Source organism: Ochotona curzoniae, unplaced genomic scaffold, assembly GCF_017591425.1.
Source record: "Ochotona curzoniae isolate NIBS_2020 unplaced genomic scaffold, NIBS_Ocur_1.0 contig_1014, whole genome shotgun sequence".
NCBI lineage: Eukaryota > Metazoa > Chordata > Mammalia > Lagomorpha > Ochotonidae > Ochotona > Ochotona curzoniae.
The window spans coordinates 16,015,104-16,087,192 of NW_024464920.1; positions in this window are offsets into that span (position 1 = coordinate 16,015,104).

Genomic DNA, 72,089 nt, shown 5'->3' on the forward strand with positions numbered 1-72,089 from the left:
TGAGGTCCCTTTTTCTACTGGATCCTCCGACACTTCCGCTGTGCGCAGCACTCCAAGACTGTCACCTGAAGTTCATTCCTTTCACTGCTGCTTTAGACAATTATCTTCTTTCCTTGATTTCACATCTTCATATTACATTAAATTATTTTATTTTTCATGATACATTTTTTTTTTGTAAATACATGGATTTCCTGTTTTGTTCTCCCCTTTGTCTCTTCCCATTTCCCTCTCCTGCCATTCTCTCCCATATTGTAGTATTATAGTAGAGACCTGTAGTGTCAGTTGCAGGTTTAACATTCTGCTTTTTAAATATATCATGGAATTACACATATAGACAATAACAGAAAGTCTAATGTCATATTGTGAAGGTATATTTAATTGTTCAATGCGAATCCTTTTATTCAGGAAAGAAGAGGCCTACTGTGACATCTCCATGTTTTTAAAAGTACTATCCTTAGCATCCCAAGTGAAGGTGTATGAGAAACACATTTTTGAGTTTTCAGACGTCAAAAAATACACATATAATTGATAGCTACTTAGTGATAGTAACAAAAGAATTGTGCAGAGAGAAGTGGCATAAGTCTTAGACTTGAAGATAGTGACATTTATTTATTCTCTACGGAAATCTTCCTCTTTGTTTATTACAATACAGTATATATTATCAAACATTTAAAAAATGCCTAAGGTACATTTTGTTGTACTGTGGAGAAAGTCAGCAAATAAACTCTACATATTTGATGGATTGTAGGCATGGTAGCTTAAAGCAAAGCTGACTAGATAGAGTTGTATTGTATATTCCATCCATTCTGGACTTTGTGTTTTTCTTTTATTTTTCTTGATTTCCTTGAATCCACGTTAGCATTTCCTAGAGGACCTATTGTAAATCTTGGCTTTTTTCCAACTGCTTTGTCTCTGCCCTTTTAAATTCCACGCTTTCATAGAAAATAGTAATATTGATTTTTTTTGGACATTACACTCACTTTCCAACTAGAAGCTGAATTTTTGTTGTTGTACTTGCAGTTACTTAAGTTAAATCTTCACTACTGTGTTTTGTACTTGCCTCATGAAAATTTCCAATTCTGCTCCTGACATCAACATTCACATACTTTTAAGTTCCCACTAAGCTAATCCTGTTTTCTCAGTAAGTTGTACAGGAAATTTCCCATTCTCTGACCAATGTTAGGATAGCTTTAGGATGAAGGGAGTTGACGGATACTGTAGAAATAAACATTACAGAGATGGCAGTGACTTTAGACAGGAAAGGTGGTTTTTCTCTTATGCGACATGTCCTATCTGGGCATAGGGTACCTCTGCCTCAAGGCTGTGCTGTGCATGTTGTCTTAGTTCATGAGCCACACTAAAGAAGAGCTCCTATTTGAGACATTGTTGGTTTCAGATTTGAGATGTGAACAGAATACATAAAAACCTTAAAATTTTTTGTGTTGAGAATGTCTTTTTGGTAGTAGTCATATTGGTTCTGTTCCCATTTCTTTGGCCAAATCAAGACATGGGCAGCAGATGGTATCGGTAGCTGATAATGGATAATTCACCCAGAAGGAACAATTAGCAAATATTATTGAAAAATAATGCAGTAATTTCAGATATTGATATATTCATTGATGTATTTCTGTGCAGTGTCTTTCAAAACACAAATAATTTTATAGCAAGTAAGTCATCTATTCCTGCTGTCATTTTATTTCTTTTCTCCTTCTAATAAAATACTCCATCCTGATACTGATCTGAAATATGTTTTGCATATGTCTCATCTTCTTTTGTATTTGACAATCTAATCTGGTCATTTACTCTTTTAGAAAAAAAACAATGAAATCTTCCATATGGTAAAATCTCGCATCAGTCTTGTGGCGCTTTGCAGCAACCCTCTGCGTGCTCGCCCAACAGTATCATTTTCCTTGGCAAGTCTTTGCTGAAGATTATAGTCTGTTGCAGATCTTGCAATAGTAGGCACATGTCATGATATCTCTGATCATTATTTTTTTATTATTATTTTTCTTTATTGGAAAGGTGGATATACAGAGCAGAGAGACAGAGAGGAAGATCTCCCATCCGATGATTCACTCCCCAAGTGAGCGCAATGGCCGATGCTATGCCTATCTGAAGCCAGGAGCCTCTTCCAGGTCTCCCACGTGGGTGCAAAGTCCCAAAGCTTTGGGCCGTCCTCGACTGCTTTCCCGGGCCACAGGCAGGGAGCTGGATGGGAAGCGGGGCTGCCGGGATTAGAACCGGCACCCATATGGGATCCCGGGGGTGCAAGGCGAGGACCTTAACCACTTGCCCCCGCACCAGGCCCTCTGATCATTATTATACATTTTTATTTGTATGCTTTTATTTGAGAGTCAAAGAAACAAATATACAAAAAAGGACTGATTACTGATTAACAGCTCAAATATCTGCAAACAGCTAAAGGTAGGCCCGATTGAAGCCAGCAGCACATTGGCTCGAAACTAGTCAGGATCAGAACTAAGACTCAAATTCAGCACTGGGCTGTGGGACTGCAGGTGTTAGAAGCAACATCTTGACATTGGTGGTGAACTCTAACCCCACAATTATTTTATATGCTTGACCTCCTTACAGAAATGTCAATTATTTAGTCATAATTTGAATTTTACTCATCTTTGTGTTCCTTGAAAAAGAAATTATGTATTGTAATTTTTTAGCTCTTACATTTAACACACTATCAGTACATAATTCATGTGTAGTAATTTTGTTTAACAAATGTGTTTAGGCCAAGAGAGACATTTCCATCTTCATACCCAAATATCTGCTATAATTTTGGAGTAATGACTGATTTTTACAACTGGTTTGAATGAGATACAAGAAATATAACAGCTTCTGTAAGTTTTGTGTGGAGTAGGAGCAATTATATGTATAACATCATTATCAGTTTCTTTCATTTCCCCTCCGTTAGCAAAGTTACAGCTAACAGACTTAAATATATTGAGCATGGGCTTGCTTATACATTGAATTTCCCTATGGAATGTTTTTGCTAGTGTCCTAAACATTTCTTTTGTGCCTCCAAGAATTCTTGGTACTGAAATAAAAAGATAATTGTTGTCCTGCTTAACAACTCCTTTACATAGATATAGGAGCATAACTGAAGATTTAGGTAACACAAAGCTATCTCTGGTGGACATGCTACATTTTACAATACAGCTCTGATATTCAGTGGCACAGAGCAAAAGACAAGCATTGATCTTAAAAAAAAGAAAAAAAGCTTGTACTGCTCCAATTCTGAGTAGTGATTATTCTTTCATAGGTGATTTGTTTTCCCTAGAGAAAATAATGTTCTAGTTATTGGAGCACACTGTCATTATCTTTATCAAGCATTAAAAACAATGTCAAAAATTTTTAAATAATTTTCTTGAGATCAGCACTGTGATACAACAGGCTAGGCTGTCATCTACAGCTCTGGCATCCTATGTGGGCAATGGTTCAAGTCCCTTCTGCTCCATTTCTGATTCAGCTCCTTGCTAATGCTGTTGGGAACACAGTGGAATGTGCCCAAACTGCTTGAGCACTTGCCAGCCATGTGGGATCCCCTGATGAGGCTCCTGGCTATTTGTTTTGGCCTGGCACAGCCCTTGTCATTGCGGCCTTCTGCGGATGATTTCTGTTGCTGGATCTCCCTTTCTCTCCGAAGCTCTGCCTTTTAAATAAATAAATAAATCTTAAAATAATATTTTGCTGAAAGTATATCTAACAGGAAGAGCATAAAGCCTTCAGATAATTTGCCATTGAACAGAAAAAAAAAACCCTTTGAGTTATACTGTGTGTGCTTCTATGAGGCAAGGATTAGTTTGAGTTCACATGTGATGGGCAAAATGAGTCTGAATTTTTTCACTGAGAATATCAACTTGTATAGTCATTCAAGAATAATTTAAAGATTTATTTGAGAGAGAAAGAAAAGGAGAGGAGACAAAAGAAGATAGAGCAGAAGAAAGGAGGAAAGGATAGAACAAGAGAGGAGAGGGGAGGAGAGGGGAGGGAAGGAAATCTTCCACCATTGAAAACTCCTGAGGTTCTTGCAATAGCCAATCAGCCAGGACTGGACCAGGTTGAAGCCACGAAACCCCAATTTCATTTGAATCTTCCGTGAGGGAGATAGAGACCCCAGTACTTGAACCATCACCTGCTGCCTCCCACATGCGTACAAGCAGGGAAATGAATTAAAAGCAGAGATGAAATTCAGACTTGAGTAGTCAGATATGGAGTGAGGGATCCCAAAAGGAAGCTTAAGTGCTATATTTCAGTACCTGCTAATGTAATTCATTTTATTGTTCTTCATATGTATCACTTAGACATGGCTATTAATCCAGTGATATTAGTTCATTTACTGCAAAAAAAAAAAAAGACACCTTTGTTGTGTTCCTTTTATATAGTAGGCACCATTCTAAATCATGTTGATGTGGCTGACATTGAACAAAAACAGAGTCCCTGCTCTTACAGATGATATTTCCTCCCTGGGAAACATAAGAGAAACAAATTAATGGAACATTATCAGACTGCAATTATTGTCATAGGGAAAAATAATAAGAAGAAGCTAGATTTTAATTTTGGGCATACATCTTAGAGAGGCAGGCATTTTTGCAAATGCTGAACCAAGTGAAGAGATGTGCCCTAATTGGAAATAGAGCTTCAACTGGAAAGAGGATGTATAGTGGTCCTGAAGCAGGACCTTGCTTGATATGCCATCTGTAAAGAATGAACAGGGGGTCTGGCACAATGGCCTAGCAGCTAATCTGCTTGCCTTGCATGCACTGGAAGTGCATCTGGTTGCCGGTTCTCATTCTTGTTGCCCCACTTCCCATCCAACTCCCTGCTTGTGGCCTGAGAAAGCAGTCGAGGACAGCCCAATGCCTTGGGTCCCTTGCACCTGCTTGGGAGACCTGGAAGAGGCTCTGGGCTCCTGGTTTCAGACTGGCACAGCTCCAGCTGTTGCTGCCATATGGAGAGTGAATCATGGGATGGAAGATCTTCCTCTCTGTATATCTGATTTTTTAATAATAATAAATAAATTTTACAAAAAAGAAAAGAACAGGAATGTGACAGACAAATCCAGCAAGTGATGTGAAGGCTGCATGGATAGTGGTGAGAGTTTTATTTTTGATCTCCCAGAAAGATAAGCGGTGAAAAGCTGTTGAAGAAAATGACAGCCTTGCAGAGGGGTGTGGAAAATATACTACTGATAGAGGTTTGTATTGCTCAGCACAGGTTAAGAAATAGCACATGGTCAGTGTCTCAGAGGCTCTTCTCATGGTGCTCAGAACGTTAACTTGTTCAAAAACAAATAAAACTGTTAATTCCATTGTACAAATGTGTGTGTGTTTTAAATATTTAGTGAAAACAAAGCAGCACATGATTAATGAATTAAGTAATAAGTGAATAATTTTTTCTTATTAAAGTGTTGTCTCAATTGTGGATTTGATTAATAGAAAAAAAATCTATGTCTACTGATTCCTAAATTCACATGAGAAAATACTCTTCTACATGTGGTGCAGTTTGTGTGTTGTTAATGATAGGATAGTAGTCTGTCCATCACTTAATATTTTCCAGTTTCCATTATGATTTAGTTATAGAATTGAATTTCTCCTCATGAAGTTCACAAAATATAAAGATATGTATTTGTTCTGAAGGAAATAATGAGAAATCTGATTTCTGCAGTGTATTGTGTTTCTTATAAATCAGTCATTACTCCATTTGATGTGCATAGCATTCTCAGATTGATGTGTTTAAAATTAATGAGGTATTTGTTCCCTCTGTGAGGAATCTAATAAGGAAATTTTATCCCAATGAATTATGTAGGCTGAATTAAAAGAAATCAATTTTATTTTGGAGTAGGTATTTTCTGAATTCACAAGCCTTCTAAACATCAGTATGAATTGAAAAATAAGCAATTTTATAACATAACCAAATAAATAAATAAAACAGATGGTAGGGCTTCATTTATGGATTTTAAAATTTGATACAAACTTCTTTCTCTGGGGAGGGGCAGTTAGTTGAATAATTAGCAATTGTTTAGTGTCTTTTATGTTTTAGAATCTAAAATACTTATTGGGTGACTTCTCATTCCAAGATCAATGGGTATCTCTAATTTTCCCATAGGTCATGATTAATCCCCCTCCCCCGAATGTGTAACTGTGAGATAACATAGTCAGTGGCATTTGTAGCCAGTTTGTGCTACAATTTTGTGTGAATTGGAAGAAGGAATATGTCCTTTGCTGGAAGTAGTGCTGTTACTAGACAGCTCAGAGATGTCATCAGTGGGTATAAATATCACACCTTTTGTACCTCCTTTTTGTCTCTTGAAGAATGCAGAAGAGCGGTAGTTTGGGAACTGCAATTCTGGGTGCATTTGTATTGCTCCTCTCTCCCTTAAGTACTTTTGTTTTGTGATGACAAATTGCATGACTGTGTTTCTCAGCTGCATGGTTTATGATTCTTACAGTGGAATGCTAAGCAAACAGTTACAGACTACAGCGTATTTAGGTAAGCTCAACACAAAATAAGGGGACTTCGACATCAAATGTGAGAGGTTTTTTGACAACCACTCAAGAAACAGGCACGTTCAAGGGAAGAGAAAGTTGGAAATATAGCACTTTCATTCTTTCATGATAGCCAGAAATTATATTTGCCAGGACTACAAGATTCATTGTTGGAAATAATATAAATAATGTTTAGAAAGAAAACCTTGCACTGACTTGTGAAGTATTTGGGATATTTTGACAGATTTGGACTGAGTAAAGGTATACTGGAATACATATGAAAGAAAACATTAGGAAATAACATAAAGGATACATAAAGCTTGAAACAATACTGTTTACAGCAGTTACAGATAGAACCAAGACAATGCAGTGATGAGTGGTTTGATTTCTGATAAGTGTGGTAAAGCTTGCTTCTTCATAACAAAGATTGGAATATGTCATATAAGTTCATATAAGTTTAAGTGACATCACTATCAATGGGAATTCAGTGATGTATTTCAAATGTATTCTAAGATGGCTTGTTCTATTTACATTGTGAAATGTATTGGTAAAATACATTTTATATTTATATAATATATATAATATGATATATAATACATATTTATATAGGACATTTGAATAAAATATATTTATATAATATGTATTATTTATATATAAATGTATAAATACATGTACATTTATATATTTATATAATATATATTTAAATAATATATATTTATATAATTAAATATGGATATGTGGATGATGAAAATATATGAGTAGAAAATGAATTAATCATAAATGATTAATCTTAAATGTCATTGGTACAGTGTCTAGTACTCAAAATTTATGCACGTCTATGAATACATTGCAATGTAGTAGGTTTTTTTTTTTTATAAATTATCTTTTTTTTTCTTGGAAAGGCAGATTTACAGAGGAAAGGAGAGACTAACATCTTCCATCCACTGGTTCACTCCCTAGTAGCTGTAATGGGCAGAACTCAGCCAGTCTGAAGCCAGAAGCCAGGAGCTTCTTTCTTATCTCCTGAGTGGGTGCAGGGTCCAACACTTGGGACCATCCTCCACTGCTTTCCCAAGACAAAATAAATAAATCTTTAAGAGAGTTATGGGGTTTCCAGAACAATGAAATAGTACATGAAAATTTTCCTAATACGGAGAAAATATTGGGAACCAGAACTTGTATTAGGATTGACTGAAAGTGATCCTTACCATGGCATATGAAAATCAAGCTTTCTTCTGTCGAGCATAAGGAAAAGATCCTTAAATGTACATGTGAAAAAAATTCAACTGACCTATAGAGTGATGGAAATGAGACTCACAGATGAACTGTCAGAGGAAACTCTACAAGCCAGAAGAGAATGGAGTGACATACTCCAGATTCTAAAAGGAAACAATTGTCATCCTGGTTAAGATACCCAGCAAACCTTTCCTTTGTCTTTGAAAATGAGATAAAATTCTTGCACAATAAAGAAAAGCTCAAAGAATATGCCTCTTTTAGACTTGTGCAACAAGTGATTCTTTAAAAAATTTTTTTTTTGTTATTGGAATGTCAGATATACAGAGAAGAGGAGAGACAGAGAGGAAAATCTTGTCGATTCACTCCCCAAATGACCGCATGAGCCAGAGCTGAGCTGATCTGAAGCCAGGAGCCAGGAACCTCTTCTGGGTCTCTCATATGTGTGCAGGGTCCCAAGGCTCTGAACTGTCCTTGACTGCTTTCCCAGGCTACAGGCAAGGAGCTGGATGGAAAGTATGATTACAGGGTTTAGAACCAATGGGCATATAGTATCCCAGCACGTTCAAGGAGAGAATTTTAGCTGCTAGGCTACCAGGCCAGGCCCTACAAATGATTCTTAAAGATGTTCTCTTGATAAGAGAAAAGGAATAGCACCTAGCAAAACCAAAGGCAGATGTGAAGAACATTTCAGTAAAAAGACAACAGAAGACTAAATGAAGCAACGAACAACCCATTGTTAAGGTGATAGAGACAAATCACCACCTATGCGTATGAACCCTGAATGTAAATGACTGATGTATACACATCAGGCATCAGCGACTAGCAAACTGGATCAAAAAGCAAAACCCATCTGTTGCCTATAGGAAACACGTCTCACCAACAAAGATCAGTGGAAACTGTGTCTCATGGACTTGAATGTTATTGTCATTTTTCAAAACATTTGTTTTCTCATATTGAAGTTTTCATTGATTCATAGGTTACACCGTAGCACCATTTTCTTTTAGAATGTTCTTGATTTTCTTTCTCATTTCTTCAGCGACACTTTAATCATTCAGTAGCATGTTATTTAACTTCATGGCATTGTGAATTTCTATTTTTCTTGCTGTTTTGTTTTCTTTTAAGGGTATGTATGGTAACTGGGTAGTACATACTATCACATATGGATTTGAAGATAAAATGCAGTGTGCATCTCTACTTGCTTATCAAATATAGGCTCCCAGTGAAACTATAAATATATTTTGATAATAGGATGCTGGACTCTGCCAGTGTCCATGCTTGAAATGTCAGGATACACTTAAATAGCAGAATGATGGACTTATGAGTGTTTATGTGGAAATATACTGTTGCACTATAGGAGGAAAGCAGTGTGTGGGTGGTTTGGGGAACGGGTAAGGGAAATCATAGAGCCTATGTAGCTAAATCATAAAATAATAAAAAATAAAAAAAAGACATTGTTTTGGTTATGTTTGTGTGCAAAGTTCAGTGTCACTAAGGACGTTCTCTTTGTTGTAAAAGTATTGCTCTCATCAATCTGCTGTGCCAATTGAATCTAGTTCCATGCAATAATCGCAGACTATTCCTTGGCTTGGGCTTTGTTCCTGTGATTTTATCTAGTAGAACATAGGCAGAATCAAATGTGTGCTTATTCTATAGTGGAATCTGAAGAGACTTCACATATTTTTCGTTTTCTTTTCTGGACCTCAGTTTGTTACATGAGAGAAACTTTCTCAGATGCAATGAGAGATATGTGAGACTATGTTAGACTATTGCTTTAACTTATAACTGTCCAGTTAAGCTTCAACTACATCAACTGAAGCCCAAATGACTTCCTGATTAATGGCCAACACAAATACTGTTGAATTGTTCTATATCCCAGCATTTTGTGGTTCATTTTTACAGAGTAATAGATGACCTATACAGTCTGAAACTTGGTTTGTGGTGGTGGAAAGGGAGATAATGACAAAGATCATTCTCTTCTTGTTGAAATACATTGGCTTGTTTGTGTTATACCCTGATGTGCACTGTTCACCTTCTCTGTTATTTTTAGTCATCTTTCCAGAAGGATCACTGGAGCCTCTCTTTGCTTAAACATGATTTCTATTTTTTCACAGTGTTGTTAAACATGTGTAATGCTTTCAGAATGACCAAACTTACCTGAGCCAAAATGTGGGAAAGCAATTGAAGTAAGCATTAGGAAAAAAGACCTATTATATTGAAAAGTATATCATGTTAAAATAAGGTGAAAGTTAGCAAGCAAATGCTACCAAAAATGCCAAGAGAATAGACCTTGTGAACTGGTGTTCTCTAGTCCTTAAGTAGAAAAAAGTACTCCTAGCCTAGCTTAGCAAATCTGTCAGAAGGGAGCTGAGGGAGCTGTGAAAGGCTCACACACTAACTGGAGGCTGAGTTAAGAAAAAAAAAACAACACTTTAAGCAATTTTGACAATAAAATAAACAGTTTATTCACCTCAAGTATCTCTCACCAAGAGAGAAGAAACACTACAGAATAATTACTTTATTAGCATGCGGGGAAAATAGGAGATGAGTTTATTGTTACACAAGCTTGAAAACTCTTAATTCACAGGGATCCAGGAAAGAAGATTTTAAGGAAATAATGATGGGAAGTTTCTAAGTACTACAAGACTGTCTCATCATTAGTGTTATTAGATAATTTCCCAAGCATTAGGGCCATTGTGAATTTTAAATTAGTTTAAAATTGAAGAAACTGTCATACTTTTATTGTCCTTGGCTCTATTCTATTTTGTGTATGTGAAAAAACCAACTTGCAATGAGCTCCTGCCACTAGTCCAATAAGCTATAGCATTTATTAAAGTAAGCGCTTGGGTATTCTTACTATGGTAAATTTTGAATACTTTCCTTTTTCTGTGTGCTCATACAAGGTAGAGACAAAAATTCAAACCTTTAGACTTTGTACAGCACTGAGTCTGAGCTTAAGAGCATGTACCAGTGACATTACACTTGGATGGTGACAGACGCCCAAGGAGATTTTCAGACCTTTTTGACAGATGAAAGACCACAGATGTTTCATTTTGACTCTTATGCTCATATGCCAAAGAGATTCCCCAAGGTGATTCTTGTGTGATATGTTGTTTCTTGGCATACAGGTTAATAAATCTGGCCTGGATATAGATTTTTTGTGTGTGTTTTCAATTGATATTTTATTCCATAGTATTTCACTATATATTTAGGACAGCTCTACAATTAGCCTTGTGAGTATGAGAACATAGCTCAGTTTGAGCACTCTGAATGGTAAATAACTATCCAGTTCAATGAGGAGACAGTTAAGGATGAAATTCCGGTAACTATTACGCATGCTCCACATTAAATAAGATTTTTTTGTTCTTTATGACATCTGGACAAGTAGACAAGATCTTTTTCTTTTTTTCTTTTTATTTCTTATATGTATTTGATTTCATTTGATCTTTGCTTGATATCCTAATTTTCACATTACTAGGTCATTTATAGCAAAATATGTCTTGCTTATTTTCTTCCCTGAATGAACAATTTTACTTTGGAACTCTTGGAGTTGTCACTGTTCCCAAGGCCTGTCAGAGTGGAGCTGCTCCTGAATCCTCAAACTCCCTGCTCCACTGTCAGCCTTCTGAACTGCTGCTATTACTTGTGTTCTTGCAGCATCCATGCCTACATTCATGAAACAGAGATTCATAAACTAAATTGTCCATTGGTAACCACAGTAAAGCATGCAAAAGGAAACTTTTACTGAATAAGTCTGGAGGAATTGGCAATGAGGTAGCAGGTTCAAATCAGAGCAGAAATATTGTAGAAGTTGATTTCACGAGGAAATTGGAAAGATTGGAAATTTCAGGTTGTGAAAGAGAACTCTGCAGATCACAACTCATGTTCCCCTGTCTCATTCTTTCCATTCTTTCCTGCTCATAACTTTCCATTTGTTTGAAAATTTCTTCAGTTACAAATCAGCTTATACTTGCTTCATATGCAGATTGAATCAGTTCCTAAGTTCCTAAGAAATATAAGGCTGAGAATGGATATGAAGTTGTAAAAATTTTGCAGAAGAGCAGGTAAGAATTTTATAGCTGTCCTTGCCATGCAAAATTTCTTTTTGAAGTAATTGGAAGTGATACTCAGAAAATGTGTATGATGAGTAAGTAAAACATTACATGTCAGGTGGTTTGGATGGTATTATTTTTACTCGTGGGCTTCAGCTAGATGGGCAGGTTGTGGTTGTAGACTGTTTTCATTCAGGAAGATGAAGAGGATCTTTACTTAGAAGCCTTTTCAGTAATCCACAATGAAACTATTCAGTTTCCTAAGATTGTTTTTATTCCTTCATCTTGCCAAAAGACAAAATCCTTACTTAGTCTTTTCAGATATCCTGGTAGGAGATTAAAGGCTTTATGTGAGCAAGTCAATACTTTCTTTTGAACATCTTGCTGATAAGTCTTCTTTAGGAGACACTTGATTAGGCCTGAATTTGAACAAAAAGATTCATCAAACCCACCTCTGGGTTTCTTTCATTTGAAACTGCAATTTTTTATGAGTTGGTGAAGTAAGCTTTTTCTCTTTTTCATAAAGTTTTCTTGGACTTAAATGTCACTTCTATGATTTTTCTTACTAATATGACCAAAACTATATATTTGAAAAGGAAGAAAAAAACTTGAATTTTATATTTAATCTTTGAGAAATTAGTTCATGAGTTTCTAGTATTAAATGAGTAAGAGGCTTTTCTATGAACTAAATAAAATCTTGAAATGATAATATTTTAATATGCAAAAACAAAGTATCTCTTAGTTAACCCATTTAGATAATCTTAACTTGCAATTGTCAGTGGTAAATTTTAAATAATTTTGATTTGGTAGAGTGTTGTGACATTAATTTAAAAATCTTCAGGATGTATCAAATCCCCCCCCCCCCTTTTTAATTACTGGGAAATCAGATTTACAGAGAGAAGGAGACAAAGGGACAAAGATTTTCTTTCTGCTGGTTCACTCCCCAAATGGCCACAGTGGCAGGAGCTGAGCCCATCTGAAGCCAGGTGCCTGGAGTTTCTTCCGTGTTTTTCATGCGGGTGCAGGTGCAGGGTCCCAAGACTTTGGCCCATTCTTGACTGCTTTCCCAGGCCACAGGCAGAGCATTGGAAGGGAAGTGGAGCAATTGGGATATGAACCAGTGCCCATATGGAATCCTGGCACATGCCAGCTGAGAACTTTAGCCATTAGTCTACCGCATTGGGCCCCAAAACCCCTTTTACATTCACAAAAATGAACTATGTACATAACACATAAAAAAGCGATTTGATTCATTTCTCCAGAAAACAATGAGTTTTGCAGGTTTCCATATATTCATTTTCTTCAACTGCCATTTTAGGACTTTTAAATGAATGCTGGGGCCTATTGGGACATTTGGTTACATATTTCTGTACAACAAAAAAATGAATTTTGTTAGCCATTCTTTTCCTCTTTCTTCTGTTATGTTCCCTTATTTGCAATATTTGAAGCTTATATTTTAGTGGTATTTCCCTAGCTTTTTTCCATTTAAATACATTAGGTAAACATGAGTCATTTAAGTACATTAAGTAAGTATGAGTCAAATTAATGAAAGAGAATGTGTGACTAATTGTTTTGAATACTTGCTGAAGTACACGTAACTCCTAAGTTAAGATGTTGCATAATTTAAGGGTAACTTATGACAGAAAAATATTCAAAGTTCAGTGCTGATTAACTAAGAAGTTAAGGCTCAGATGTGCCCTACTTTTCTTCCCTAACATCACAGTAAGCAACTTTTTGTAGAAAGTGTCATCCTCAGTACATACCATTAAAATTTATTTTGTTATCGAGATGCCTTTGATATGATTACAGTGACACAAATCTCTCCTGTTATCCATTCATAAAAGTCACTGATAAGTTTCTCTCATATTTTTGAAAGCACAGCATTTAATGGAAAACAGTTTTAGCCTGCTGTGTACTTTTGAAAAATAAGATAGTTACTACAATGTATTTTTGCAAAACATTTATATTTACAGAAAAATAATTGTCTTATTCCTTATTGTTAGATATTAGTTCCTTACTTTTTTGTGACATTGGCTTTTTTTTCTGTGGTAGAATTGGCCCATTTAATCTAACTTGCCAACATGTGAGTCTAGAATTTTGTTCATGATTCTTTTTACATTTGTTTACTCCCTGGCATTGATAGGTGTTATTTCTCTATGTATTTCTCATATACTTTTGGGATATTTCTCAGTATACTGTTTCTTCATGTCCTGGCATTGTTCACTTTCAGCTTTCTTTTTTTGTGTACGTTTTCTTGCTATACGTTTATCAGTGTCATTGACCTTAATAAGGAATCAGCATTTGATATTGATATGTAAATACTGAATTTTTCCTTTTTATTGTCATGATTTATATTCTATTTGATCTCCATTTCTTCAAGGCTTACACAGCTCTTTGTTCACTGTGGTCCCAAGGTCAAAGCATACAATGAGCTAGATCTGTTTACTCTGAGGGATCTTAAAAGTGTTTTCAAAAAATGTATATAAGGAAAAAAAAAGTATGCATGTCAAATTGACTGTATCAAAATAAGCTTATTTTAAAACTCATTTCCATACACTTTTTTAAGCATCCATATATATATATATATATTTAATTCTACAAATAAATTTATAAGCTTTATTTCCATTGTATTCACTGATTTTGGTTAATTATATTTTGCAATTCAACATGTTTTAAATTTGCCTTGAGCCTGTTTGTTGTTAGAATTATATTATCATTTTTAGGATAGGTTTAACCTATACACAAAATTTTTAAAAATGTTCTCTTACTATGGTTTAATTTAGATTACGGCCTGAGAAGGTTCTCAGTATCATATCTAGTTTATTAACCTTGAGACTTTTTCTGAGCTACAAAATCTTCTATTTTTGTAAGTGCTCCATACGAACTTGAAAAATCTGTTTTATTATTGTTGGAAGGGATGTATTGTACAAATACCAGATGGAATTTATAACTATAACAATCCATTGTCCTACTATAGGATCCATTACTCTTCTGCAACACTGAAAGAAGATAATTTAGTCATAGTAAGAGACAATCTACTTTGATCTCTTAAGTCTTTGATGGTAGTCTAAATTCTTCAATTCTTCAGGGAAAGGGTATTATTCTTTATTTAACAGGGAGACATTCTTGTGGGCCAAAGTGAAATTTTAATTTTCAAAGATTAAATAATTCTGAATAGCTATTCAGTAAAGTCCTATTTGCCCTTCTCCAGTATGTAGTTCCTATTGGTAGCAGCTGAATTTCCCTTTGGAGATGTTTAAGGCAAAATATTATAGTATGTATTTATACCAGAAACTTTGACTTTTCTTTATGGTGACTTGAATGTGTAAATTGGATCAGGGCTTGAAAGTAAGTGAAATGTCAAATTTACCTCACTTGGTGTCATATGGGGTCACGTTATTAATGAAACCATCGCACCACGAGAGCCAAGTTCTGGGCAGAATCTTTTCTTGCACCATCGTTTAAGCCCCTAAAGCAGAGCTGATGTAATTTTCATTGATAAAAATCAATAGTAGATAACGTTTTACTTCTTATATCATTTTAATTTAGGTTGTTATTCTTGGGATCTGAAAGAATAATTAGAGAATTCAAATTGAAATCCCCAGTGCAGATATTTGAAAATGTTGTGAGGTGTTTTTCTGCTGATTGTTTCTCATATACACCTCTCAGTAGCTTCCTCCAGAATCCATCTCAGCTGAGATTTATATTCAGCACTCAAAGAAGATAATGGTTTTCCCAAACAACAGTGAGAAGTTTATTTATATACGAACAGAACAGCCGTGGAGGGTTTCTGATGGCAAGGAACTAAATGATTACGTCTCTGTGAATTTTGTGAGCTGAAAGCTTAACCCCAAGGTAGTGCAGTTGGGAGAGGTAATTTGTTCTTGAGGGTTTAGCACACATGGATGGGATTATTGACCTTATGAAAGGAACAGGATGGAGCTCTCTTTATTTGGAGGAAAAGTCAGTATTGTGCAGTGCTAAAGAGAACACAACCATGGTGGCACCCTTTCTCAAACCTCCGGGCTCCAGAATCTTAACAAATATGTGTTTGTTGTTTGTGAGACTTTCAGGCTATTGTCCTCTCTACAGCAGTCCAATATGCCTAACTCTGGCTCCTTTTCCCTCATCCAGATGCTTTGTCCCAATCAATTTACATCTAATGTAGACAAGTGTGTGTGTGTGTGTGTGTGTGTGTGTGTGTGTGTGTGTATAATTCTTTCCCAGAATCTTTGTTGGCAATTGCATGGGAGATATATTAGTGGTAGAAACATGTTGAGGCAGTACCGTTGGACCAAGACTGAGGAGAAGTGTGAATTAGGTTCTGGCAACTGAAGAAATGAAAATATTCCTGTTTTTGTTGTTGTTTGCACAATTTGTTTTCTCAATAAATAGAGTGACCTTTCTGGGAAGCATCTGGGAAGGTGGTGAATGTATATTGTTTTCTGTGTTTCTTTTTTTGTGTTACCTGAAAAACTTTTAGAAAATGGTTCCATATAATATCTTTTCTTGTGCAGTTACTATCGCAAATAGTTGTGAAGATCTGATCATTTCTATTGCTGTTACTGCTATGTGAATGTCAAAGGAGTAAATATCTCGAAATAGAAATAAAAATATCAGTATGAGATGTTTTTTAAGAGATGGTTAACATACACTTGAAAAAGCTTCATAGACTTGTTATGGTTAGACTCTTCAGTGAATGATAATTGTGCTACTTGAAAAAAATGATTTGCTTATTTCTTTGGAAGATAGATTGGAGAGAGAGAAAGAGAGACAGCTTTGTAGTTCCTCTCTAAATGTTTGCTTTAGCTGAGGCTGAGTAAGTGGAGTGAGTGAGCGAGGGCCTACCCAGGAACCTGGAGTTCTGTCCTGACCACCCACATGGGTGCAGGAGCCCATGAGTTTATCATATTCCACAGGCATATTAACAGGAGCTAAGTGGGAAGTGGAGCAGCTGGGGGGCCCTGGTTCGCTTCCATAGGATACTGGATTCGCAGGCTCTGGTCTATATCTATCTGTCTGTGTGTGATATCTTAGGCCTAGCTTGTGTCATTAAACTCATGCTACTGCAGTCAGGATATTACATTTGCTGTCCTTATAATAGCTTAAAAATTATGTTTATCACTTTATGAAAGGGGATAAAATGTATTCTTTTAATTCTCCAAACCATAAGATGAAATGTGTATATCGTTCAATATTTAAGGGTATGAATTCACATTTGTTTTTAAGATAACCTTTAAGAAAATTCTCATGCAACTCTGTCATTTACTTTTGAAAAATAATTTAAAAATCATTCTTTAGCTGTTTTACCTTAAAACAAAAATCTTGTCCTTTGTTCAGTAGCCTTTTTTCCTTGATAGAAATGTAATTTTAGTTTATCTGCATTGACATTTGAATTTGTCTGCATTCATTAAACATCCAGATTGTATAAATAATGTGATCTGGATTTTATAAAGGAAGCTTTCATGGATGAATAGCTTCTTCAGTTAGTATTATGACAGCCATTGAGAACTGGAAATTTCTTTATTGAAGAAATAGTATTGAAAACATCTTTAACAAGAAAGAATTTAAATAGAATACTTTTTAAATAGGGATTTAAAATGTGTTTTTATAAATTTACAATTTTGACTGTATGAAATAGGTATTTTACAACTTTCCTGGGAGAGTAGACTCATTAAAGGGATTGAATCTTTGAGTAAATATTCTGTGTTCTGTAACTTTATGGTGCCTGTCTGCTCTGCGACCCCTGTCCCTTGGTTGGCTTGTGAGTGGCAGAGCCCTGAACTCCTGTTGATACAATGATTCATGGTACAGTTCTCTTGACCTTTCCTTCTGCAGTTTGCTGTGCAGCATGCTTAATCTGCTTGATTTCTTGACCAGTGACTGTTGTACATGTTTCAACCGGGACCTGGGGCATGTTTTGTTAAAACCTTTTAAAATGTGACACCTAAAACATAAGCACAATCTGTTAACTGCATTCGATTTACAATAAAACCCAATAGAGTAGCTGTTAGGTTCGATTCTGTTTTAGTGTTCCCTGAAAGCATAAAACCTAGGACAAAAACAGTCATATGGGAGGCAAACAGAAATGTTTGCTGAGTGAGTAAGAGGCAGTGTGCACACAGAGGGAGCAAGTAAAAATGCAGCATGAGATCGGGGTAGATTGAATAGTGCGATTGGGAGTGCAAAGCAAGTCATGGATGTTTGGATATGACTGAGTGAAATGGGAAACCGTAAAACGAATTAGTGTAGAGTGAGTTGTCTGTCATTTGTTTAAAAAAGATTATTTTATTCACTCCTTATAAATAAACCATGAGACAATGTTTTATTGAGAATGTTTTCTTGGCTGCAACTAACCCAACTCAAATTGGATTTAATATTAAGAATTTATTTTTGTAATAGAACTAAGGATTTGGAAGCAGTCAATCTTGCAACTGGGTTTCTAAATTGATGGTACTAGAGTATGTGGCTGTCATTTTTTGGGGTTTCCATTTCCACAGTGAGTAATATAGTTGCTGTAACTCTGAGAATTCTCTTCTCATAAACCCCCTTATAGGCAGGAAGAAAGAATATTTTTTTCACTCTAAAATTTGTTCATTGTCTCACAGTTTGTACTTTGTGTTTTCTTATTTTCAAATAAATTTTAGTTTTAAAATAATGATTACATGGTTAACAGGGTTTAGGGAAAATTGGGTGAATTCATTGCTTCCAATATTGCTATTTCTTATTGTTTTTCCTGGGGGAAGGGGATAAACAAAGGGGGGAACCACTCATGATTTTCTACATGTCCCAGCACCCAGGAAAAAGGAATTGCCACCTCATATCAACCCAGAGTCTCAATGTGTACATATTCCAAGGGTTCAATTTGGATAGTTCTGAAATGCTACTGATTTCACTGATCCAAGGATGATGTCACCCTCCCAATGTCCATTGGCTCCATTCACCGAGATTTTTTTGCTGTCATCCTTTGTTTGGGGTAGTTGTCCAGGTAGTTCTGTTCTTCTTCTGCTACAGCACCAAATGTGCTGCCTTATTCTGCTTTTACATCAGGGCCCGTGTCCACTGCTCCACCTTTTTCATTATGTTTTCATTATTATTTTATTCTCAAAGTTAGACTTCCTATTCATTTTTGCCTTTCTCTTTCATTCTTTTACTCCTTATATATCAGTTTAAAAAGTCTGAGTACTCATTACGCTCATTGATTTTTACTCTGTATCAAATTGTACTGGATATCACATTAAAGATATTTATTTCTTTCACTGTGTTATTTCTATCACTTTCCTTGGATTCTTTATTAAAATGTCCATATCACCCAAGGATTACACTTTTGTGCTTTTATATTACCTGCTTTTCAATTAGGAAAATTAACCTATTTACTTTAAGTTCCCCGCCTCATAATGCTGATATTTGTGCCATGCCTGAGTCTGATTAGAATCACACCTCATCTCTTTAGAATACATTTCGTTTAGCTTCTTGATGTTCCTTGTGATTGTTTCTCAGAAGCCAAGCATCGTGCTGTTGATTATGGAAACTAAGATGAACAATCTTTTAGTGTGAAGTTTTACGTAGACCTCTTAGGATTTGGGTATGTGTTTAATGATTGTTCTAGTTAAGCTTTTTTTTTTTAAATTGTGTTTTTTTAAAATGTTTTTTAAAAGACTTGTTTTTATTGGAAAAATAGACATGCACAGAGAAGGAGGTAGAGAGAGAAAGCTTTTTCATCCACTATTTCATCACCATCCGAAAAGGCTGGAGCTAGACCATCAGAAGTCAGAGGCTTCTTCCAGGTCTCCCACGTGGGTGCAGGGTCCTAAGGTTTTGGGCCATCCTCTCTTGCTTTTCCGGGACACAAGCAGGAAGCTGGATAGGAAGTGGAATAGCTGGGACACAAACAGATACATATGTGGGGTCCTGGTGTGTGCAAGGCGAGGACATTACCCACTACACCATTATGCTAGGCCCTTTCTAGGTGAATTTAGCTTATTTCGAAAAAGTGAAGAGGCAGTTTTGTATACCTGATAGACCATTGGGTGTCTGGGCAAAGGACTGAGAGCACAGTCCATGTTCAGATTTATGGACATGAGGACAGGTACTCCATTTCTTTCTCTGTTTTGAGAGTCTGAGTGTCATATCCAGATTTCTTTCTGGATAAGAAATTCCCCTAAACAAGCCCATCTGAACAACACTTGCCATCAAGTTTCTTATATATTGAAGAAGGAAATGATTCCTTCAGTGATGTGATTATGTCCTTATTGAAGCAGTTGTGTTGGGCACTTATTTCAGTAAATTCCTTCTCATAAGTCACAGACAAGGCCACATTGGGCTAGGGGAGACAGAATAGATGCTGGGTCTTGTTTTTAGGATGTTTCCTTGTTCTATTGCCCACAAGTTTATTTTTTTCTTTTCTTCTGTCACTTTTACACACATAGGCTAATATCTACCTAGCTGCCTTACAAGATGTTTATATATATATGTATATTTATACATATATTTTATATGTATATTTATATTTGTGTATGGAGAAAGAAATATGTGTGTAAAATATATTTTATAAATATATACTTAGAAATCTTACATATTTTAACTATAAATGAATATATAAATATGTATTTAAATATATAATTGAGATAATGTTTAAGATATAGATATATATTTATTTTATATATTATTTATTTATTTATTTATCTTTCTCCACATGCCATCTTCTGCATTGGGCTACCTATGTGTAAAATCTGCTTGAAGAAGTACAGATATTCAAATAGTCAAACCTCTCCAATATCTGATTAGGAAAGTACTCTGAAGGTCTTGATTTAATGTGGTTTGAATGTTGTCTTCGATTCCATTTATTCATGCTGTCTTTGTTGCTCTGTTATATTGGTGAATGTGACCTGAGGGTGGTCAGTAAGTACTTGCTGGCTGACTGAAAGACAAATGTTCGTTGCCACAAAATAAAGATGCCCAGTGGAAGTCATTGGGGTCAAAGCTTTTCACCTTAAAGGAAATATTTTTTGACAGCTTTGCTTATGAAAGAAGTTAATAATTTTAACAGGAACTACAGTAACGCTGTTGGCTTTTCACAGTATGTACAGTATTACTGAAATATGTAAATGTAAGAAGTCTATTTTAATAAGCTCCTTTTAAAGGTATGAAAGTGCCCTTTTGATAGGAAGAATAAAAATAAAAGATAATTAGGTTGACTGCTATGAAAGAACTCACATTTCTACTGGGGACTGTAGTGAAACATTTTGCCTGAGTTACACAGCTTGATTTATGAAAGAAAATTGCATTCATAGTACTCCTAGAGCAAGGAAGTGCAGAAGCTAATGTCATGACCTTAAATAAGAATTCTAAATCTAATAAGAGCCTTTTTAATGTAAGAATGTGATTTAGAAGGTACATTTTAATAGCACTTATTAAATCTAAAATATAAAAAAATTGCACTGAAATATGTTGTTGAAGCTTTAGAAAATAAGTAGAGAAATTTCAGTTTATATCACATTATTAGCAGTAGAAGATATATCAGTGTCTTGGCCTTTCCATATTTTTGTTCCAGTGTACAATCCCTGTCTATAAAATAAATGTGATATATGTATCTGAAATCAACTAAAACTAAGAAGCAACAAGGCTTCAGACTAACTGTGATTAATTCCAATTTAATCACCATAAGAAAGTTGCTTGCAGCAACTTTGGTTGATTCTGGTTGAATGAAGGGGCCTTCCTCATGTTTGGTGTGCCTATTCTATTCATAGTTTTCAGCTTTTAGTACCTGAACTGCTGTCTTGAATCACACAAAAAAATTTTAGTGAATAAATTCATATTCATAAATTTCTGTCTCTTCTGTTTTATGTTCTTCTATTGTCATCTTCTTCCTTTCACTTAGATTGACAGGCTGGTTCTTGGATTTATTTCATGTGTACATTTGCAATACTCACTTGTGTATTACACTTGATTGTGGCTTCAACTACTTATCCTTGAGATATTTTTGGTCACAAGAAAATATAAAATCCTCTTATAAAATGGAGAGCATTTTCATAAATTTGAGATCCAAAGTTATTTATAGGGGACCTATTTGTTTTTTTGAAAACAATGATTCTTCCTTCATAAAAAATAAAAATAACTTTTAAAAGCATTTTTTAAATTTAGAAAGGTGTGTGTGTGAGAGAGAGAGAGAGAGAAGCAAGAGAGTCAGAAAGTGAAAGTGAGAACACAAGAGAGCATGAGGATGTCATTTATTGGTTCATTCTTCAGCTGAGGGCCTGAAACTCAGTACAGGTCTTCTGTGTATATGGCAGAGATTTTTAGTACTTAGTCATTAGCAGCCAGCTCTCAAAGTTCACTTTAGTGGGAAGCTAGAACTGGAAGCTGGACCTGGACTTAAACTAGGCATTGTGATGTGGGAATCCCCTGCCTGAAGCACTTGATTTCCAAGTGAAAGGTCACTCCAATATATAACTTTTGTGGTCATTTGAATTATATATAAGAAAAGTGAATATTCTCCACAAAAAAAATAGGTATTTGAAGCTGGAAATATTGAATAAATTAAGCTGCTTTGGATGTTTATATATCAGCTAAATAGTTTTGGTAGTTTTACCTGAAATTCATATTGTCTTGAAATTATTTTAAAATGTGGATTTAAGGTGTTCTGTGACTTTTTTTTTTAAACTTATTTATGCTCTTGGAAGGACAAGCTATATATATCTATCTCCTTACTATGTTGTTCCCAGCAGCAGAAACTGTAGAGATGAAGGACAGTCTGGTTGGAAGGCACTTTGCTGTCTGAATGTAGAGTACTCTGACAATTACTGAGATTTAGACATACTAACAGAAAGTGCTTAGGTTTTAGGTCACTAAATTGTTTATAATGAAATTGTCATAGTGGCACCATAGGAAGGAAAGTTTCTGTTGTAGGAAAGATTGGTGTTTCCACTCAGATGTCAGAAGTTCCCTTGAATGTCAGACTATTTTTTTTCTGAACTAGATTTATATGTATTTTTTGAAAGACATAGTTACAGACAGAGAAGGAAAAATAGAAATCTTTCATCCTCTGGTTTGCTCTCAAAATGTCCAAAATGACAAGAGCTGGGCCAGTGTGAAGCATCAGCCTTCCTTAGCTTCTTTTCCAGGCACATTAGCAGGAGGCTAGATTGGACATGAAGCAGCCAGGAATCAAAGGAGCATTCATATGGAATACTGAAACCACAGTCAGAGGCTTAACTTGCTGTGCCACAGCGCCAGTCAGTCAGTCCTTCTGAGAAAACATTTCCACCATGGCTATGTTGAGGGATTAAGAAAGGGCTAGTAAAAGAAAAGCCAAATTGATGAGGAGGTAGTTATAACTGCTGTCATACTTATAAGAGGCTCATGCCCAAGGTCAGTGATATATTGCAGAAATGATTTCATGGGGAAGTGGACAGAACTGGAGAAATATTGAGGGCACTTTGTTATAGGGTGCATTTGTTAGTAAATGAAGTAGATGGAGTAATGGGTCTGGTATTCTGGAAATGAAGTCTGTGGGCTCTGTGGTGGACGTTTGGTGCAATGGTTAGGGCATATCTTGGGGTGATCATATCTCATGTGGATAACTGGTGCTGATTCTGATGCCTCTGATTCCAACACCCCCTTGCTGGGGGGATGTAGTAGGTGGAGACTCGAGGATTTGCAATGCTTGCTCTGACAATGGAGAGACAAATTTACTTCCAGGCTTCTGGTTTTAAATTGGCCTACTCCCATGACAGAGGGGTAGGCTAGTAGATGTTAAGATTCTTTCTCTCCTCCTTTCTCTCCTACTTCTCTCCTCCATCCTCATGTTTAATCTTATGATTAGTGATCCATAAAGCCTGTGGATACAGAGTGGATTCAAATCAAGTTTTTGCCATAATTGTTAAGGGGAAAAAAAAGGAAGGAAATGAGGATTGAGGGAAGAAAGAAAGGAGGGAGGAAAAAAGGGGGTAAGTGTGATTATCTTCTTATAACTATACTTAAGAAATACATGAAGTTTATTCTCTTTGTATCAACAACATTTAAAAAACAAATAAATTCAAAATAAGTTTTTAAACATGCTGTGGTTCTTTAAGAATAATTGGAAGATTTAATGAAAATCTGAGTACTATGTTTTGTAGGTCATTGACCTTATTTTGACTTGACCTACCACAATGTCAATGTTGGAATCCTCCTTAAACCTATAAGCAATTGAAACAAATAAAATAAATTAAGTTTGATTCTTTTTCACTCAAGTGAAGTTTCAGGAGATTTTTTAAAGGTCTAAAATATCCAGTGAAGTTTTAGATTACTATTGGAGATCTTTCTGAAATTTGAGAACCTATTACTGCTTCAGTTTTCTTCAAGGATATACTGAAGTTCAAATTCCTCTGTGAAAAATACCTTCCATTAATTTTTGTGTATCTCTTCTTCTTATCAGTACCATATTACATCTGTTTCTATGTACATTCTCTTTGTGCTGTGATACCACAACCTCAAGTACAGGAATTGTAATTTCATTGGTCTTTTTACCCAACAGATACTTGCTATCATCGCATTCTTCTTACCTTGGCATTCATGCATTGCAGAATGTACATGTAACGGGTGTTTCATAGTTGTTGATGAAGAGCTATAATAGAGAATATTATCCTTTTCTCAAGCTCCTTGGAATAGTTTCACTTAATGTATCGTTAATGGCCAAACAGAAAACTGACATGTTGGTATTTCTTAGTATATTTTTCCCCCATAATTGAAAAACACTTAAAACTATTTTTAGGACAAAAAATTATTTCCAAGAGAATATTGAGAAATTTGTAAATGTAGTGTAAAAATTTTTAAATGAGTTACAGAAGACTAGACTAAAAATCAATATGGTAGAAACAGAATTGTATTTATTCCTTTCTAAAATGACATGACACAGTACAAAAATGCTGGTAACGTCTAGAAATATTAAAACCAGAATTAAAATGCACTTAATTGGTTTTCACTTACTGGCATGTGACTTATTTGGAGGAAACAAATATAGACATTCAATTATTCACTGAAGAGATGCCTTTATAAACTGTCAGTGGTGTGCAAACCACTTAATTGCAAAGGGGATAGAACAAGATAGAGAGCTAAAGACAATGTGAGGTTTTTAAACCCATTTTGAAGCTGTCAAAAACTTATGGTTTCCCATTTAAAAAAATTATTTAACTTGAAAGTCAGCTTTATAGAGAGGGAGAGACAGAGAGAGAGAGGTCATCCATCTACTGATTCACTACCCAAATGGCCACAATGGCCAGAGCTGAGCTGATCCAAAGCTAGGAGCCAAGAGTTTCCCCTGTTCTCCCACATGACTGAAGGACCAAAGGGCCTCAGCCATTCTCCATTGCTTTACTTAGGCCATTTAGCAAAGAGCTGATTTGGGAAGTGTAGCAGCCAAGACTAGAACCTGCACACATCTGGGAGGCCATAGCTGCTGATGAAAGATTGGCCTGTATGCCACTGCACTGGGCCCTATTTTCACATATTTACTGAAAGTTAAACTTTCCATGACTTAATTTCCTTTGCAGTGCTGAAATTGAATAATTTATGGGTGGAATTAAAAGCACTGGCCACTAAAGTGTTTAATATAGCATTCCCCTTTTCTGGAGTATGAATCCATTGAAGATATGAATTCTTTTTTTATACCTGAATTTCCCTCTCTATTTAACCTTGCATAAATACTTTTTTGTGTTTAATAAATGCTTAGTGGGTGAAGTAATTAATTTAATACTTGATTTTTGATCTCTTTACTCCAAACTTTGCTAGATATATAAACAAAAATCCCTTTATTCCTTTTTCATTTCTCTAAAATGCTTTAAGGATAAATTTGACAGAATATTTTTTAACTGAAAACTGGACCAAATGTATGTTTGCTCTGAGATGCTGGTTGTATGAACATTTAAAAATTTGTTATCCTGAGAATAGAAATATGTGCATATCATTGAAAATTTTCTAAAAATCTTAAGTCATTATAAGACTCATCAATGCATAAATGCTTGAAAAACATGTAAAAAGTGAAGACTTTCTGTGCAGATCAACTGAAGTGATATCAATGAAGGATATCAGCTGAACTATTTATCTGAGATATTTAAATTGAGGGCAGGGGCAGATATAGTATTTTATTACAAATTTAATTTTTGATGAGGTTTACATAGTTGAGAAGGATATATGTCCAGGTGGACCACTGATTAAGGTGGGAACGGTTGAGGAATAGGGGAAAATGGATGAGACCATTGTTTCCAATTTTCTTTTTCTTCTTCCTCTATTTTGGAGAAGCCACACCCAGCGTCTGAACTGTACCAATACCTGGGCTGGGAAAAGTTACCTGATGTCATACCAGGGTCTCTAATGTGATGCATGTTCCAATAGTTCTGCCCAGGTATTAGTAGTTCTGAAATGCTGTTCATTTCTTTGTTCCAAGGATGAGGAAATTACTTCCAAGGTCTGTTGGGTGACATAAGGCACCTTAGAGTTTCTATTGGAGGATCAGATATAGTTTACAGGAAAAAAAAAGTTCAATAGTAAAAAAAAAAAAATGAGGGCTGGTGTTAGGTGTGACAGTTGTCACTGTTTAGGGCATTTGAATCTTAACTCTGTTTTTGTTCCAGTTTCCCGCTAATGCACACTCTGGGAGACAACATATTATAGCTCAGTAGTTGGGTTCCATCCACTAATGTGGAAGAACACGATGGAGTTTCATATTTTTGTCTTAATCCTGGTCAAGTAGTGACGGTTGCAAGCATTTGGGAAGTGAATCATTGGTTCAAAGTTCCCTCTTCTTTCAAATAAAAGAATATAAATAAATAAAAGTTGTAAATATGAAGAAATGCTTTATTTTAAAGCAGAGACTACAGAATACACAAGAAAGAAGTAACCTCATTTATCAAGGGCAACATAATGGACCCTGGTTCAAAGATAAGACTCACGGTTCACTCTTCTCTCATTTCCCTTATAATGTGAATGAATGAATGCTCCATTTCATTCAATGTGAGGGGACAGTTTTATAGATCCTAGGATCCTAAAGTAACACCCCTGATCCCATACTAACAGTGGAAACAGACTGGCACAAAACATTGAAAAAAATCAGTAATTTTTTTTTTAGAATTAATTATTAATCATGAAAGTATTAAAATGTTTTGATGAAGGCAACTCACACTAGCCAGTGACAGTCATTTGTATATATTTTCATGACAGTATATTCAATAATGTGATGTTGAAATAGCCATGTTGGCAGTATTTATGCAACAATTCACAAATACTGCAATTAAAGCCATAAAATTAGGATGGATTATTATAGTTCTTACCAAATATCAAAATTAATTCTTTTCTGAACGCTTCACAGAATAACATAACAAAGCACATCATGCTGTGTTTGTTTCTAATTAATTTCCCAATATATATTAACTGCATCTACAAATAATTTTTGATTTTTTGGCTCTGTGAATTTTGCACATGGTGATATTTCTGTTTATAATAGTTCTGTCCCATGGTTGCTTCTCATCAAACACTGTTCATAAAACTCAGGTCTAGTGTCCACAGAAGAGCCCTTTTGGATGCCTGACCAAATACACCTCTACCACAACAAATTTTCCATCTTGTCATCATGCTGTAGTCTCTAATTACTTTTTTTATAATAACATATCCTTGCCACAGATTCTGTACTACATTTTAATTGGTGTGGTAATTAATTGTTACAAATTCAGCGGCTTAAAATAACATAAATTCATTATGCTATGTTTCAGGTGATCACAAATTTGAAAGGTGTCTTATTGGGTTAGGGTCAAGATGTTGCTGAAGTGATATTCCTGTCAATATGTTTGGGGAATTTCTGTTTCCTTCATTTGTCCAACATCTACAGTATGTTTCATTCAGTGAATGCCATGTGTCATCAAATCAACAGTAAATGCCACGATATCCTTATAGCTTCTTCTCCCTCCTTCCATTTATAAGGGATTTCTGCATTAGTTCCCCACATACCCCAAACCTGCCTGGATAATCTATTTAAGAGAAATTGGGATCAGTATTGTTGTGTAGCCAGTGAAGCTGCCTTCAGTTCCACTGGCATCCCAGCCAGCTATGTACTAGCTGATTCACTTCCAACCAAGCTCCATGCTAATTGTCTGGGGCAACGATACAACATACCACAAGTGATTAGGTCCCTGCCACCCCATTGGGAGACCTAGAAGAAGCTCCTGGCTTTTGTCTTGCTTAAGCCTGGCTGTTGTAGCCATACAAGAAGTGAATCAGCAGATAGAAGATCTATCTCTCTATCTCTTACTCTCTCTGCAACATTGACTTTCAAATAAATAAATAAATAAATAAATAAATAAATCTGGTCAAAGAAAGATACATTGGCTAGCATCTTTGTATTATATTTATAATCTTGATTTTTCTTTATAATGTAACATGATATAGGAGGGATCTTCACAAACTTTTTAGAAAATGCAAATTGTAACAACTACCTATATTTCAAAATTTTATCACAGTATCTTTTAATTCAGTAGATTCTACAAACTTTTTAAAGTCTCATTGTGCTTACAAGTTGTCAGAATTAGTAAGTAGACCTTTCTGGAAGATAATTTTTCTGCCTCTCACAGAAATATAACCCTAATTTCTAGCATTTTGTATGTGAGCAGTATATAATTGTGGATCATTAGCATTTTAATGTAAACTTGCAAGTTCAGAATTAGAAATAATCAAAGTTTAGCTCTCACATTTCTAAAACTGTAGCAGAGGTTTAAAATTTATGGGTTATGCATTTTTATTTAAATTTTGATATCTACTCTTGTAAAGCTCTACTACATAATATATTATTGAACACATCACAGGTTATGATGATATATTTTCAAGTACTCCATGGTTATATAGTTCCGTTGAACCAGTTTTCTTAAATGTCCATTTAAACATTCCGATGAACTGCAAGTACTTTTGAGTTTATCAAGATTGCATTGACATTCTGTTCAATTTCTCAACATTCTGCAAAAAAGTGCTCCATTACCCAAACAGAAATCTGAGTTCCTTAAGTAATGAAATAAGCAATACTTTACAATAGATCTTTATTTCTTGCTAACATATGAAGCAAACATAACATCATGTTTCAATTCACAGAAAAATTTGTTGCTGAACCCACTCTGAATAGAAAATCAAACATTATTTTTCACATTGAGAAATGTGTCATCTATTTAATTTGAGCTGGTATATCACAGAAGTTGTCATAGGATGACTTCTGAAGAAAGAAATATAAAAGAAATATTTTGAGCATTGGCTAAGGGACATAATATATTCAGAAAGACTATAGTCTCATTTTTGGCTAACTATTCAACCAAAGTTGTTTTTCTTTCTCTATGGTTCTATAAATACTGCTTGATTTGTGTGATGCCATATTAAAATTGATTGTAATATGAACAGTTATGTTAAGGCAATTTCACCTCTTTGTTACTACTCAAGAAGATTTTTAGACCAAGTTGTACTGTTTGAAGATTATATTATTCAATACATATTTTCCAGCATGGTATTACAGAGACACATTAGAAAAGGACATAAAATTCAAAGGCACCAAAGGCGTAGAATTCTTGTATAGGAAATGTTAATCAATTACATTACTAACAAAGTTAAGTGACTAGCCACCGATTGGATAATTTCTGAGATATGTAAGTATTGGATGAAAATCAAAGCAACTTGAAATGATCTCCCATTGCCTTGAGATTTCTCTTTTTTAAGTGTTAGGATCTGTGAGAAAGCACTTCTTTCTATGTGTTTGGTTAGACATTATTTTGCAAGTAATTTTCACTTATTTATCTGACTAGTTATTATTGTGTAATTGTTCACAGTTAAACATAAAATAAGTGAAGAGTTGTCCCATACAAAGAAGTTCCAGAAGAAATATTGTGGCACTCCCTTCTGTAAATTCTGGTCCAGAGCTTTCAGTTATGAAACTTTGTTCTTTATTTTTTGCAATCATGCCTGTAACACAGCTGAGGCAAATTATAAGTTGCAGAAGATATTTTGATGATAGACAACAGAATGATTCAGGAAGCTAGAGTGTAAAATCAAGTAATCATTAAATTTTGAGCTACTCTTTGTTAAAGATATAAAGATACATACATACAAATGTACATGTGCATATGATAATTTATATTATGAAAAACTGCATTTTTGTAAAAATCTTGGACTTCAAATTTGACTTAAACTTTAATTCCATTTTCCCACAAAATGTTTGAAGTAACTTTCTGTGGAAGCTAATGAAATTGAATGAAAAAAGAATTGTAGCATTTTTCTCAGACCCACTAATGATTAAAAGGTAGCTATTGTATTATCCTTTTTAGAATGATTGAAAGTACAATAGTAGAGAAATGATAGACTTTGGAGAAAGGGTGAGTTCATGAGGGAAGTTGAGTGTAAAAATAACAGTTGTGAAAAGCAAGGAAATGAATATTCATGAGTATTTTTATTATTGAACAGAAAGGAAGAGCATACCCTATGGACAAAGGTTAATTGTCATGATGAGGAAAAAAATTCTTGAATATTGCATCTCCTTATGCTTTATACAAAGGAAATTTATAATGATTAATGACTAATCCAGCAAGAGCTATTCCAAAATATGAGAGGAAAGTTTTTTTCTGATTGTAATTATTTGGCATGAATAAGGATGATTATTTTACTACAAATCATAAACCTTTAGGAAATACTTTCTTTTTTCCTTAATTTTAAGTGTAAAGTAAATATTGACTTATTTCTGTGATAATTTTCTTCTTACTAGAAAGATGGCATGTGGCCAATTTTTGATTGATTGCATAGAGTTTCTGATCACTTTGGTTTTATATCTCAATTAACTCTTGACATGAATGACTAGACATACTCAGCTTAAGCTGAGGTTCATTTTGAATGTACCAAGTTTCAAATTATAGGCTGACCACTGGACCCATGTGGGAGACCCATATAAAACTCCTAGTTCCTAGCTTTGATTGGCTCAACCTTGGCTCTTGCAGCTGCTTGGGGATTGAGCCTGTATATGTAAAATCATTCCCTCTCTGTTTTTCTCTGTGTACCTCTGCATTTCAAATATGATATGTCTTTAAAAGAAGTAAGATTGTTTGGCTATACTTTATTGAGGATCTTCCATAAGTCAACCATGACACTCACTGATTTGTATGTAAGATTTCATTTAAAATCAAAACAAACCCATGTAATACATATTGTACCTGAATAATAGAAGACGAAATAGGCTAAAGATGGTGTAACTCATTCAGGGAAGCCAAACACCTAGAAAGTTGGGATTGAAATCCAGTCTTGGGCTGTGATTCTGAATGGATATCATTTCACTACATCACTGCCTATTGTAGTCATGGCCATTGATTATTTGCAAAAACGTTATCAGCATCTTATTTAAGTGCATCTGTATTGCCAGTTGGTTATGCTAAAAGCATATTTCTCAAAATTTTATTTCATTATATAGATCTAGCTTAGAATTAACCGAAGTAGAAATTGCACAAAATGCGGATGTCAAAAGCAAGGCATTGCTTTGTGCTCAGAGCCCAAGGGCTCCTGGCATGCTGCCTCTTTCCTGATGTGAGAAGTCTCTGGATTGTATCCTGGGTCAGATAAATGAGCAATTCTATGGAAAGTCATAAGATCTTTAATGCAAATCAGCGAAGTTGGAGGCTAAAAAGGTAGATGTCATTTTGTACTGCTTTAGGTTCTTCTTTTTTATCAAAATTGTCACATTTTGCATACTCTCTAAGTGTTTCTTCCTTCCTCCTGTCTCTGCTATGCTTTAGTGACTAGGGTCACTACCTGGATTGGAAGAAACAACCCTCTGTGGAGTTGATAAGAGGGCTCAATTGTGGGAGCTGTTTTTCTTCTGTTTGTTTTGTTTAACTGTAGAGATGGATGTTTCCCAGGTAGTGATTCTGCCTCCCAGATGAATGCACATCTGGAATGTCTGTGAAATATGTTCCACATTGGGCATGGTAGATAGATTATGTCTGGAACATTCTGACAATGTATCTTTGAAGAAAATTATACCATATCTTTTTAAAAATTAGAAGCAAAAGTGCTTGTTTTCGCCTTAGACTGAGTGATTTCAAAAGCTAACAAAATCTTGGTAGAGCCTATTTTATCAAGTGTTTTAGAATTGTGCTCTGATGTACATGCTTAAATGTACATTCATGAAGTCAAAATGCCAACTAGCATTATTCACTGGCTTTTGACTATAAATCCTTTGTAAGTCATCCCAATTAATTTGCATGAGATCATTTCTAATCTCTGCTATTGAGTGTTTTGTGCTCTATGTTAGCTAAGGTGTTTGCATTGTAATTACTCCATTTACTATGGTTTATGCAACTCCTGCATTAATTACAATTACCTTGCTTTTACTATAATAAGAAATGTGATACATGTACATTTAAGTTGACTTTAAAATATCTAAAATCTTTGTGATAGGGAGTAGCTTAATTCCGTAAGTCATTTTATACTTTCAGGTTATCATTGCATATGAATTTGTGTAACATCAGTCAACAAACCTGATCAGAATTCCTTACTACTAGGGTAAAGAGAAAGACAGAGGCCTGTGAAAATTACATGTTTCTGTCTTTATGCTTTTACTTCTCCTTTCATGCTCTGTTTGCTGAGGTGTATAACCTTGACAATAGAGGCCTGTTATCACAGTGATAGTGGTAACTGGAAAGAAGTCAGAAATCTAACAAGTGCACATATGTGTAGTCTGGTGTTTAAATCGTACTCTCGTGAGTTGACATAACGCTCACAAGAAACTTGGTAAAGCAAATGTTATCAATGTTATTAACTTTGTAAAGATGATGCACACACTGAAACAGTAATTTCAAAGACCAAATCACAGAGAAAAGAAAGACCTGGTTGAGCCAAGATGTCACTGTTGCTTTTCTGAGTCCACTATTGCTATTTTTCAATATTTTTATTTTTATTTAAGATTTATTTTATTTTTATTAGAAAGTGAGATATACAGAGAAGAGGAGAGACAGAGAGAAATATCATTCTGTCTGATTATTCACTTCCCAAGTGATTGCAAAGGCTGGAGCTTCGCTGATCTGAAGCCAGGAGCTAGGAACCTCCTCTGGGTCTCCCACGTGGGTGCAGAGTCCCAAAGCTTTGGGCCTTCCTTGACTGCTTTCTCAGGCCACTAACCAGGGAGCTGGATGGGAAGTGGACTGCTGGGATTAGAACTGGTACCCTTATGGGATTCTAGGTGTGCAAGGTGAGAACTTTAGCTGCTAGGCTTTCATGCTGGACCCAATACTATAGTTTAAAAAATGTGTCATGTATTAAATGTTTGATTTTAGCTCACTTTTATGGGAAGCCACCAGCCTAGTGGACAGAGTACATATTTCAGAGGTTTATGACTCACTTTTTAAATCAAGCATACTGTGATCTTAACAGTGGTACTTTGACTTTCACTGAATCAGTAACTGTTCCTGATTAATCTCCCCTGATTTGTGAATGAATCATAACATTTAGATTGCAATTTTATTATAATAAACCTGACACATTTGTATTTCAGAATCATTGTTTATCAATGTTGTAGCTGTTTTAAAATATAACTGGTATCTTAAAACACTACTTGTACTATGTTTGAGTATTTAGTTTCAAAAAGTATGAATACCTAATCAAATTATGCTTTTTAAAATAATTTTATCACAAATGTGTATATGCTACTAGAGGGTAATGTTTCTGAAATTTTAGTATGTAACAGAATCATGTGGGTGACCTGTTAAAATATAAATTGTTCCAAAATTGGTTTTTAATTAAGTCTATTGGATTAAGATGTAAGAGTTTGCATTTATACTAAATTCTTGGGTGAAGAGAAATTACTGTTTTAAGGATCACACTATAAGAATCATTGTTATGGAGGAAAATTTCAAGTAAAACAGAATATGATAAAGAAAACAAAAACTTTACATGCAAATAAAAGGCAGTGCCAAGGCATGCCTGTTTGTGAGCTTTTCCTTACTTTCTGGGACCACAAGTTGGTGTACAATCAACTTTATTATTTTTTTTAAAGATTCATTTTATATTTTATTGGAAAGGCAGATATACAAAGAGGAGGAGAGATGGAGAGGAAGATCTTCTGTCTGTTGATTCACATCCCAAGTGGTCGCGATGGCTGGAGCTGAACCAATCCGTAGCCAGGATCCCGGAGACTCCTCCAGGTCTCCTACATAGGTGCAGGGTCCCAAGGCTGTGGGCTGTCCTTGACTGTTTTTTTCAGGCCACAAGCAGGGAGCTGGATAGGAAGTGGGGCTGTCTGGATTAGAACCAGCACCCATATGGGGTCCCAGCATGTGCAAGGCGAGGACTTTAGCTGCTAGGCTATCGTGCCAGGCCCCACAATCACTTTAATTATTTTGTTCTCAAGCCCTAGAATCAGCCACTTTTCTAATTATCACTCATTTTTAGTGAAAGATGGTATCAAAATCTTGAATTGATAATTAGGTATACTCATGGTAAATGAGGAATCGTGTCTTTCACAGGGTCTTACCTGACAAAGCCATATACACACATGAGTGTGAGTGTACACATTAACATATGTGAGTGGATGTTCCCGCAGGCTTATCTAATGAAAGACTAAATGGTTTATGAAGGAAAATTTATTTTGTCACAATTCTGGTAGATGAAAGTGTGAGATTAGGGTTCCAACATATTCAGACATTGATGAGAATTCTCTTCCTAGCTTATGGATGTGTAGGCTGTGGAACATACCAACCTTCTTGCTGTGTCCTAATAGGATTATTTCTCAACGCGTGTGCATACACACACACACACACACACACACATACACACACACACACACACACACACACACACACAGAGAAAGGATTGCTTCTTTTCATCCTCCTGTAGGATCAGTAATCTCATTATTAATCAATCATAATTACTTTTCAGATTTCCAAATTACAGTTACAAATACCACCAATTGGGCCCTGCACAGTGGCCTAGTGGCTAAAGCTCTTTCCTTGAACGCAGCTGGATCCCATATGGGCCCGAATTGGCTAATTGATCATAGTGCTCCTGGAAGTTGAATAGATATAAAACATACTAAATTCTTAACTGTATAAGCAGAACTGCTCTACGTCAAGTGAACAAAAGTGCAATTTGTATCATAAGTGAATAACAGAGAGTCATGGCGTCTCTTCATGAAGTCACAAATGTTTGCAAGTTAACAGTTTCAGATCTCTTAAAAGAAAAACCGGGCTCTTTTGAGGAAGGACCTGGTAAAAAGCCAAAAATTTATGTTGATCAAGTTCGTCCCAGCTTTCCTCAGAGGGACCTATGTCCTTTCACTGAAGTAGCTGTGCATTAGAAAAGAGAAATAATCACGTCTTTCAGGAACTGGTGGATGCTTGCTCCGCACGGGTGTTAATTAGAAGAGATGTAGAATGCTACTGTGCTCCATCAGGTAGAGCTTATGGAGTGAAAAACCATCAGTACAGTTTTAGCTCAGATCACCACCTTGAAGTAAGCCTAATTTGTCCTCAACCCTTCCTGTGGTTATTTCCCTACTGAACAAATAGAATGTGTACACACACACACACCCTACACACCCACACACCAGCTTGGAGAATTTCCTTGCAGTTTCTGTCAGCTTTAAGAATATTTTTGAAGTGCAAAGTACTAGAACTGTTTCTACTTAGTGAAGCATTATACCAAAAATGAAATACCACATTTCTGGAGTGTTGGTAGAATGGAGCCAACATCAAAGACGAGAAAGTTGCAGGAATGATGATTACCACAAGATATCTGATTTGGCCTGTTAGATGAACAGATCTCAGAAAATGACAGTGGATTTACTTAAACATAATTAAATGGTGACTCCAGTGGTCCCTGCTGTACTGGATATGACCTCAATGCTTAAGCAAATTAACCTATTCACTAATACCTTATAGCTATTTCTTAGTTGAGTTGTCAACTAAGATGAAGATATTTCTGTCACTCATAAGGCTCAACAAATGATAAATTCACTGGTGGAGGATATAAATAATAAAGCAGGTAGAGTGATGCATCCTGTGGGTATCTGTCGCCTCTGCCCAGCCACCCCTGTCATCACCTATTTGCTTGATGAACAAAATGACCATATTGGCAGGGAATGAGGTTATGTAACATGAACTTTCACTCACCAAGGTTGATCTGGCTGTAGTTATCAGCAGGAAATAAAATCAAATATGTGCTTTAAAACCCTCAGTATATGAGTTATTGGCAGTTGAAAATTTATCTTGTCTCCTCAAGGAAATTAAAAAAAAACCTGTGATCCAGGGTCATTTGCAAGAGCTCTGTAGACTGAAAAAGAAAAAAAAACCCAGAAAATTCCACGGAGTAAATGAAAATCACAACAATAAAGAAACAAACACTATTTTCCCAAATGATGAAATCACACAACTCTTCATGGTAGTGTAAAACAATAGTCAAAGTGCATGTGTGTGTTGGCTGTTAGGATTCGTACAGTGGGTCTGAATGCTGCCATTGTTTTGCAATCTCGAGGATACACTATAACCAAGCCAGTTTTCAACTAAACATGGCCAGCATTGAGACCTATAAAATATCAAGTGTGGCTAACATAAGCTCTGTGGCTATAAGCCATCGCCAACTAAATAAAATAGTGAGACACAGTGTCCATGTGGTGCGGTAAAGAAGAGGGCCTGTTGCATGCCAGTGCACACACACATACACACTCATGTACACACATTTTACTTCACAATTTGACAACTTGTTAGCAACATACAACCATATCAGTGTTGATGATATTAAACTGCTTTCAGCAAGCCCTGCTGTCCCCATAGTTATCTGATCAAAGCCTTGGAATGTTAAGAGCCAACTTCTTTTAACTGAAGTTTTTCAAATTGTTCTATTCTTGAAGCTGAGTCACAGAAGCTGGCTTCACTGTTTATAGCTATGCATTTACTATGGCCTTCTGACATAGGAATATTTTCAAACCACCTCCTGGGCCCAACATTTCCAACAAATTTAAAAAGCCTTAGCTTTGTGGTAATGTGTTGTACCCACCAAATACCCATGATCCACATCAAGCCCACTTGGACCAACGACCTTTATCCTATGGTCTAAATGACATCATCTCAGTCTAAGACCTTGCTGTTGTAGATGCCTTACACCTTAAGTACTAGTTCACCTCAGATTCCCAAACATCAGTCTCAGCCACATCTCTGTGCTGTGGTAAATTGGATATTAAGCCTTCAAGATTTTTATTCCTCTGTGTAGGGCATTCTCTGATTTCACATCTCCAGTTTTTGATAATGATTTGCTCTCCTAATTCTGACACTGCTATACCTTTCATATTCTTGACTGAAATGGCCTAGCAATGTAACTCAGAGAATACAGGAAAGTGTTACTTTCACCAAAAGCATAACATACTTTATATCTTTGTGAAGATTTATCTGTATTATTTTATTCAAAAGTGCTACAGAGAGATAGAGAGAGAGAGACGTTCCATCCATTGATTGACTCCACAGATGGCCACTACAGCCAGACCTAAGCCAGTCTGAAACTAGGAGCCAGGAGCTTCCTTCTACCTGGATGCAAGGGCCCAATTACTTGAGCAAGTTTTTATTTCCTTACCAGGCTAAAAGCAGGGAGCAGATTGATTGTGGAACAGCTGGAACTAGAACCAGTGCTTTTATGGAATGCCAATGCCACAGGAGAAAGCTTTGCTTACAATGTGACTGTGCTGTCCCTCAAAATATAACATACTTTTTAACAGCGTTTAAAACTATAGTAAAGCATGTTAGAAACTTCAGACCTTTAATTAAGGTTGTTTTTCTTCATTGATACCATAAATGGGGAGCATATAACTATCTTATAAAGGACTCCTTTAGTTTTTACTTATCTCTTTTTGCCTTTAAGAAACATGCTTTCTGTACTAGTTAGGTTATTCTATACCGTACATTCTTGGTGTTCTGTCTACTACTCAAGTATTTCAAGTACTCCAAGTGATTGTCTCAATACTGATTGTCAAGATAGTATGGGATAAATTTGGAATATAATTGTTTTTTGTTTGTTTGTTTTAAGGTTACCTTGACACAGAAGCTGGCCAGCAGTTGATCTTTTCTCCTTGTTAAGCAACTATTGAATGTATACTCAAACAACTTGGACCGTGGTTGATCATCTGTGTACCTGTCATAATTACCTTCTTGGCTACTACCAGATAATTTTCAAAAGCCACTTTGCACGTGTGCCTGCAAAATTTCCCCAATTAAGCAATCCATAGAGAGCTAATGAAACCTAGCCCCGCCCCCCAATGGCCATACTTATTATACTCCCTATGCTATTCCTGCTTATAGTTTACCCCGTCCTCTGGTGCTGCCTTCTGTTTGGTGGTTCCTGGCCACCTTCTCTTGTTTTGGATCATGGGCAATAATGAATTCTGTCTTGTCTCTCTTAATGCAATGGCTTGTGTCCTGCCATTTAAAGAAACTTCGCTTTTAGAAATAGCTCACAGGGTTTCAAATCAACTCTGAGGCATGGCACATTAAGTCTTCTTGTCTATACCCAATGCTGAAGTTGTAATTCTTGTTAGTGAAACTCACTTCTGTTTTTCTGCTGTTGACAAATGAGAAATGAAGGGATTTCTGGGGAAAAAAGGAGTGAAGTGAGTGTTAGCTAACGAAAGAACTGAGGGCAACAGATTATTGACTTAACAATTCGCTTGGGAAGTATATAAATACCAAAGTTCTGATTTCCCCCATGTACTAGGCAGAGTAAGGTTTTGTTAATTAGTGTGTCATGTCCTTAACCCAGAAAACTCTAACTAGATGCAGATATTGATATTCATTAACATTTCTTAGCTGGTTCAAACATGGGGACAAGCAAATAAACTCCAATTGATTTAGTGAAACTAGTTGTGGAAACATGTATGCAAGTGTCAAATGTACTGGATCATATACAAGGAACATGACAATAACTAATGAAAAACAACTGAAAATCATTGAAGCCAAATGTAGGATGCTCTCTGAGAAGCAGAAATGACTGATTGTCATAGGGTGATATTTACTTTCACTCTATTATGTCTATTAGTCATCTACCCATACAGTGATCACATTTTGCAATACTATTTGCATTTAGAAAGGATCTATATTGTGTGTTTGCATAGGAAAGCTATGAAAAATGATGCATTCTGATCTTTAATCTAGGTATGGATGAAGGTTATGTCTACACTAAGCACTCTTTTGTTTCCACCTTTGTTCAGATGAAAATGTACATGGTAATCTTGACTCTGCTGTTGATTGCAATATCTGATTTACCCAGAATTCTGTATCAGATCCCCCTCCACCAAACTTGAATCCTTGTCCACCTATGCTGGATTGTTAAAACATGCACACACATACACACAGGAGATATATCTATATTATATCAATTCACTGACTGTTAAGACAAATAACTTTATTCTAATATACAAACTCAATCAGGATACCTTGCCATAAAGAATCTAAAATATGTGACTATGCTTTATATTTTGAATGACACTGAAACAAGAAGAAGAAATAAAGCAAGCGCTTATGATGCTGTGGAACGTTATTGTTGTTTGCACTAAGGTGAAGGTGGTCATATGCCTAATGGACTTAAAGATTGAGGCAATATGGCTGTGAATAGGTAGAAGGTCATAACCTTCTTTGGCTAATATTGACTGGCTTTAGCAAGATATTGCAAGAAAGCTGTGAGTTCTGAAACAAAAATTATTTGCTTTTTAAATGAAGATCATTAAAAAGGGAAGAAAATTTGGAGATCAAAGAGCTTCACAAAATTGGGGTTAGCCCTTCCTTCTGGACTGTAAGGAATTTTTGGAGCAGAGGTTCTGTAAGACTTTCAATTATATAGATAAATGCAAACTGTTTGCAGATGTCAGAATATAAGAAGTACCTATCTGTCTAAAATGGTAGTTTCCTTTAAGTGAGAAAGTTATGAGGTAAGGAAATAAACTACTAGGAAGTGAAAAGAATATTAAATATTACATTAAATATCTTCATCAGTACAAAGTCCAGGGCACATAGTAATATCTTCTGCCCCATGACCTGAGTAGGATTCAAATACCAAATTTAGTATTTACTAACAGTGTTAGAATTCTGTAATCTAATTTTCTAGCCCACTGTTATTTGGATATGCACCTTCTTTTGTACTTTTCCCGTGATTTTCTTTTTTTGTGACAACTATTAACTTCTCTGTGTTTCCTGTTAGACTTGCAAGATCTTTGAAAAAATAAACTAACTTTATCTTCATTCTTGAGTTGCCCTCAATGTTTGTATTAATGGCTGACACATAATTAGTTTCCCATCAATATGTTTTGAATGAATGATTAATGATGGGTGGATACAGACATAGAGTAATCTTCAAAAACATCTTTTGATTGGAATGATTCAACTTTCTATTTTCTTATTTGGTTAGCTAAAATATATATCAGGTTCTCCATGTGAATTTCCTTCAAATAATGTTACAAAATATACCAAATAAATTGCCAAACTGCTGATTAGTAAAATCTCTTCAGCAGCACGCAAAGTATCAGCCTAGTGTAAATCACTCATTCACAGTTCTTCTGATTCATTATTGCCAATCTTCTGATGTGATAGGTTTTATTTGTTTAGAGGAAGTAGACTTTATGTGACACTTCAGTGCTATGCAGCAGACTTCTTTCCCTTTTAAAAGTACTGTGCCACGGTGTTTCAGGTCCAATTATCACTTTCACTGAAATAGTAAAAGTAATTAGGAAATATTAGCAAAAATCTAAAGGAAAATGAGACCCCAAAGTTTGAGTTAAATTTTAAAAGTCATATCTTTTTAAGATTTATCCTTAACAATGATGTTCCTTTGAAGCTAGATCTGTAAATGGTGTATGTGTCTTGAATCCTTTCAGGTGAAATGAATAACTTGGCTCATTTTAAAAGTCTTCTTATAGTCAAGGTACTATGATATCTAATTTGTTAATTTGTGCTATGTAATTCCCGTTGGCATATCCTCTTCCCAAGGAAGCTTGCAGTTCAAATGAGCCTGATAGGATAAGTGTGTGGTTTATGTAAATAGACTTGATAGAAATACATCTGTGATACTGAAAAAATGATTCCTTAGTATGGGTTGGAAGCTAATTGAGAAAATGTTTTATATTGAATCACGGCATTCTTAAGTGATCATATTTAGAGTGGCAGACAAATTGCAAAATAATTTTCAATGTGCAATATGGTACAACTTATCATTTAAAGATCTTAATGTATGAGATGAGTTTGATCACTGCTCATGGAGACACACAGCCTATGCACACTTTTAGTAATAAAGTGATCATTTTCTCCACATGCAGATGGTCTAGGGTTAATGCATAATAATTTATGTGAGTGATATTCTTCGTTTAATCTATTTCATGCCAGTGTTTATGCTACTATATTCCCTTTGCAAGAGGCAACCTCTCATTAAAAAAAACAGAAAAATAAAAGTGAAAACATTGATGTCTGAATCCCTGTTTTGTAAACAATTTATCTATTAAAACATTTTTATTGTATTCCCCAATCATTAATGCTACATTAATTAAGTCAGTTAAGATGCTATGCTAGTTTCTTTAAATGTAAAAGGAGATGAGAAACACTACCTTTATCACAAAGACTATTAAAGATTTTAAGAAACAGAAAACAAGATTTTAATAATATTGTTGGACAACAGTGTTGATAACTGATTTGCCAAATTTATTAGTTTTTTCCTTTTTTAAAGTTTTTTTTTGTTTGATTTGGATAAATCAAATGTTTATTTGTTTTTCTATATGAAACAACCCCTGGAGCTAAAATGACCAAGTGTTAATGTTACCCACAATTTGTAAATAAATTGCTTTATTAATTTGGAATCATTGGCAATATGAAGTTCAAGTGTTTGGTTCCTAGACTTACGAATTTCTTAAATCATTGTGAAAATAATTTAAGGATCTCTACCATTAAGTCTTGTCAATATTTGTTTTTTCCTAAGCAGAACCTTTAAAAGGCATTAGTAATTTCTTTAGCACCATATCATAACATCAAAACCATTTAACCACCATTCCAAACCCGTTTTCCAAATAGGAATATAATCTTAGGTTAAAGAAGAGGCTGGATAAAATGATAGATAACATGAGAAAGAGAAGAGGAAGAAGAAACTTATTAGGACTCAGAGAGAATAGTTAACTCCAAGAGACATTTGTGGCACAGGAAGATTGAGAGTGTCCTAGCACAAATGGAATAGGTGTCAGAAAAAAAAGAAAAGTTTCTTAACTTTATGGTGATAAAGGAATATTTTCCAAGACAGGAAGTAAGAGGAGAATAGAAAACGGCATGAATTGATTTCAGCAGCCGTTCCTAACCTCGATTGACAGGACAATTTAGATTCTACATAGATAGGATCCCAGAAATCCAAGGTAGACATAGGAGTTTGATTACATTGTTTTTTTTGTGTGTGTTTTTTGGTTAAATTGGGGAACATTCTTCCCTTATTTCCTCCAAGAAAGTTTTTTCAATAAGACTAGAATTAGTTTTGCTTTGCTTAACACATATCCAGTATATAAATATTACTTACAAGACTTGATGTTTTGTCCTTATTTGGAGTTATGTAGCAGAAACAATAGTAAAGTGGAATCAGGAAACTTTCAACTACTAACCAATTGACTTCTTAATCTTTCCAGAGCAGAATTTTCTTCAGGTGTGAGTAATATACTTCATACTGAAGATTTTTCAACAAGTTTTGGTTGAAATGAATTGAGTCAAGTACCTAAAGTCTCAAAGCTGGATTTTATTTTCTATTTCAAAATTATCTGAATATTAGTTTACTTAATGCTTGAGATATGCTTTAATTAAGCACATTTCTACTTTGCATTTTGTACTTCTGCATTAGCTATAGACTGCTAGCCTGAGTACACTCTTTCAGCAACAAGTGCCCAGCTACCCTGTCCTCTGGATCCTGCTGGGTTCAGGACTTTACTTGAGAGAATAAAGCTTAACTCCTCAAATCGCTAAGGAAATAATTGTCATAAGATGGACATGCATAGATTCTGCCATGGTGCCACATTGAGATTGGTACATGGGTTTTGCCTTGCTTTTCAATGGTTATATATTCTAATACTATTTCTCTTAAAAATTTCAAGATGTGAACAGCTGTGCTTGTGCCACATGAGACAGGATTACACAAATTACCATTAGTTTATGTTCTGTGTTCATTGCTTGCTTTTAAATTTGCAGTGCATAGAAATAGAGTAAGAGAGCCAAAATAAATTGCATAATTAAGAACCTTTGTCTGAAAGAAGGATTATGCAAGCTGTTATCATTACCATTAGCCAGGTTTTCTCAACTGCTTGTTTTTGCAAAACTTTTTTGGAATGTAACGATGTCCACTTACTTAATATTGTCCATTGCCCACAAATTTTGAAAGAATTACTCTCTGGTACTTTAAGAAAATACTTTTTATATCTAATAGGCTTAGTTACTCAACAAACCTTATTTTTTTTTAAAAAAAAATATTTATTTATTTTTATTGGAAAGACAAATATACAGAAAGGAGGAGAGACAGAGAGGAAGATCTTCCGTCCGATGGTTCACTCCCCAAGTGGCTGCAGCGGCTGGAGCTGAGCCAATCTGAAGCCAGGAGCCAGAAGCTCTTCTAGTTCTCCCACGCAGGTGCAGGGTCCCAAGAGTTTGGGCCTTCCTCGACTGCTTTCCCAGGCCACAAGCAGGGAGCTGGATGGGAAGCAGGTTTGCTGGCAATAGAATCAGTGCCAATATGGGATCCCGGGAGTGCAAGGTGAGGACTTTAACCACTACTCTATCGTGCCGGGCCCTCAACAAACCTTTTGAAAGATAACAATTTTTCAATCAAGAAAGGCTCTTCAACAATACGTTATGAATTACAAAGGCAAATTCAGATTATGTAAACCAAATTTTCTTTCTAAACGATAAGCTGAGAGCTTCAATGGCCTAATAAACTTTAATAAATACAATAAATCCTCTCTTGTTATTCATATAGCCTGGTACCATTAGTTTTCTAACTTAGGAAATGTGATGGGAACAGAGGAAAAAATAGTGACCAATGGTAGAAAAACAGAGAAACTGTTGAGAAAAAAAGGGGTGGGAGTTGAGGTATAGTCATCAATTAAACAAATACTGAGATCGCTACATTTAAGGTGATTTTTTTTTCTTTTGGTAAGTATGTTCATGTTATGTGTAAACACAAATTTAAGTTGCAAGTGTATCTTGGCTTGGGAAATAACAAACATGTTCCATCTTATTCCTCCTGCTGAAGGTCCTAGGACAGAAGCTGTGGGGGCCCATGTTATCTCATCAAGCTGCATTTTAGTCACAGTTGTAAATCTTCACACACACAGTGAAAGGGGGCGCTGCAGCTTCACATCTCTCCATGGGATGATGGAAGCCTTTGTTGAAGATGCGTGGGAGCTCAGCTTCTCTCTCTGCCTAATTCTACTTCATTTCTTTCACTTTGATAGATAATAGTCAGGAGAACACTCTTCATAAATCCCCGGTAGCTTAATCTCTATCTCAAAACCTATTCCCAAGTGTACCCAACTCATAAGAGGTTGGACTAGAAATGGTCCATGAAAAAGTGTGCTAAAATGAAAATTGTGAGCTGGATACCCTGCTGGATATGTGGGACAGAGGACCTCCTAATTGCTGGTACCTGGTAGAACTCAGTCTTAGTCACAAGGTTGTAAAGGGTTAAAATTTCATCAGCAAAAGATGAAGGTAGCATGCTGGTGGGAGTGAATGTGCTGTTTATGAGTGAAATATTAAGTGTATGGAGTACCAAATTGGGTGGTTATTGTTAATCTCCAGTGATACTCTGAAATAAGTTAAGGAGTTACATAGAATAATTGAATTTCAAAAGCCAGATGTGAAGTTCAGATTTCTTTGATAAAATAACCGGAGAACTTCATTTTTGAGAGCCTAAACAGGAAGTTAAGGTGCAGGTCTAGGCTCAGACTGTAAGTGAAGCAAAATCAAGAATGCAGTACTGATATAGACAAGTTATGTAAAATTCTATTTAATGCCTTTGTCATACCAGTGGTTAAGTATACTGTACTTCTATAATTTTAATGATCTGTGATTACTTTAAAATTTGCAGTGTATGAGTGAAATGCCAAAAAAAAAAGAGTAGTAGAAATCAAAAGAAAGTTAACCTTGACTTTTCCATCAGATAATCAATTTTAAACTCATAGGTTTCTTGGTTGGTGGAACTGGTCCACACATCCCTATTTATAATTCCAAATCTCTTCTTCCCCCCAAAAGTTGAACTCCACTAACAGATTTTCTGATAGCTCATTTTCTGGACACTAGGCTAATCAATTACTGTTAAATTATAGGATAACATAAATTAGGGACGGGGTTGTCTGCCAAAGAAGCTGCAGAGTCTGTGAATGTATGTAGGTAGAAGTTGGACTGCATTAATGGCATTGGATTCTGTTGCTGTTAGATCGCAGAAGGTGGAGAACAGAAGTAGATGAGGGAAATTTGATGGAGTTCAAAGCAGAATGGGAGTATGCAGGATCTTAAAATCTGAACACATAGAAGCTTGGTGCAGATTAATTGAATGATTCTTAGAAGCATAGTAAAAGCAGTATTCCTCAATAAGTATGGTGTAATGACAGAATTATTCTGGCAGATGGTAGAAATATACAGAGGACTACTACAGGCTTATTCAGTTTTTAATTGCTGAGTAGAAAGATATATTTATATTTAATGGAAAAGCAGATACACAGAGAGGAGGAGAGACAGAGAGGAAGATCTTCCATCCAATGATTTGCTCCCCAAGTGAGCGCAATGGCCAATGCTATGCCAATCCAAAGCCAGGAGCCAGGAACTTCCTGCAGGTATCCCACACGGGTGCAGGGTCCCAAGACTTTGAGCCGTCCTTGACTGCTCTCCCAGGCCACAAGCAGGGAGCTGGAAGGGAAGTGGAGTTGCTGGGACTAGAACTGGCACCCATATGGGATCCCAGGCACATTTAAGGCGAGGACTATGCCACTAGGCCACTGCGCCAGCCCCTATTTTTAATGTTCTTAACATTGCATACTGATTTCCATAGTAGTTGTACTAGTCTGCACTCCCACCAACATTGAAAGATGGTACCATTCTTCCCACATCCATGCCTGCAGTTGTTTTTTTTTTTTTTTTTTTGTGAAGTTCTGCATGTAGGCTGATCTCTCTGGAATATGCAGAAACTCACTGTGGTTTTAATTTGTATTTCTCCATCAGCTAGGAAGTGTGAGCATTTTTTCATATATCTATTAGCCATTTGAATTTGTTCTTTTGAAAAATAGCTGTTCATTTCCTTCACCCATTTCTTCACAGAGTTTTTGTATTGTTGTCCTTGAATTTTTGAAGCTCTTTGTAAATCTTGGATATTAGTCCCCTATCCGTTAGGTAGCATGCAAAGATTTTCTTCCATGCTGTTTGTTTTTCTTCACTTTGTTGATCGTCTCCTTTGCTGTGCAGAAGCTTTTTAGTTTGATGTAGTTCTATTTGTTTAATTTGGCTTTGACTGCCTGTGTTTTTTGTTGACTTGTATAAGAAGTCTTTCCCAGATACCGTATGTTCTTTCTGATATAAGGCAACCTCCATGCAAAACACATAATCAATAGCCCCTTCTATACTGTTTTTGCTACATCTCATGTGTTTTGATATTTTTGTTTTTATTTTAATTTCTTCAAAATAGATTTTTCTCTTATTAAGTTCTTCACTGACTGGTAGGTCGCACATTATAATCATTTTTCTCAAAGAAGGTTTTCATTTGCTTTTTTATTTCTTCAGTGACACATTGGCTTTAGTAGTATATTATTTTGTGATGAGTCAGATGGGCAATAGTGCAGTTAGGATTTCTGGTCCCTGGTGAAGTTACCTTTTAAAAGATAAAAATTGTGCTTCTCTACATTTCTTACCCTTCCAGAAATACCTTTTCCCCTTGAAAGGGAGCCATATCATTTCCCCTCTCTTAGCATCATCAAAATGGGAGGAGAAAGTCACCAGTCCCACCCTTCTGATATCCTTTAGTTCTTGCTGCCCATTGTGAATGAGTTTTTTCTATCTGAGCTTTGGGTGATTCATGTGAAACCCCTCCCTGAGATGCTGCATAAAAGACAAAATTTCCACCACTTCCTTGAGTTTTTCCTTCCTTGGATTCCCCCTCCTGTCAGTTTGTCCGGAGATTTCTCTCTTTCTCTCTTAGATTTGCTTGGGTCTTTCCTCCCTTGTAGCTCCCTCCTGTCACTTTCCCCTTTTTCTATTTATTTAAACCCTGCTTTGCACACTAAAGTTATCCAAGGAGATTCTTTCATGTGAGACAAGAAATGAGGTTGCTGCCTGCCATGTTTCTCATCAGACTCCTTGCAACAATTTAACTTCACATTGTTGTGAATTTTCTGGTTTTTTTTTTTCCTGTTGTTGATTTTGTTTTATGGCGTTTCATTTAAAAGGATGTACAGTAATTATGTAATAGAGGCTGTCATATCCAGATGTGAAGATACAATGTAGTGTGCATCTCTACTTCCAAATGAAAGATGCACTCGCAATGAAATTGTTGGATGTATTTTGACAATAGGATGCTGGAATCTATGCCATTGTCTATGCTTACAATGTCAGGATAACTTAAATAGCAAAATGATGGACTTGTGACTTTTATAAAGGTTTATACTATTGTAATAATATAGGGGAAATCATAGTGTTGGGGTGAGATTTGGGGCGGGGGAAAAAGGAATTCTCAGAGCCTGTGGTGTTGCCAGGTGCAAGCGACATCATGCCAGACAAGTCTAGACTTTATTAAGGAGTCTTTATTAACCAAGCCCACTAAAAATAACAAGTCTCAAGTTCATATGGCAATCCAATCAATCAAACCCAAAGAGGAAGAAATGGCCATGAGCCTGAAGCCCATCTGTTAAACCAAGACCTACGACCCAGTTTCCCCAGCATTATTAAGTTATGCTGAGAGACATACAGTGAACAACCTGGACATACAAAGCTCCAGACATCCACCTTCCCCATCTTCTCTGCCCACATTCCATTACTGCTAGGCCTCACCTCTCCTGGAACTCTTGAAAGTACGCAAATTAGAAATACAAAACATCTTAGCATTGCTGTCTTCAATGTCCTGCTCAAGCAGTGAACAGAGAGTAAGGAATACAGACACACAGTGGCTATGCTCAGGGGCTACCCGTCTTCAGTCTGTGGGAAGCCAGAGAGCAAGCAGGTATTGGAGAGGCCAAGAATTGGAGTGCCAGAGTGATGGGAGCACAGGACCAAGAGAATGAGCCCCTCCCTATCATGGACCTTTATAGGGGCTTGTGAGGAGAGTGGTTACACAGCAGTGCAGTACCACTCCCTCTTAGGTTTTAGGTGACAAAATGTGGGCGGGAAGGAACACCTAGGTGGTGATAGGGGCATGGCTTACAAGCTTGTGACCCTGAACTAGCTGCCTACCCTATCACGATGGAACTGTATCATGAAAGAAAGGAAGGATGGAAGGAAGGACATTGAATGCTTCATCGTATTTGAATCTTTTGTATTTTTTTTTTTTTTACTGAAGCCAGCATGAAAAAGCTTTCAGATTTTTATTTAGTTTATGTAATTGGTTCAGGGTTCCCTGGATAATCTTTCTATTTCAAGTTCACTGAGTCATTCTACTTGTTCTAGTTCCTGAAGTATAATCCCTGAATTTACAGTCCCATGGATTATGCAGTGTGGGTATGCCATGGTTTTGGTATTCTTCCTAGAATTATACCAACTCTACCCTCACCCCATGCCTCCACCCCCACCAAAATAAATGGATAGGCCAGCATAATGATGTGGCAGCTTAGGCTGTTGCTGTTAAATTGGCATCTCTTATGACATGATCTATGTCCTGGCTGCTCCAATTCCAGTCTAACTTCCTGCTTACGCACCTAGAAAAGCAGCAGGTTATGGATCCAGTGCTTGGTCCCTTACAACCATTGAGGACACCTGGATGAAGCCCATCCCCTGGCTCCTGGCTTTAGGGTAGACCAGTCCTAACTGTTGATGCCATTTGGGCAGTGTGGTATATGGAAGCCTCCTGCCCACAGTCTTTTTAAATGTTTCCCCCCCCCGCCCCTCGTGGTCTTGTCTTTTCAAATAAAAGAATAATCTTTTCAAATATAGAAAAAAATAAGAAGTTTTATTTAACTTCTTTGGAGAATAAAAATCTCTCTCAATTTTGAATAATACTTTCCTTTTAACTGTGACCTTTAACCTAAATCATTAATTTACACAGGCACGTGTGCTAATGTTAAATTTATGGCTTCAGTTTATAAGAATGTTGTTTCCTTCAAAATTGTACAATTCTTCAATGCTGGAGATCATTGTCCTGATAATTCACATTTTTAGGGTAGTATTAAGTTATCAAGTATATGTGTTAACTTTTACAAACTGTTAAGTTCTTACAGCTGATTTTCTGTAGCTGAGTACACTTTTCAGCATAAGTTCATCTCCATTAAAGCCAAAATACCAGACACAGCGAGGTACCTAGGAAATCCTTTATTCCAACCTTGTAAAGAACATGAGTGGGGGTGGAGAGAAGAGAGAGACGGAAGGGAAATGTCTCCTGCCATGGTGGCAGGAGTGGGATACCGGAAAGGGTAAGGGGGCAAGATGAAGGAGGACAAGGGAATGGCCAGTGGAAACTGCAGCCTGTGCACAGGAAGAGAGAGGAAAGTGAGGGAGGAAGAGAAAGTGAATGGGAAGGAGGCTATAAGGGATTGGTGAATGGGATTCTTGGAGCCCCAGGGGATTGGTAGGTAGGTAGGATTAGTGGGAGAGGCTGAGAGGGATTGGCAGGCAAGCAGAGTAGCATGAAATTTCAAGCATGGGAAAGGGGAAGCAGATATCTACAGCAGTACAGAGTCCAAAATGGCAGGGGCCCTCAGGGCTGGTGTTTGAGTTACTCCTCACAATATGTATGGAAAATGAAGTTGAAATAGTTTTCTAATCATGAGTACATCATGATGTTTAAAAGTTTGAGCTGTGAAACTTGACTTTCCATATTTAACCCCAAATCTGTTACTTTTAAGATTTCTTTAAAAAATCATTTAATATTTCTAAATTTCTTATGTATGAAATGGGAGCAATCTTTTAGTTATTGAGAAATAATGAAATTTAAAGAACATAGCTTTTATATATAGCTTATATCTTTGGTGAGTATCTTGTCAATGTTGGCTAAGATGTGCTTATAATCATTGCACAAATCAATATATTTAAAAATATCCTAGAACACATGGCAGTCATGTATTAGATAGCTGTATATTATGCTTTCAAAGCAATATCAAAAGACATGCAATATGTTATATAACAAAAGATATCTTGGTCAATCCATATATTAATTGCTTCTTTTCTCAATTTTAACTCTTCTAGTGAATATCTCTCTTTAAAATATTGCTCATTTGTTTATCAGCTATGTCATTTTTAAGTTTTCCTTTTCTACTTCTTTGTATAGCTTCAGACTCTTTTGTTGCAATCTGGTATTCCTAAAGAAAATCCACTGGGGCTTCAATGAGAAACTTTTGCTCTGACACTTTTGGGGACTTTCTCATTGATGAAGGATATTGTATACTAAGTTTGTGTGTTGTTATATTGCTCATTTGGGGTCCAAGATGTATTCATTTATTGAAAGGGGCTAGAAAAATGGAATCAATTTGTAAAACAGGTTTTATTATTATTTTTTTCTAACTACCTTTGTGTAGGAAAACATCAGTGTATTTCTTGGTTTAATCTTATGTTAAAAAAAAAGGCTGCAGTTCTTTGCAGTCAGCCATGACAGAGAATTTCACCGCTGAAAAATTCAGTGCTTTTGTGTAAGTCTCTGTAGCTTGTTTCTTAAAGGTTTCATGATCCCAGGGTGGCAGCATCACCTTTGCTTAGCTGCACAGTGATGTGTTTCTTTTTCTGGCAGCAAGTGCTGATATGACAACTCTAGGGAGCAAATGGTGAAATGAGAAGTAGAAGAACTGAGCAATATCTTATGGGAAATTTAATGCCATATGCTCCACATTTAGGTCACACAATATATTTTTTAATAATTATGCAGAAAAACTGTTTATCAAATTTATGCAAATAAATTCTCATAGAAGTAACTAAGTAGATATAAAATAGAAAATGTATATTTCTGGGGTTCGTTCTTTTGGAAACAAACATTGAGGTGAAGTACCAGTCCTAAGACTTTGGAGTTTGAAAGATAGCAAGATGCCTTCTATGGACAGCTATTTAGATCCAGTGCCACACGTGAAATTTGGTGTGCTATGGGATGCTTGACTCAGGAGAGGGTGTTTGTTGTGTTCTTAGGTAGCTAGTTAAGGGTCATGTTCTTGGAGGCCACTTCTCCCTCACCTATGTAGTCCTTTCTGCCCACCTGTGAGTCTCATGACCCTCACCTATCATCAATTGGAACTTGGGAGAGGGTGGTAGTACTTTGTCATATAACCATTCCCCTCTCATGTCTCCATGAAGGCCCATGATAGGGAGGGGCTCATTCTCTTGGTTACTTGCTTGCTTTGCTCTCATACACAACCCTTGGCCTCTCCAGTATCCAATTGCTCTCTGATTTGCTGGGAACAGACTCTGAAGACAGAGGTAAACCCTGAACATGGTAGTATATGTCTGTATTTTTCTCCCTTTGTTCACTGCTTGGGTGAGTTAGTGAAGATCCTAAGATACTTTGTAGTTCTAATTTGTGAACATTCAGTTCTAGGAGAGGTGAGGCCTGGCAGTAATGGAATGCGGACAGAGAAGTCAGGAAAAGGTGAATGTTTGCAGCTTTGTAAGTGTGTCCAGGTTGTTTGCTGCATTTCTTTTAGGATAACTTATATTGCTGGGGAAGCTGGAACATAAGTTTTATGGGCAGGTTTCATGGTAGTGGCCATTTGTTTCTCTCACGATTGCCATAGTACCTTCATTTGCTAATTTCTAGTGGGCACTGCCATCATCATGCTTCATTAATAAAGATTCTTTAATTAATCCTAGAACTTTTGAGGGTGGTCTCTCACCCAAAATAGTGGTGTGCATCCCTCCAAGGTGATGAGATCGCTGGAAGTTCAGAGTGTTTGTCTCCTGGCTCCTCCTCTTCTGATCCATCTCCCTGCTTATGGCCTGGGAAAATAGCAGAGAATGACTCAAATCCTTGGACCCCTGCATCCATTAATATAGAGACATTTTCCATAAGAACAATTCTAATAATATTAACCATATTTTCTTCCTTCCTCCATTTTTTTTTCTTAAAGGGTTGTAAAGTTTCAAACAGCTCTACAATCACCAGCTTACAACAGTACTAAGAATAATATTGAGCAATTACAATGGAGAAAGATCACAGAAGCACAGGAGTATACATAAGGACTAAAAACAATAAAAAACAAAGTGATCTGTACACTCTTTTTGTATTGTGTATTAACTGCTGTGACTTTCTGATGGACTCATAGATAGTCAGGGTCACCTCTCTTTTGGAATGAGTAAAATGGAAGTCTTGAGCCTGCCTAGAAGGTACTTTTAGCAAGGCAATAATGGCACCCCACCCTTCTTAGGTTTTAGCCTGTTATGAGAATGGAAGGAAGTTACCAGTCACACCCTTTGAATGGCTTTTTTATCATGAACTGGCTGGGCAGGATTATAGCTTGTGACCCTCTGTGGTGTTTGTCCCTGCCCTCTTGCTGTTAGTCGGTGTTTTCACCAGCATTGTGCTTAACAGAGACTCATTTCCACCACTTCTGGAGTCTTTCCTCTCTTGGAGTGCCACCCCCATCTGCCTCCACCCCCGCCCATGAAATTCCTATGTTCAAGAAATCTTGCTTTGCATACAGAGATTGTCCATATGATAACTCTTTTGTGTGAGACAATAATTGAGTTGCATTCAAATATAAAATTCCCTGCAAAACTATCACATTTCAGAGAAAACATATGATATTTGTCTTTTTGACACATATTCATTTCATCAAACATAATGGTTCCCCATTGCAAAATACAGGATTCAGTTGTAAAATAACTGAATTTCTGTAGTGACACATTGGTCATTCAGTGCCATGTTATTTAACTTAATATTGTTATGAATTTTCTATTTTTACTTCTGTGTTGATTTTGTTTTGTGGTTTTTCATTTAAGGCTTTGTATAGTAATTACATAGTAGAGACCATCATAACCAGATGTGAAGATACAATACAGCGTGCACCTCTAACTTCCAAATCAAAGATGGACTCTCAATGAAATTGTTAAATGTATCTTGACAATAGGATGCTGGACTCTATGCCATTGTCCATGCTTACAATGTCGGGATACACTTAAATAGCAGAATGAGGAACTTACAACTGACTGTGAAGGACTGTACTATTATAATGACATGGGGAAAATTAGTTGAGAGGGGAGAACTTGGAGAGGAGGAAGGGAAATCCCAGGGCTTACAGAACTGTATCATGGAATAATAAAATAGATAAATTAATTAAAAATAAATAAAACAGGGGAAATACTATCTGGTTTCAGCCTGTGGAGCCAGCAGTTGAATACAGGAATTCTCATGTGGGATGAGAATTTCTGAAATGCAAAGTGAAATGCCTGCTCCTAGAATGTAACTTTAAAGCCAAATTATTTGGATTGTCTAAGATACTAAGCTTTGAGATAGCTCTAATGAATACTTATTATTATGTAAATCTTTCTGTCAGCTTGGAAAACTGATGCTTGATATTTATTTTCTCTGGGTTTTTTTTTGTATGCTCTGTTAGTAGTTATTCTATGTCATAAATCGTGTATAAACTGTCTATTCTTTAACATCTTTCTACTCTTAAGAAAAAAAGATGCTTACAAAATGTATTTAGATGTGAGTCATAGAGGCAGTTGAGCAGATATAGTGCCCAGATGCTGATTCACTACTCAAATATCCACAACAGCAGGGCTGGGAGAAATAGGAATCAAGAACTCAAGTCGTATACATGTGTGGTCATGATAGAATTACTCAAGTTCATGTCTAACTGCCTTTTTAGGTCTATATTGTCAGGATGCGAAAGTCAGAAGCTGGAGCCAAGGGATTGAATTTAGGGCCTCCATTGTGGGATAAGGCATTTTAACTGTTAGGCTAAACCCCTTTTTCCAAGAAAATGAGTTTTAATGACTGCTGAGCATTTGATCTTGCTGTAATTCTGTGTTTGTTCTTTCTCTCTATATCTCCTTCTCCTTGTAGAGCTGACTTTCAATGCAATTAAATTTTTTAAAAAATTGGAAACGTGAAAAAACTAAATGAGCCTGTAGTAGTCCTCTGTATATTTCTTTTCGTTTAGCTTTCCCTTAGTTTTTATTGTATAAATGAATAGAAGTTAATTTAGTTCAGAATGACCAGAATTATTCTAAATGTAAACAACAGCTGATACTTCACTCATTTCCCCAAAGTTTTTATTTTACAATTTCAGAATTTAAGCTACTCATTGCCTCTTTTTTTATGCTCGTTCGTGCATTTAACATGTTTGTCTATTCGAATGCAATTAAGATTTTTTGGTAAGTTTACACGAGAGGCTGAGCTATTATTGTGAACACAAAGGCAGTCATAAAAAATAAGTAGCCATTTTTGTAAATTTGATAGAGAACTGGAATACACAAGCTTTTTTTTTTTTTGAAAGAAAATGGATGAGGGAATGTGAGAGGTACTTTCAGCCAGCTTTAATCAGATATTTACATAAAACAAAGAGGCTGGAGGCCATCATTATGACCTTCTGCACAGCAGCAAATGAATATAGTGGCAGTAAAGAAGCAGAGGCATATGTCTGTGAAAGATAGGAAGTAGATGAGCCCTCTCTTTTATTTCACCTAGGAAGAAATACTAGGAAAAAAAAAGACCGTTTACTGTAACTTAGCGATTTCTCAGGCAGAGCAGTGGCTGGTTGGTGATTATGGCAATAGCATTTATCTAGATTATGAAATTTGTGTGTATATGTGTGTGTAAAACCTGTAGTCTTTATTGTAGAATATCTTACCCACATTTTGCTTTTAATTTCAGATGCAAGGTACATCGTAAGTTAACTGTTAATTCAGAGTTGAAACTAGGCAAGAATCAAAATATTCACTCAACTAGATAACAGATTAGTCAGGCAGCTCATAGGAGTCCTCATGTGTAAAAGTGCATACCACATCAATTGGATACTAAGACATGTTGGGTATGCAATGGGACAATGACAATTGTATTTGCAAAGCTTCCTTATTGGAAAACCTTATAATACAAACTTACTTATAAGAAATTTCTTTGGAGATTATCCATAACTGTAAGATTTTTATTTACATGGGGGAGATGAAAAGGATTTGGGTTAGAATCCCAAAGTTTTTTTCTTTTTAATTTTACTAAATGGTATTCAAACTTTTCCAGAAAATCTGTACTAAAATCTATTTAAAGAGTTTTAGTTTAGAGAGGGTCCCACATTTCAACCTGCTTATCGAGCTTCCCTCTCTATCTCAACTTGATCTAATTTCATGGTCAAATACTCCCCTGAATGCCCGCCTCCGTCATTTTATGTCTCCATGTCATTTTATCCTTTAGCAATCATCAATACAGGAGATTATTGTACCTCTCCTACACATACAGATTTTTACTCATTAATTGCTTTTTTCTTCTTCAGTGCTTGAAACAGCCTGTCAAATAATGAAAATAAGAAAAAAAAATAAACATTTGTAATGACTATCTATTGCTTGAATAAATAAAAATTAATTTTGTTAAGGATGGCTGGGAATGAATTCTAAATTTAATAATTAGCAGATGCCTCACAAGTTTCCCCAAAGTTTTTCTGTTTTAAATTTTGAAATTTAAGCTCTCACTACTGAGATAATTCCCTTGTATAATACATTTTATGCTGGAATTTATAAGCTTTATAAAATCTTGCAGAGTCAATGTGGAGTGGTTTCAAAGTCTGTTACTTAACTCTTTGAAGTATCAAGAAAAGTACAAATCCAGGTCTTTTTTTTCCAATTCATTATCTTAAATATCCATTCTTCTTTCAGAGGAAATTGTGTGTGTGTGTGTGTGTGTGTGGGTGTTTGTGTGTTTGTGACAGAGACAGAGAGAGAGTATGTGTGTGTGTTTGTGTGTGTGTGAGAGAGAGAGAGAGAGAGAGAGTGTGTGTGTGTGTGTGTGTGTGTGTGTGTGTGTTTAGCTAAGTGAGGTTTAAGCATTCCTGGGAAGCCACAGAGTACTCCAGTAGAAATCCTGTCATGGATATAATCATGTTGAGAAAAGCAGAGGTCACTGTCATTTCTGACTACATACTACTCCCATCTTATCTGACATGTTGCATTGAATTATATAAGTCATTCAGAGGCATAGCTCTGGTCAGGCAGATAGTGTAGTGGCTAAAGTCTTTGACTTGAACGCTCCTGGGATCCAATGTGGATGCCGGTTCTAATCCTGGCTACCCTGCTTCCCATCCAGCTCCCTGCCTGTGGCCTGGAAATGTCGTCTAGGACAGCCCAAAGCTTTGGGACCCTATACCCACATGGGAGACCCAGAGGAAGCTCCTGGCTCCTGGCTTTGGATTGGCTCAGCACCAACCGTTGTGGCCGCTTGGGAAGTGAATCAGCAGATGGAAGATCTTCCTCTCTGTCTCTCTTCCTCTCTGTGTATCTGTCTTTCCAATAAAAATAGGTAAATCTTTAGAAAAATACTCTTATTTGTATACTGGAGTCCAATCCCCCGAAGTCTAATCAACTGGCCTTGGTTCCCTTCTAAAACATTGCTGAAGCTTTTGGGTTGAAGGACAGTAATGTGCCTCATTTTGTTATGTCACTAAATCCACTGCAAAATTATGTTGTCCTTTAGACAAAAGTTTTGCCCCTTACTTTGTTTCTATTAACAATTGTCTCATAGCTATAGGAAAATCATACAAAATGGGGAGATCTGATGAGTCGTTTAGTGATGGATACGTTCAGTGGCATGGGCAACTTTGGTCACATTATTCCTTTTCTGTGTCATGCACAGCATTTATATCTAGGTTTACTGGATTGGTTTTTACTATTTTGGATGAGGGGCGGGGTTCAACATGGGTATCATTTTCTGCAGTGTACCTTTCTTAAACCTCAATGGCTTGGTTAGTTGTCTTGGTTATTTACCCCCTTTTTCTCTCTTTTGCATATTGTGCCTCTGATTTCATTGCCTGATTCTTTGAATTATATACCTTGGAAGGGCATATATTGCACCCTCTCTTTTATTCACTGTTTTGATTCCTGTTATTAGCTGGTAAGTCAGTCTTTAATAAAATTTGTATTGAGTAGAAGAATGATTGCTTCAAGAGAGTAGAAGCCATTGTGTGTTCTTGGTATGAACCTTTGGATTCAGTGTTTTGAGAATTCACAGATTTCAAATTGCTATTTCTCTCACAGATGGCTGCCATGGAAACATGCATCCACCTTGCAGCATGTTGGAGGGCAAACCCCATTCTACAAATGCCTACCTTATGTTTCTTAATTTGGTATTCCTAGGATTTGTGAACTATCTTGCCTTTTACTGTACCAAATAATTACTCCGTGCAAAGAATCATGATGCATTGAGAGTCTAGAGTAGGACTTTCAATGGTGAGTTTATTAAGAACTTTAAAGTAGTATACAAGAGAATATAAGAGCCAATCTAAAGCCAGGAGCCAGGAGCCAGGAGCTCTTCCAGGTCTCCCAGGTGGGTTGAGTGCCCCAAGGCTTTGGCCCATCCTGATTGCTTTCCCAGACCCCAAGCAGGGAGCTGGGTGGGAAGTGGAGCTGCCAGGATTAGAATCAGCGTCCATATGGGATCCCAGCGTGTGCAAGGTGAGGACCTTAACCACTACGCTATGGTGCTAGGCCCCTTCCTTTCCATTTTAACAGAAGAATCTCAGTGTCACTAGGAAAACATGCAGATCAAGCACATATTGACTTTATAATTCTAGAAAGGGAATAGAGATTTTTGCTGACTGTTGTACAACAGTTCAAAAGAGGCTTCAGGTCATGTATTTCATTAGACTAAGATTACCACATCAACTTCTGCTTTATTTTCAGTTTATCCAAATTATTTGAATAATTTCCTTCTCTAACCATTAGTCTACACGTGAGCATGCAAAACTCTGCTTATCTTCTATCCGCTCATTTTCTTTTTTCCTCTCGTAATTCTGTGTTATAACTCTCCATGTTATGAAACTAATAGCAGCAGACATTTCATTAAGGAGGAAAAAAAAAACATGCTGGCAAAACTGTAAATTAAACTTATGCAAACTAGAAATAAAAATCTTCACAAAAATTAACATCCTGTAGATGAATTACAAAGGAGCCACGATAAAGAAAATCAGGAACTGCATTTAGGATGTGAAGGTTGTAAGATCTGTGTTGACAAATCCAACTTCTACCATTTTATTTGATATTTTTAAATTTGTTCAGATAGGTTTACTCTAGTTTTCACCTCAATTTTTTCATAATTCTGTCTTTCTCTTTGTTGGAAAGAATGTACTGGGTCCTTTGATTCAGGGTGAGTTCATTAACTTGAATTCAGTGATGTCATAATAAGTTGTTTATCACTTCTCCATGTATCTTCTTTATAGCCTCATGTAATAACAAATGCTTTTAGTGTTTATAGTTTCCTGACACAAAATTACTTTTGAAATTAAATGAAAAGACCCTGTAGATTTCACATTTCTCTGGGCCTTAGCTGTGGCTGATCAGCAGTATTTTCTCTCAAGAACCTTGGAATGCTCTAGAATAGATAAGTTGTATGATCAGTGAGGTTTCTGAGGCATAATAATCTTGTTCTTGTCAAAGGAACCAGCTGTAGAAAGAGAAGCTGTGTGTTAGGGAAAAGCAGCTGGGAGACCCACACAATTATAACTACAATATATTACTTGTACTCTTTTTCTGGCAGGGAGATTGGGGAGGAAATCAATATGAAAGATGTATTGGAAGAAAAATTGACAAGACTGGACAAATGATTAAATGAGGTTTGTGTTATAAGAGAATAAAACACAACTATGATATCTTCAACTTGTGTGACAAGGATGGATGAATGGTTCATTTCATGGTGGCATAAAACAGAGCTGCCTGTCTGCCTTGATAACACCTGAAATATAGATATGTGATAATATTCTCGAGCTGAGTTGGAGTGGAGAACTTAAAAGTCTAAAATTCTTATGGTATTCTTTTATCAAGAAAACATATTGTGTTGTCTTTTAGCATGGTGAATATATGGCCATGAATCAAATATACAAACACAGCATCCATGCAAACAGAAACAGCATGAGTTAACAGCAGGAACATTTAATGAACAAGATTCTTAATATATTTTTATTTGAAAGCGCTAATAAATCATTTCTGTAGAAAACGTCTATACTAATCCAGTGTCTCTCCTCAAGGTAATGAGGACACTTTTCTCATTTATTTCTTGTCTAAGTTTTAACCTTTGTAACATCCCCTGAGTCAACTAACAGTTCTGGTTTCAGTGCAATGATTTATGTTTCAAGTTATGAAATATTTTTTATAAGATGTGCTTTTTGTTCAGTATCCCCTACAGTCATTTCAGTGAGTGTGGTTTTTGCTTCTAACCAGTCTTTAAAGTTGAAATGAAGATTGGCCAATATTAAGACAAAAGGACTATTTTTTCTTTCCTTTTAGCTCTTTAGGATTTTCTCTGTAAGCAAGAAGGTGGGAAAAAAAAAGTATCAGGTTATTACATTTGGAATGATACAGGAAAGTTTTCCAATTTGTTCTAAAAATCATAGGTAGTTTCTTGCTATGATCTTTACCGGGTTCTCGTTTTGAATTCAGCATTGGAACTGGGTGAATGCATATGAAACAGCTTGTAAATTATGCCATCAACTAAGACATGAAATACGGATTCCGTATTTTGATAACCCAGGCAAAAATTATCAGTTGAACAAGCCTAAAGTAGTGATATTTAAACTAAAAATACACTCATAAGCAGTAAGTATGATATGATACAGTTGATTTAAAACATCTTGAGTAGATGCTAACAACAGTGGTTGTTGCTAGATTGAATGCTCATTGTATGTCAGATTATGTACACGATCTTATTTAATGCTTATAATAACCTGAATGTTCACTTGTTAAAAAGATTTTGTGTTAATTAAAAAGGCAGATTTACAGAGAGAAGAGAGAAAAATCTTTCATCCATTGGTTCACTCCCCAGATGTCCACACTAGCCAAAGATGGTTTGATCCGGAACCAGGAATTGGGAACCTTTTCTGGGTCTCCCACAAGGGTATATGGTTCCAAGACATTGAGTCATCCTCGGTTGCTTTCTCAGGCCATAAGCAGGGAGCTGGATGGGAAGCAGAACAGCCAGAACAGGAATTGATGCCCTCATTGACTGCCAGTACTTGAAGGCAGTGGATTAGCCAATTGAGTCATCATGCCATCTTCTGATGTTTATTTTCATGTTGACATAACAAGCAGCCAAACTGAAATGAATGGACCTGCTGAGGACTATATAATTTTCAAGAAGCAGAGCCATGTATCTGATGTCAACAGTTGTGGTTTTAACAATTACATTTAAATAACTTGACAACCTTTTTCTGATTCTTAATTATGACATCAAAATTTATACATAAAAGAGGATTAAATACACAGATTTGTATTAAAAGTATTTCCTGCATATGACTGCATTTATATTTATGCATTTAGCTGTCCATAAGTGACTTTTTCATTCATGCACAATGTCAGTTTTTGCAATAGAATGTTAGTCAGTAATACTGTCTCAACTTCATTTTTGAAAATTTCAAAATGAATCATATTACTTTAGTGGCAGTTTACTGAAAAAAGAATGATAAATTATTGATGAGCACACATTAGAACCAGGGAGGGAGAGGGCAAAGCCAGAAGGGGGAATGTTGAGGGCTGCCCTGCTGGACAGCCACTCCCACTGGAGAGCGTGAGTTGGGATGGGGGCTGACCAGACCAGGCAGGTCTACAGCACCTGTAGGCCTCATGTGAGCTAGATTAGGGAAAAGCCATGGTGGTCTGACTGTTCCTACTGGTGTAAGCATAAATTAGAGTGGGTGAGGGTTGGTTGGGCTTTGCCACAGCATCAGCTGGCAGATGCTGGCACTGGGGGCTAACCCTGTCAAGTTAAACTGCAGAACCACCTGGAGAGTACACAATCCAGGAGTGGGAGTGACCTAGTAGGGAAGTAGTGGGCACCTGCCTCTTGGGTTACCACTCTCACTGGAGAGCATGAAAACCAGGCCTACGGCAGGGGTGGCTAGACAGAGTGGCATCTGCCAGTGTGTGTGGGCTGGATAGTAGGGCCAGTTGGGTTGAACTGGGCTTCAATGCCCATTGACATGTCTGAGAGCTGAATGGGATGTGGGACAGACTGGACCGGTCTGTTGTACATACATACTGGCATGCATGGAAACTAGGGAAGTGGACAGGCATGTTGTAGATTATTGGAAGTCACCCCACAAGGCTAGAGCTCCCACTGGTTTGTGTGAGGGCCGAGTGTGTGGTAGGCAGGATTGTGATGGGCTCCAACACCTGTTGGTTTGTGTAGAAAACAGGGCTGGAAACAGAACTGACCCAGCAATTGCAACCACCAGCATACGCATTAGCCGATTGGGCGACAGACTGTGCCATACCCTGTACTGGCATTCACGCACAAGAATCAGGTCTGGGATTACCTCAGATGAAGTTTCCTTGGGGATCCCTCCAACTGATCTGCTGATTTCAGAACCCCAACCATGAAGAGACTATGTCAGCCAATGGATTCTGAATAGATTTTATTGTGCTTGGAACGGCAAGATTGGCAGCAATTTGGAACTGTTGAACTATCAGTAATGTATGAGCAGGACCCTCGGAGCATGCCCCACATCAGGGATCAGGGATGGGTGGGAGGCTGAGTGGGGCTTTTCCCTTTATCTCTCCCATTACCCCGGGTACAGAAAAAAATATAATATCAATGGTCTTACCCACTTTCCTGTAGCCCTTGACCCTCTGTGCCCTAATCAACTATGTAAAGATTATTAAAATAAAAGAATTTTAAAAATTGAAAAAATTATTGGTGAGTAAAGCAAATATCATTTCTATAAAGAAATGATGCACTGACAGTGGTGTGTATGTTTACAAATGCTTTGCTTCCACAGAGAAACTTCTCTACATTGTCTGAAAAAAATTGCAGTGTGTAATATTGATAATAAACATTAGAGTATATAAAAAATAAAGATTGATAACTGTCATTTTTCTCGGTCAGTAGAACAGAATAAACATGTAAAATTACAGAAGATTTTAATTAACAGTACCTGTTGAGAAAATATACATGTCTCTGTTATTCCTTCCTAAGCACAGTTTACCACTGACAAAAGTAAAGCTGCACACGTGAAAAGTGGAGTTGGAACTTCTTAAGTGTTACTATTTTGTTTACTTCAGTCTTTTGTAGTTCTAAAAACCATTGCTAAATAAAATCATTAAGTTTAACGCAGGCATTTATTTTAGCTGAGATAAAAATTCTTTCAAGTTCACTCTCAATATTTGCAATGGTAGAGATTAGGACAGATAAGATTCATTTCTCCTGTGAAATTATCTAGGATAAGCATTGTGTGTGTAATTTGTATGTCTTGCTATAGTCATACTAACATCTTCTTATATTAAATTACCTAGATTTAAGATACTGAACTTAAAATGAGAAAATGAAAAAAGTAAAATAACCTCAGAGATATATCATCTTCAAAATAATTTTGTGTTAACATTATTTTGATTCTTCTGTCTTGAGTTAATGCAGATAAAATTAAGTTGATGTGGTCTTTAGCCTATAGCATATAAGTTCTAACAAGCATGAAAACTGAAAGAAAACCTAAAAGAGAAGTGTACGTTATTGTAACTACATCAAGGAAAAATCACAGAAAAAGAGCTACAAGGGTAGAAAATAAGATAAAATGTTGTTATAACTGGGACATTCCATACCATGGTAGTTGTAACAGAGCTATAATTTTCTCAAAACTGCGGGCTGGCAGATTTGGGCTGGCAGATTTTGTTTCCTAACATGATATTCGGTTTCTTTGCCTGGATATTATTTTAAAATAAGATACAAAAATAGTCTGCCTCTTTTGAGAATAGAGTTTTTCAGATGTAGTAAGAATTTTGAAGATTATTTTTAATCTTTACAAAGCTTATTAACTAAGCATTTGTTCACCGTACCATTTTAGATGGATATTCACCATTTAATAATCTAGCAAAATTGATAGGCAGATAGACACATGCAGATAGGTGGACACACACACACACACAGAGCTCACATTTTTTGATGTACTTCCCGAATGCCTCTGTGGTCAGGAGGCAGACAATGCAGATCTTCCAAGTGAGGAAGGCTAGTTCAGCCCTTGGGGTCCCCATCTGCTCTCTCCTAGGCTGTGATTAGCAGGCAGCTGGAATTGGAAACAGAGGTAGGACACAGCACGGGAAGTGTCTTTTCGTTAAAGATTTATTTTTATTATTTTTTCATTGGAAAGGCGGATATACAGAGAGGAGATACAGAGAGGAAGATCTTCTGTCCGATGATTCACTCCCCAAGTGAGCCGCAACGGGTCGATACTATGCCGATCCGAAGCCAGGAGCCTCTTCCGGGTCTCCCACGCGGGTGCAGGGTCCCAAAGCTTTGGGCTGTCCTCAACTGCCTTCCCGGGCCACAGGCAGGGAGCTGGAAGGGAAGCGGGGCTGCCGGGATTAGAACCGGCGCCCATATGGGATCCCGGGCGTGCAAGGCGAGGACTTAACCACTTGCGCCACCGCGCCGGGCCCGGGAAGTGTCTTTTCTAGTGTATTAACTTCTAGTTGAAATGCTTGCCTCTCATTATTTCATTTTAAATACTTTTAACTACTCTGTGCCAAGTATTGTATTATAAATACACCTTTTATAACTGGAAAATTCTTACATGACAATTTTTTCTTGTGGCTCCAACAGCTCAAACTTTTTCTTGGAGAAGATACTGGATCTTATTAAAATTTTGAAATAATATAGAATGTTACTATTTGCAAAGACCTAAAATATAAAGATAGCTCATTTTTCTTTAGTTTTCTTTTATGTAACAGAAAATGCTTATTTTCTTGATAACTCATATATGTACTATTATTACAAGTAGATGTAGTTTTTAGCCTCTACCATAACACTTAGAAAACAGCTAATATATTCCAACTGTAGGGACAGTTACAAACTATTTTGGTTAGGGGTCTGTTATTTACAGATAATCATCAATTCCATTCAAATACATATGTGCTTACTATTCTGACCCCCAAGGACTAAAATAGTTTTCATGTGTCCTGAAATCTAGGCTGGTTTGGGAACTTAGTTGACCTGAATGTCGTGGAAGGAGCTGGAATGGTTTCTGAATTGAGGTCTCAATAATTTTTTTATCATTGTATTTTACTTTTGTGAAATATGTCTACTATGTAAGGAACAATGAGTTATCCACCTTTATACACAAAGAAGGATATGTGGAAGACAAAAATCATGCAAAGAGGAAATCTTCAAAACCTGAACATACAACCAAAAGCCACTGAATAATAAATGAATGATGTCAAGTTGAAATATACTGTCTCTAGAAAACCACCACAGCCAGCACCAGATGGAACAGAGATGAGTCAGGCTTGCTGCGTCTTCCTAATTCATGACCTGAAGAATTATAATAAAATAGTGGTATTATTATTATTTTAGGCCAGTAGGATTGCAAGTGCTTTGTTACACAACATGGATCATTTGATATCAAACAAAAGGCAGTGAGCTTAGTGGGTTTTGAAAACTGATATCTTGTGTCCATATTAAGCACGTATCCACAGTCTGTTTTTTAGTAGCTGGAGTGTCATGATCCATTATGTGTTGCTGTAGGGAAATGATTCAAGAAAAGGAGGTGTATGTAGCTAGCAATCCTGGTATCTTTAAAGAATAAATGCCATTGCTCTGACATTTCATTAAGGGCCCATAGCTTTATTATAAGATGGTAGAAAAATTAAAGAAGCAGGTGTTTGTTGAAAAACATTATGATAGAGAAGAAGCAAGAGATCAAGCCAAAGGCTGAACTCACTTCATAACAGCACACTTTATCATCAGTAACAAACACTGTCTTGTGAAATTGAAAACTCATTCCTAAGAGGAAAGCTCATTTCTCCCATAGACTATCACCACTTTGAAAGGCTCCACCATTTCAAAATTGCTAGATTTGAAATTTATTTTCATCATTCATTACGTTACTGCTGACATATGATGAGTTTTGATAAGGTCACATGACAACAAGCCCACGCATTGGATTATAGAGGGCATTATATCAAAACACTTCCTGTGTTTCAAATCTGAATGATTTCATCTAAAGAAATACCAAGAAACTTCTCTGTTTTTTCACAAGTTATGCTTGTCTCAATCAGCGAATCAATGTTCTGTTTGCAGGTCAACTAATGCCATGTTTCCTGTCTTTGGCAACTAAAATATGTAATGCAAAAATCTCTTCCTGAGTTTATGACAATGAGAAGCTAACACTGTCTTGTGATAGTTGTGGTGGCCATTGCTCTAACATTGTTTTTAACCTTGTAACAGATAATGTTAGTTGTCTTTAAATATGCATCCATCGTCTTTAGTTTCTAGAACTCCTGGTCTTTGTTATCCAATTATAAAGTCATTGAGAGTAAATTCTACATTCCTCAGTATTTCTTGACCATTATAGATGATTATTTGACAAGAAAGATTCACTGCATCTCTTATTTTTCTGTCTGGGATATGTGTACTTCTTTGCTGGAGAACAAGCCGTCACTTTGGGCCATGAGGTGTAGGGCCATGTCTTAAGGATGTTAGTGCAAGCAGATTATTGTGGTTTGTTTTCACCAATGCATGGAAATAATTTTAGCCCTAGACTGAGGTGAAAAAAATATTTTTCTTTTAAGTCATTTTATTTGTAAAAATTATTGGCCGTTGCGCCCAGTTGGGGAGTGAATCATCGGACGGAAGATCTTCCTCTCTGTCTCTCCTCTCTGTATATCCGCCTTTCCAATAAAAAAATGATAAAAATAAATCTTAAAAAAATTATTACTGACAAAGACTTTATTCTTAATTTTGGTTAGGTTCTTCAGATGCCTCCTTTGAATTACTTCATGGTCTTGGTCTTCCTTATATCTCCTGTCTACCAAGCTAAAACTTCCTTGTGATAGCTAGAATGCTGCTAACGGTTTTGGAAGAATCACTGGTATCTCTTCACCCTTGATGTTTTTCTTCTTTCACCTTTGATATATTAGTCTTTGACCTGACCTCAGCAAGGCTCCTGTGAAGTCAGTTTAGAAAGACTTTCTCTAGCCTTGATGTTTTGCTCTTTATATATAAATATATGAGTGTGTGTGTATGTGTGTGTGTGAGAATGACCTCCTTTATTTCTGCTTATCAGTTATGTCTGCAGCTGCATTTGCAATCTTTTCCTCCTAATACAAATCTTCACACCTATCGTAACAGTCCATAAAAGGGTATTACTTACCCATTTGATGAATAACAGAATATGTTTGTCTTTAAAAGCATTATAAAATCTAAGGTTCCTAACTCATCAATTTTCTTCTGAAAATAAATTTAAGGGCAGTGTTGTTAAAACATGGAGGCTAAGTTTAAGGAGATTTTTTTGTTTTGATTTTTAACTATTTTCACTGTTTGCATCAGTTGGAATCACAAAGCCATATAGTAGCACCAATAGGAAATGGATTTTTCTTCAGTTAGAATGTAGGAAAAGTGGTTGAGATACATGGATTTCCTAGCCACTGCTTTTATAATAAATGCATTCTCCTTTTAAGAACCAGACAGGAGAATGTCTCTTGATTCACCCATGTTTACTCTGTTTCAGAGATCATTAGGAATTTGAGAATGTGCAGGAAAAAAGTCTTTGTTTTTCTCTCAGACAAAATTTGGATATATGATACAATATTTTATGTATCCCATTGTATTAGGTCCAGAAATTTCTCTGACATATAGTCATCTACCAAAAGACAAACTATTTGGTTTTGACTAAGTGTCACGAATTTACAGAATTCACAGAATATTAAGGATTTGTTTTTGTTGTTTATCCTTCCTTTAGTTTTTCCATCTTTTGATAGATACATCTTGTATTTCATTTTTGGAAAAGTCAAGACCTGGGTGCTGGTTAGAACAAGCTTACATAGGAAAGGCATACATGAAAATATAAATGTAACTTTCAGCAAAGAAGTTATATTACCATTATCAGTAAGAAATCATATTCTGTCTGTAAATGTTCTACCCTTAGAAATTTTGTGATTTTATTTCCTACAGTAACCTATCAATATATCAATTTTAAGAAAACATAGAATTATAAATAATATAGAAATATAAACATATACTGTCATAGGGAAGAAAATAGACAATGCTTTGGAAGAGATAACAAATCCAAATACAGATATTACTAATTACAATGTAATTTGAAAGAATTCTGGAAAATAAGGTATTTATTTGGAATTCCCTTTTGGTTTAAGCTTCATAGAGGTGGTGACTGGTAGGAAAAAAATTATCATTTAATGACAAAGTAAAAATCAAATCTCGTATGTCTAAAATCTATAAATAAATTTTATTACAAATTGAATGAAGTTTTTCAACAATGACTATTAACATAATTGCTATTTTAGAAATAATAGGGAATTTTGGAAGATAGTTAAAATGCTCTCATTTTTCTGATTTTCTTATAAGATGAGAAAAAAAAAACAGAGTAGAGGAGCATCAAGGAAAGCTATGGGAGACTTCAAAACAGCCTGGTTGTAAAGAAATAACCAATTGCTAATGTTGCCTTGTGCATTTATTTCACATTGCTCTCCCATGTAATTTTTTTCCCAATATAATTTTTAACTTTGTCAGAGAAGTGAAGGATTGAAGCAATTATCCAGATAAACCATTGTCTTAGTGGTGTGTAAAAAATATCTGAGTAGCTTCCATTTGAGACAAATTTTTTCCTAACAGTTCTGTCAGCCTCAATGTCTGTTGAGCTCCCACTTTCTCCTAGATGCCGTCTTCTTGCTGTGACCTCACCTGGCAAAGGAGCAAATGCATTCTCCTTGGCTGATTTTATATGGATGTTAGTCTTATATTGGGATTGGTTCATGTGATCTAATAACCTCTCCAAAGACCTTATCTAATAATACATTCATAGTGACAATTTAATTTCATCATAGATATTCTGGAAGACACAAGCATTCAGAACAGTAACTTGTTTCTGCAAATGTATTATTACTCTGCATTATCCAAATGGCTCAAAACATACTGTCTTTGCATTTCTAGCTAATTATTTTCGTATTATTGACGTAAGGCCCAAGTATGACAATTTTTAGGTTTAACTGTCTCTAATGTATGGAGAATGACCCCTTGTAAGATGACTGTTCTTTACAATTGATGTTTATTTAAATGCTGTAATTCCCTTCTCTCTCAATTGTGTTGCAGGACACGCATACTCCATATTATCCTGGAGTCTTTGTTGTCTTCAGGGATCTTGTTGATTTCCTAATCTCTGAATAGTACACTTTTGTGCAATATCACTCATGATGTTTAATGTACCTTTGTGTAACTTGCTGTACACATAAAAAGGATTACACACATAATAAAATATTGAACTGAATTTCTTGAGAATATACTTTCACATATATGAGCAGATAAGAATATATATGATATATATTTTATATATCTATATATTTATATCCATCAGGACATGCATTTTAATTTTTCTAAAAATAAATAAATAAAACAAAGGAGCAAAATCCCAAAGAAATGAATGAAGATGGAACTGGCAGCTTTGAAGGGTGTGCTGTCCTGTTGTCATCATTACTCAATTTCATGGGAATGCTAGTCTAGCAGCAAAATTATAGGCAGGAAAAGTGTTTGACTGTAAGATGACTTTCTATTTTTTTTTTTAAGATTTGTCCATTTTCACTGGAAAATCAGATATACACAGAGGAGAGACAGGAAGATCTATCCATTGGTCTACTCCCTAAGTGGTTGCCATGACTGGAGCTGAGCCTATGTGAAGCCAGGAGCCAGGAGCTCCCTCTGGGTCTTCCATGTGTATGTGGGGTCCCTAATGTTTGGGCTACCTTCTACTGCTTTCCCATGCCCCAAGTCGGGGGCTGGATGGGAAGTGGAGCAGCTGGGATGAAGTGGCATCCATATGGGATCCCAACAGTTGCAAGCCGAGGACTTTAGCCACTAGGCTACTGTGCTGGGTCCATGCCTTTTTATTCTTTATAGCCATTATTTAAAATTAAATATGTTAAGGATTTAGTTTTATTTACTTGAAAAGTTGAGTTAGAAGAGGAGGGAGGGGGGAAGAAGGAAGTTGGTGGGGGAAGAGAGAGAGAGAGAGAGCAAGAGATTTGGTTATCCATAACTTGAACAGCTGTAACAGCTAGTGCTGTGCATAGTAAAACCAGGAACCTGGAGTGTGTTCTAGATGTCTCACTGGGTACAACAGCCCAAGTATTTGGGCCGTCTTTTGCATTAATTGGGAACTGGATTGGAAGTGGAGCAGCCAGGTCTGGAACAAGCACCCGTATGAGATGTGAGCTTTGTGATACCTTAGCCCACTACGACACAATGATGATACCTAACATTGCTTTTAGTTCATGGAGCATAAGTGAAAAGATATATCCATTTTAATTCTTAAAGCTTCCATTTCAAAGTTACTTGAATTCAATTTAGAATTTTAGAGAGTTTAAGAATATCTACCAAAGGTTCAACTGTCTTGAGGTGATGCACATATCTGCAGTACATATCTGATGCACATATCTGCAGTACATATCTGATGCACATATCTGCAGTATCCATGGTGTTGATTTTCGTTCATGCTTGAGTGATTGTGATCCATCTCTTTAGTTAGATTCATCTTTCACCTAAAACGCTTTGTAAACCTGACATTTGGAAAATAATAGTTATCATAAAAATATTTATACAAACCTTAAAATTCACCAACCCGATTTTTTTATTTCCACTTTCTTATGTGTTGTCTAGTATCACTCTCCACTTGGTCTCATTAATTGCCAGGTAACATTTCAAGACGGTGATCTTGATGTGGCTCCAGTACTTATTCATGAATTAATCGCTTTATCTTCACAGAAACCCATGTGAGGAGTTGTCATTATTCGCTCTACATTTTCTGTTTGCATTTCATCTTGAGTCTGCTGCAGTTAGGCTTTTCTTAATTTACTTTGCTAAAACAGGTCATTTCAGTGTCATCTATGAACTCTAACTCACCAAATCTCACTTCATTTCAAAGTGGTCAATTATTTGGTGCCTTTGACCTGCTTGGCCTATTGAGTTACTTCCTTTTCTGAAACACTTTCCTTAGGAATCTTCTAGTCCAGGACATCGAGTGCTCCTCTTACATAGCTCGTCACTACTTCTCACTGTCCTGTGCTGGTTTCTCTGTTCTCTTTAGCATTTAATTTTTGATGTGCTTATGACTAAGCCTTCCAGTGACCTTATTCTGTTACATGTATTTAAACACTGCATAAATGTTGACACCTCTCAGTTTTTTATCTTCAGCACCTTTTTTTCCATCTTTCAGATTTCTAAAAATAATTAGATATATTTTCATTTATATGTTTAATATATTGTATCAAATTCATATTCCCCCAAATCAGATTCATGTCTTCCATTTTCTGACTCCCGTGATGTCTTCTCATAGTATCCTTAGAAGACACCATAAATCTAGCAATTAATTTGCCCCCACAAAAGCTCCATCTGTAACAATGTAAAAGCCAATCAAGTTCATTTTGTAATATCTTCAGTGATTGAGATACAGCTGCTTCTCACTTCTCCAGCCATCCCCTCCTCTAAAGCATAGTTATCACATGAATTATTGCCATCACCTCCTAACTCATAATCTTGCTTCTCTTTGTGACATAAAAATCAGATAGAAAAGTAGTGATGAAATGTAACATATACATTAGGCAGAAATTCATTAGAAATATATATGACATCTAGTTTTTCTCTTTTAAGAAGAGTTTTATATATATATTACATATATATATATATATAAATGAGTTTGGCTTCAGTTCAACAATGCAGAAAAAGAACCTCCGAAGTCTGTGTGACTAAATGCTAACTTGGACACATGAAGGATAAGCTTGCATAGAACCGTGCAAAAAAACAAGCAGCGGAAAAGAGCCCTCATGCAGCATCTATACACTGAATAATTATTACATCTGAAATATGCAAAAAGACCCTTGTTTCTCGCTAATCAGAATAGAGCAATCATGTGCAGCTTTCAGGAAATTCCACTGAGAATTTAAGCTGTGAGGGAGGAGTAAGGTTAAAATAGATATAGATATATAAATAAAAAACATGTTGGTAAATACAATATCTTTATTGTTTTTATTATATTCTATTATATCCTATTCTAACAGAAAAGGAAATAAATATAATAAAAAAGGAAATAAGTATAATAAATACATACTAAATAATCCTCTGAAAAATCTATGTAGGATTTCTGGCTCCTGGTTAGACCTAGAGTATTAGGATGGTTGACTGACAAAGCTCTTATTCTCATTTCATGTGGTATAGTAGGACTAATCTATGCCTGTTGTGATGGTATCCCATATGGGTTCCAATTGGGGACCAGGGTGCTCTACTTTTAATTTAGCTCCCTGTTAATGGGCCAGGGAAAGCAATGAAAGATGGCCCAAGGTTTGGGCCCGGCGCAGTGGCGCAAGTGGTTAAAGGTCCTCGCCTAGCACGCCCGGAATCCCATATGGGCGCCGGTTCTAATCCCGGCAGCCCCGCTTCCCTTCCAGCTCCCTGCCTGTGGCCTGGGAAAGCAGTGGAGGACGGCACAAAGCTTTGGGACCCTGCACCCGTGTGGGAGACCCGGAAGAGGCTCCTGGCTTCGGATCGGCATAGTATCGGCCCGTTGCACTCACTTGGGGAGTGAATCATTGGACGGAAGATCTTCCTCTCTGTCTCTCCTCTCTGTATATCCGCCTTTCCAATCAAAAAATAATAAAAATAAATCTTTACAAAAAAAAAAAAAAAGATGGCCCAAGGTTTGGACCCTTGCACCGAGATCTGGCCATTGCAGCTATTTGGGGGAAATGAATCAGTGAATTGAAGATTCTGCTTTTCTACCTCTCCTCCTATCTCTGTAATCCAGCTTTCCAAAAAACAAAACAAAACAAAACATGTTGATCCTTCGTTCAGCTTCAGAAATCTCTTGTATTTGACAAAAATCTGACTTAATCTGGCCTTTTCCTACCCCAGTTTCCATGGTAAACTAGCCAGGACCTTGGGGCTGATTTTTTTTTTTAAAGAAATACAATTAAAA